This window comes from Solanum verrucosum, unplaced genomic scaffold, assembly GCF_900185275.1.
Source record: "Solanum verrucosum unplaced genomic scaffold, falcon-dt-bn FXZP01000287.1, whole genome shotgun sequence".
Classification (NCBI taxonomy): Eukaryota; Viridiplantae; Streptophyta; class Magnoliopsida; order Solanales; family Solanaceae; genus Solanum; species Solanum verrucosum.
In genome coordinates, this window is record NW_026020292.1 from 2,516,481 (window position 1) to 2,588,569 (window position 72,089).

General features: G+C 36.5%; 2 protein-coding genes across 2 annotated transcripts in view; one reads left to right on the forward strand and one right to left on the reverse strand.

Annotated features, from left to right (window-relative positions):
* LOC125834525 (disease resistance protein SUMM2-like) overlaps positions 1 to 17,130 on the forward strand; it is a 23,701-nt gene extending 6,571 nt beyond the window's left edge. The window contains exons 3-5 of the mRNA XM_049513656.1: positions 9,968 to 13,025; positions 16,547 to 16,677; positions 17,050 to 17,130. Of these exons, the coding sequence (XP_049369613.1) occupies positions 9,977 to 13,025; positions 16,547 to 16,677; positions 17,050 to 17,130 (3,261 nt within the window). The 5' untranslated portion in view covers positions 9,968 to 9,976. The remainder of the gene's footprint in view (positions 1 to 9,967; positions 13,026 to 16,546; positions 16,678 to 17,049) is intronic.
* Positions 17,131 to 22,036: 4,906 nt separating this feature from the next.
* On the reverse strand, positions 22,037 to 25,729 carry LOC125834577 (protein PIN-LIKES 3-like). Its single transcript, XM_049513717.1, has 10 exons — positions 25,535 to 25,729; positions 25,276 to 25,355; positions 25,063 to 25,187; positions 24,700 to 24,821; positions 23,883 to 24,053; positions 23,169 to 23,261; positions 22,992 to 23,092; positions 22,827 to 22,879; positions 22,554 to 22,739; positions 22,037 to 22,169 (listed from the first exon to the last, which is right to left on the reverse strand). The coding sequence occupies exons 1-10, from the start codon at positions 25,667 to 25,669 to the stop codon at positions 22,045 to 22,047; spliced, it is 1,191 nt and encodes a 396-aa protein (XP_049369674.1). The 5' UTR covers positions 25,670 to 25,729; the 3' UTR covers positions 22,037 to 22,044.
* Positions 25,730 to 72,089: the final 46,360 nt, after the last annotated feature.

Below are 72,089 nucleotides of genomic sequence, written 5' to 3' on the forward strand. Positions count from 1 at the left end.
AGCAACAAACTAAGCAACAAACTAAGCAACAAACCAAGAAAGAAATCAAGTAAGTAATAAACCAAGAAAGTAAGCAAGAAAACAAGAGTGAGTGCTAAGTAAAGAGTGTTGCTGAAGCAAACAACAAGTTAGTGATCGAGATTGTAAGACCGAAGCGGGTCCTTACTTTGATATAATAAAATTCAAGTTGTGAGAAATCGATTGTGCCCGTCGTCTCCAAAAAACAATATCCAACATTATGTAGTTTGGAGACTTTATCCTCCATTCCTACAACTTGAAAGCCTTCTGGTTCATCAACATAAATATCCTCATGCAACATTCCATTTAAGAATGTTGATTTCACATCCAAATGATACAACTTCCAACTTAATTGAGTTGTCAAAGCAAATAGAAATCTTACTGTATCATGTCATGCAACAGGTGCAAATGTGCCTCTATAATCCAAACCAACAACTTGCGCTTAACCTTTCACAATAAGCCCTGCTTTGTATTTATAAACTGAGATATCTTTCTATAAACCCATTCACCCCTATTACATTTTTGTCTTTGGGCTTATCAACCAGCTTCCAAGTATCATTCTTATTTATCCTACCAATCTCCTCCTTCACAGCTTTAATCCAAACTTATGTCTTAATGCTTCTTAATAACTATTTGATTCCGAGATTGCAACATTGCATCTTTCATATATCCCAGAATGGGACTTTGTCTTCAAAATTATCGAATCAAGTGAGGATTCCCCCTCTGATTCTTCATCTTCTTCCAGATTTTGAGATCCAAATGATTGTGTTGCAGGCAGGGGATTCATGTTCTGAAAATCTGCTTTTTCTTTCTTAATTTTCTCTTAATCCCAGTTCCAATAAGTAACTACTACATCTCTTTTGATGGAAATGGTTTTTGTTTGCAAGTTGGAAACTCTATAACTCTTTGACTTGCGATGAATAAGCAACAAAGATACCCAATTCATCTTTCGGTTCAAGTTTACTTCTTTTGACTGAAGAAACATGAGAATAACATATCAAACCAAAAAAAATGAAGTGCTCAGCTGATGGTCTAATTCCACTCCATGTCTCAATATGAGTTCTTCCATCCATAGCTTTAGTTGACAGCCTATTTAACAAATATACTAAAGTATAAACATCTTCTGCCCAAAAGCTTTGTGGGAGTTTCTTTTCATGCAAAAACATCTAGCCATTTCAACTACAGTCCCGTTCTTCCTCTCTCAGACTCCATTTTATTCTAAATAACTTATTGTCAGTTTGTGATCAATCCACATATTTTCACAATATTATAGAACTCATTTAAAGTGTATACACCACCATTGTCCGACCTCAAAGCCTTTAGCATAGGACTACTGTCTTTAGGAAAACAATTCAAATTTCTTGAAAACTGAAAATACTTGAGACTTGTTACTCAGAAAATACACCCATGTCATCCTTGTTAATTCATCAATAAAGAGCACACATATTTATTTTGGCCCAAAGATGATGTATTCATAGGTCCACACACATCAGTGTGAACTAGTTCAAGTTTTTCCATTACCCTCTAGTTAGCACTTTTAGAAAAAAATTTTCCTATGTACCTTACCTATTTGACATGACTCACAAACTTCTTTAGACAATGAGATCTCAGGTAAATCCTTAGTCAAGTCCATTTCATACATAATTTTTAAAGTAACATAGTTAAAATGCCCATATCTTTTCTGCCACAACCATGACTCATCCATACTTGCAAAATTTGCACCATCAAAATTTTTGTCTAAAGGAAAAGTTTTATTCACCACCTCTACTTTAACAATCAAACTATCTTCTGAGTCAAAAACCAAAAAATGATTTACCTTAAAATATAAGGAATAACCTTTAGACATCATTTGTCCCACACTTAACAAGTTACATGCTAAACATGGAACATACAACACATCATACACTAATTTTGTACCTTGTATAGTTTGAAAGGCAACTAAACTCTTCCCATGTGCATGTAATGATTCACCATTTTTCATCCAACTTAAGTTTTAATTGTCTTGTAAAGTGTGTGAAACAGTAACTCATTGTGTGACATACGACTCGTACATCCACTTTCTATGGACAATGAGGATTTATTGATTGTGTTTTCTTCGTGAGAAGCGATAAACAAGCTTTCTTATTCCTTTTCTGTCTCTTCATTAAAATTTCCTTGCTACACGTGATTTTGTTGTGGTTGATTCTGTTTGACCCTACAATTCTTCTTGTTGGTGTAATATACCACAAATATATTAAATTACAGTTGAGAATAAAATGACAAAAATGAATAAACAATTTTTTAGGCTGAGGCACGGATATCTCGCTCTCTTTAAGGAGATTCAAGCCCACTGCGGCATAATCTACACCGATTGAGCAGTATCACTCTTGACTTGTCCCCTCCAGGATACAACATCCCAACAATGTCGTACAACTCAAGCAATTCCGAATTAGTTAAAGAGTCCAAAGCTCCACAAAAGAACACCTTCCTTCAACATATAATACTCTATTTTGTATATAGTGAATTTAGTTGAAGACTTAGAATATTTTTCTATGTCTCAACTCTCTCTTTCACTACACTAATCTCAATATAAACTCAATATAATACTACTCATCTTTTTCACTCTATATTTTCTTGTACATCTCTTGTTGTCTTTACTTCTACCCAACATAAGGAAGACCACACTATTTATAAGTGATGGATTCTTCCTTGCAATGAATAGGAAGATAGTGGGTCGTCAGTTTGCCAAATGAATAGCCCAAATGATACATAAGTTACAAGACATAAAGATAGAATAATGAGTGAAATGAAGAGTTGGTGGTTACATAAGTTACTAACAACTAATGACCACTTTCTTCCACAATTGATGAGAGTAAAAAGGCACAAATGTAATGTCCACCAATAGACATAACATGATATATAATGTGACATATAATATATTTTTTATTAATATTAAAATGTCACACCAACAATCCCTCACTCATTTTAATATTAAGATAAGAGAGTTATTTCACAATTTAGTTGAAGGTAGACTATTATGCATAATGAAGGTGTGCTCTGCATTGAACCTTCACTTAGTAAAACAATAATCTTTACTCCAAAGTCAGTAGTGGTCTCAGACTTGAACTATGACTGCTTAGGAAAAATAAAGTATTACTGCTTACACACAATAATCAAGGTGTTGACATAAGCTTTAATAGCCAGCACATTACGGCCTTGTGCTATCTCGGTTTTTATGAGTGTTTTTGAGAACAAGCTCATTCTCATAGAAAGCGGCCTACTTTCACACTCACATAGGTGAAATCTGTCAAGGGTGCTCCTATAATTTGACACCCCACTCATACGATATACAGACTTTCATTAAGAGTTCAAGACTCAACCTCCACAAATCATTATAGGATAAATGCACTCACATCATAGGGATTTGAATAAAATTAAGAATAGTGCATTTCACAACAAGTCATCTAATGATTCGTTCTTCCCATTGAACCTGGTTATAGGATCTCTAGTCCCCAAGTTGGGTTTCCTCATATATAACTTAGAATTTTTTTTAGCTTCAATTTCATCCCACTCGATGTGCTTCAGACTCAACATCTTGTCTTAGTTTATAAATCTGCAAGATCATCACAAACTTTAACACAATTAATATTGATGGTATATAGTGATCAATATGATCTCACAATATTATGTTTTCTCCTCATGAGTCTGAATTTACTGTTATAATAACAATCTTGTATTCAACTATTATATTGGTGCTGTCACAATTAATCAAAATTAGAAAAAAATATTTTCTCAAAATAAAGTGTTTCAATTCACTTTTTCACTAGTTGAAGTTTAGTTTTTCACTTCAACCTCCATGATTGAGTTAACAAATAATAATTTGCTTTTCTCATCCCACCAAATAGCACCAAATTTTCTCACCTGCACCAACAAAACTTTTAAGTATAGCATAATATTTTTCCTCATAAAATAAGCCACCAAATTTCGTACCAAGTAAATTTACTTGATGTGCTTGTACATGCAATACTTTATACACAATATCATATAAAGTGCAATTAGTCACATATCTCATATTTTTTATTAGTCTAGCAAACTCCTTCTTTCTTTGTCACACCATTTTCACAATTGAATCAAAATGAGTTGCAAGACTCAGACGACCAATAAGATTGTATTTCACAATTTTTTCAACATTATGTGACTTGACAAGTGTAAAGATATGACACTTGGGCCTAACTCAACCCCAAAAGCTAGCTCACAAGGGGAGGTTTGTCTGAGTCCATATAAGGAGACCAAATTTTCCATCCCTCTACCGATGTGGGACATATTAGCATTCCCCCGCATGCCCAAATCTCAACTGTAGCGCGAACACTTCTAAATAGGGGTCCATCATCGGTGAACAATAAATTGGGATGGGCTTAACTCTAATACCATGTAAAGATATGAAACTTGGGCCTAACTCAACCCCAAAAGCTAGCTTACGAGGGGAGGTTTGATTTTGATGTTATTAATTGCAAGGAGAAAAGGATGGAGAATCCCAGTACAACCCCCGTGATCTCTACTATTAACATGGGCAAAACAATGGGTTCAGGTACCAGAGTTGGCCGAGTTGGTGCAGGTGCACTACGGGCTTCATCAAACCCAATGACTGGTTCTGGTATATATGGGCATGGGTATGGGTATGGGTGGTATGGGTATGGCTAGTGGTGGCCCTGCAGGGGGTCCTGGCATGAGAGCATATGGGGGAGCGAACCAGCCTTATGGTGGCATGGAGATAAACAGACCTATGAACAACGTGGGCATGGGAATGAACATGGGTCAAGGATTTCAGATGCAACAGCCTTTCGAATTCCCCCCGAACTTGGAGCTCCCATGTAGGGAGGTTACAATCCCCAAATGGGCATGGGTCCCTATGGCCAACAACAATATGGTGAAGGATACCAATGAAATTTATCCCAATTCTGAAAGTAAGAAACCTTTGTGTCATATTATCTGGAATGTTTTCTAGTCGGTAAGCCTATTGAACTCACCCTCTGTTATAGAGTTGATACTTTTCGGGTGCATGTAGTTTTCCATGATAAAAGTTATAGAGGAGAGTATATGTTGAATCCTTCTTCAACGTTGTTCTGCAATTGCATTTCCATTTATCTGCCATTTGGGGTCAAAGATTGCTCGCAAGACCCCTCATAATGTTTTGTTGTTGTGCCTTTGTACACACTCGATGATCACTTGTCTCTGATGTTTCTCTTTTTGCCACTTGATCCATATATACACGTGTAGAATTTTTTGGACTCGCAATTATTGAAATTGTACTTGCTGAAAAAATAATTTGGACCCCTATTTAGAAGTGTTCACGCTCCAGTTGAGGTCTGGACGTGCGGGGGAATGTTAAGATGTCTCACATCATTAGAGGGATAGACAATGTGGTCTCCTTATATGGACTCGGACAAACCTCTCCTCGTGAGCTAGCTTTTGGGGTTGAGTTAGGCCCAAGTGTTATATCTTTACATGGTATCAGAGCCAGACTCATCCCAATTTGTTGTTGACCAATGATGGGCCCCCATTTAGATGTGTTCATGCTCCAGTTGAGGTCTGGGCGTGCGGGGGAGTGTTAAGATGTCCCGCCTGGGCGTGCGAAGGAATGTTAAGATGTCCCGATTCGGTAGAGGGATGAGAATTTAGTCTCCTTATATGGACTTGGACAAACCTCCCCTCATAACGCTAACTTTTAAGGTTGAGTTAGGCCCAGGTGTCATATCTTCACAACAAGGAAAATTTCATCACATGTTTTATGGTATTTTTTTCATTCCAAGAATGAAACTTATCTCACCCAGAACATTTCATGTTAAATGACTACTCAACATGTTTTTCATAATTTATTTATAACTCTCATGTTAGAGCCAAAAATCATCTCATTATAGCCAAAAAACATGTGATTTATTCCATAATAAATATATGCACTTGTAATGCTCTTTTTTAAGAGTATTTCTCAAAGATGCAAAAAACATTTTTTTTTCACAATAACTTTTTCCTCATTTCATGAGCACCCACTATTTTAAGAACTTAAATATCATTTTTTCATGAAAAGTAGTATCACTTTATTCATGAAAACACTAGGTAAAAAAGTTTTTTTTTCCTTTACCTTTTCTCCACTTGAATTGAGCAAGTAGAAAAATATTTTACCATACACCTCTTCTCTTCCATCTCTTAAAGAGAGTGACGTTGAGCAGAATTATGTTGAGATCTCTATCTTGATATCCACACTTTTTCAAACTGTAACAAAGACATGACTCTCCTTAAAATTGTTGGTGTAATATACCACAAATATATTAAATTACAGTTGAAAATAAAATGACAAATGAATAATTAAATCTTTAGGTTGAGGCGCGGATATCTCGCTCTCTTTTTTGCCTTCATAAAGAAGGGCTCTGATACAACAATTGGAATTTGAAACTTCAGAGAAAAAAGTAAAGTTCGACAAAAGTTTTTTTCCATACATAACATACTACAAATGTCATAAACATATATCTACATAAGCTTTTCAAAAGTTAGTAGATGGCCATACCTATCCAACCACTATCGTACTTTCTTACAAGACATATTGTATAAAACAAGGACTACCATTCATTTGCAAACTAAGCAAAATATTCAAAAGAGAACTATTAAACTAAAGACTATCGAGAATAATCTCATTTTCTAACCATTATAACCACTTTAATTCACTATAGGTAAAAAGGTAAGTTTCTTTGTAGCCTATCCACTCTTTTTGGTTGTACCATTTTGCCACTAAACTAGTTTTGTATCTACTTCTCCATCAGGTTTGTACTTGATCTTAAATATCCAATCCCCCCAAGTCTTATTTTCTTTCAATGCCTTAATTGCTGACTACATGGCCTGAATTCACGTTTCATAATAAGTCTGGGCATGGATGGATCTAGGTAGAACACCTTTGTCGGAAAATCTTGAATTGTCAAATTTATGTTTTATGCATATATATTAAATGTTGAATCCCCTGACACAAGCCAAGAGCTTAGCTCGCCTAAATAGTGGCGGAGCTAGGATTTTTAATAAAGGGGTTCAAAATCTGAGAAGTAAACACATGAACTAGTGGAAGGGGGTTCGACATCTATTATACATATCTAAAAAAATAATTTTAACATTGTATAAATAGTAATATTTTCTGCCGAGGGGAACCCCCTAAGTATATGCTGCCTCCGCCACTGCGCGTAAAGGGGGCTCAGATTCCCTTGGATAACACACGTTCAATTCCCACTAATCACATAGGTCCTTTTAAAAAGAAATTGAATTCCTTTGGCAAAAATCGTGTCTCTGCCATTGAATCTGGGAATCTATCTCAGTTGAAAACTTACAAGTGAAGCTTTGATAGTTCCCAAAAAGACATCGATAATTAAGAATTTTGTGTCTGCAATTGATTACAAACAACTATGTGCAATCTTTGTACATGTACTTGGCCTTTGTTAGCCAAATAGGGGGTCTGCTTGTTCTAGCTGACTTTCTTCTCTCATCAAGTTGAGGTCTTATTTTCCCATCAACTTCAGTAACTATATTAGAAGATGGATCACCACTTATATCTCTGGTTGTATCTTCATGTGAATCATCAGTGTGAGTTGACTGCTCAGGCATCCTTCATAACTCATTTTTTCTAAGAAAGCCATCCAGTCAGCCTGATCTGTATTGCTTGAAGAGAAATACATTTTTAGTGACACTACATCCCTACTAACAATAAGCATTTTTTGTACTAAAGATAATAGAGCTTATAACCTTTCTGATTGTTGGCATATCTCATCATCATTGATATGATATCTTTAATCCCAAATTTATCACCTTTGATCAAGTTAGTTGCATGACATAGGCAACTAATAACTCTCATACCACAGTTCATTCCCTCTCCGCCTCACCATCCCTCTCCCCCAATCGAATTGTCACTAGGTCTGAAAATAACATTAGCAAGCCCAAACAGATTTTTGATCACCTAGTTAACTTCACCCCCACCATCACACCTAATAGTGTCAAACAAGTACAAACACATCCCGAGAGGCGAGAAGCGATGAAACAGGAACTTGATGCCTTAATGAAATACCAGACTTGGGAACTTGTTCTGCCTGACCCGACTAAAAATATTGTGTCCTGCAAGTGGATTTTAAGGATCAAAAGGAATGCAGATAGGTCCGTTGACAGATACAAAGCGCACTTGGTTGCAAAAGACTTCACTCAGAGGAAGGGCATTGATTTCCATGCAACATTCAGTCCGATCGTCAAGCTTACCACAGTTTGCATCGTCCTCTCTGTGGTACTTCACTACAACTGGTACCTCTGTCAACTTGATGTCAACAATGTTTTCCTCCGAGGTGATCTGGACGAGGAGGTGTACATGGCACAACCTCTGGGGTTTGCTAGTAATGACAAGTTGACACACATCTGTCGGTTGCACAAGGTTATCTATGGCATGAAACTAGCCCCTCGGGCGTGGTACAATATATGCGCTCACAGGTTATCTTTCTTCCATGGGTTTTGTTTAAGAAAATATCAGACACCTCGCTACTTGTCAGACATGGTCTAGTGATACATTGTTTGTCCTTGTCCATGTCAATGATATTATTTTCACTGGGAGCAACCCTTCCATTGTCAAAGAGGTTATCACTTCTTGCTTCTTGTTTCTCAATTAAAGATTAATTAGGAAATCTTCACTATTTTCTTGGTGTTGAGGTGATACGCAGCTATGAAAGTTTTAATTCTCACCCAAGTGAACTATGTGAATGAGATCTTGAATGATGAGCTAATGTCTGACTGCAAAGGTGACCAAGCGCCAATGAATGCCTCTGAGTTTCTCAACTCTGATGGTACTCACCTGACTGATACAACTCATAATCGTCGAGCCTTAGGCCGTCTCCAATACATATCTTTTACTAGACCTGACATCGAGTATGCAGTCAACAAGTTATCTCAGTTCATTCAAGCACCATATTGGACCTTCACTGGAAAGTTGTGAGGCATGTTCTCCGGTACCTGCGTGGTACTATCCAACTAGGCTTGCGTGTGACTCCCATTGATGACTTTAATCTGCACGTGTAATCCGATGCGGATTGGGCTTGGGACATCAGTAATAGAGTCTCTACATAGGTGTACATCTTTTTCTTTGGTCACAATCCAGTTAGCTGGTCTTGAAAGAAGCAAAATATTGTCTCTCTCTCCTCCATAGAGGCCGAATACAGAGCAGTGGCTAATTCCCTTGCTAAAACCCTGTGGGTCACCAATCTCTTGAATGAGCTGCAATTTCCAGTACATAAGTCACCTATCATTTACTGTTACAATCTTGGAGCAACATTCTTTAGCAAGAATTTTATCCTCCATAGTCTTGTGAAGCATGCTGCAATGGACTTTCACTTTGTCCGCCACCATTTTGAAAACAAAAGGATTTGTTTTGTTCATGTCCAAGGTGCCGACCAACTAACTGAAACTCCCACCAAAGCACTGGCTAAGCCTGCATTTGAGAGTAATCTATTCAAGTTAGGCTTAGTGACCCATTGCCTAACTTGAGGGGGAGTATTGGAACACTATGTTTGTATAGTGTTCAAATATGTTCAGGACTTGAGATTCTTAGTTTGGGTAGTTTGTTTATGATTATATTTCAATATTCATTGTTTAGTTAAGATAATTTATTAGTGTTCAGTTAGGAGTCTACTTAATTCTTGTAAATATTCAAACAACTGATGCTTTCATAAATAACATACAGAGTTTACATCACTTCTCTAAGTGATTATAGACATAACCTATTAAATTAGATTTGACAAATACTCATACTAATGATGTAAGTATATAAGTTAAATATTACTTTTATTGGACCTTTAAATAATCCCTTAAATTATCTTTGTTTTCACCTCTTTGTAGCATTGATGATCTTGTAAAATAGTCCATTTGATATCTATTTTATTGTTTGATTTGTTATGTCTAGTGAGTGACCATGGCTGACATGCTAGCAAATCTAGCTAAAGAAAGATTATGGGAACCTTATAGAGGACTCGAAAAGAAGATAGTGAATCTAAAGGGAAAGATGGAGTTGCTCGGTAGTCGAAAGGTTGATATAGTGGCTACAATAGAAGATGCTGAATTTCATTCATCCAAGAAAAGGAAAACAGAAGTTCAAACATGGTTAAGCAATGTCAATAACAAACTAGAAGAGTTCCAGAGCCTTGAGAAAGAAGTTCAAGAGTGTGGCCGATTTGATCGTATAAAATTGGCAAATTTTGCTGATACAATGATTGAGGAAGCCGAGGAACTCATAAAACAAGGCAAGTTTCCTGAAGGGGTTTTACATAATGTATATGAAGAAAAAGGGGAGCCTTTGGTGACAACAAATTTAAAAGGCCAAGTATTCAGACAAAATTTGGAAAATATATCTGAAATACTAAGGAACGATGAGGTATCAATCATTGGCATTTATGGCATGGGTGGGGTGGGTAAAACCACTATGGCTATGAATATCCACAACGAGTTATTACAAGAAAGTAGATTCTTGGGTCACATTTATTGGGTCACTGTATCTCAAGATTCGAGTATTCAAAAGTTACAAAATGGCATAGCCGAGAATGTTGGCTTAGATCTTTCTTGTGTTAATGATGAGATAAAAAGGGCCGCAAAGCTATTCCAAGCATTGAAGAGAATGAATACTTTTGTCCTAATACTCGATGATGTTTGGAATAACTTTGACGTGAAAAAAGTGGGGATTCCACTTGGAAATGGAGGCAAAATGATCATAACAAGCCGATCACTTGAAGTATGCCGTAGAGTTGGTTGCCAAAAGAATGTCAAAGTCAATCCTCTTTCTAAAGTAGAAGCTTGGGATTTATTTACTGAGAAACTTGGACATGGCAATAATAATGAAGTACAAGTAATCCCGATTGAAATAGAAAAAATAGCAATGAAAGTGGCAGAGAGATGTGCTGGGCTACCACTTGGAATCATAACAATGGCTGGCTGTATGAAGGGAGTAAATGACATTTTTTATTGGAAGGACGCGTTACAAGAGTTGGAAGAATCTTCCATGATGCAAGATGATATGAAGAATGAGGTGTTCCCTATTCTCCATTGTAGTTATACTCGCTTGAGGGATCCCCGGTTACAAAAGTGCTTCTTGTATTGTTGCCTATATCCAGAGGACTTTGAAATTCCAAGAGTTGAGTTAGTCAACAAGTTCATCATGGAGGGATATATAAATGCAAGGAATAGTAGGCAAGCGCAAATAGACCAAGGCCATGCAATACTAAATAAGCTAGAAAATGTATGTTTGTTAGAAAGCACTGAGGATGTAGATGAAAATAAATGTGTTAAGATGCATGACTTGATACGAGAAATGGCTATAAAAATCACCAGCCATCCTCATCATGATCGCTTCATGGTAAAAGCTGGAATGCAATTGAGAAAGATGCCAGAGCTTCGTGAATGGTCAGAAGATCTTGACAAGGTATCCTTGATGCATAATTGTATCGATCAGATTTCTCCTTGTGAACTATACAAATGTTTGGAACTGACAACCCTATTGTTGCAAGAGAATCGCTTGTTGCGAGAAATTCCATACTCATTTTTCATGTTCAAGCCTTGTCTACGTGTTTTGGATCTAAGCTATACCAATATTGAAAAATTGCCTGATTCTCTATCAACCTTGGAAAATTTGAATGCCTTATTGCTTAAAGGTTGTGGAGAACTTAGCTTTGTTCCATCACTGAGCAACCTTAAGGTACTTAGCGAACTCGAGCTTACTGGAACAGGGATTAAGCAAGTTCCCGTAGGCATACCTAACTTGGTTAAGTTGAAATGTCTAACCATGAGCGGGTTGAAGAAGCTAAGAAGTAGTGAACCACCCATAGATATGTTTGGAAGCCTATCCCATCTCCAGCGTCTCATGACTCCATTTTCTATACGAGCAATGGACCTAGAGAGGATGAAACAACTTGAAGAATTTGGGGGTAAGATGTTCAGTCTGTCTGATTTCAACAAATTCGTAGAAAATCGAGAATGTTATGGGCAGCCAATCTTCTTTCGGGTCACTCTAAATGGTTTGACCAGTGATAGTGTTGGAGATTTGTATGAATACCCTGTGATATTTTCCAGCAAAGAAGTCATTTTGAAGGATTACTGCCTGAAGGGTGGAAATGTAGTACAACCCTTGAGGGAACAGTCAGAAGCTGTAATCAATTTTCCAAGGGACATGCAAAGACTTGAAGTTTCATGGTGCGATTTCATAAGTTCGGATAATAGCTTCTTAAGTGCCCTGCCATCCTTGATCAATTTGACAGATTTGAAGTTAGTCAAAATTGTTTCTAGTGACGGTATAGAGTGCATACTCCGATTACCCTCCAATTGCCAAGAATTGATTGTGCCAGAAGGACTTGGGTCGTTACTCAAAAGCTTGGAGAATTTGGAACTGTACAATTTGAAGGATATTGTTAACCTTATTGACATCCAACCTAATACTGAAGCATCTTTTATGGCTCTTTCACATGGATCGTTTTCAAACTTGAAGAAGTTAAGGATTGAACATTGTTACCAAATCAAGGTGATGTTTCCTCAATGGTTGTGGAAAAATCTCCACAACCTTGAACATGTTGTGGTGTCATATTGTGAGGGGATAGAAGAAATTATTAGCGAGAATGAGGAAGAGGAAGTGGATCAAGAAGCGAGCAGTCAATACCTGAGTAGTCCTTCATCATTGTTTGCCTCTACCGGTGTCATCCTCCCTAAACTAAGAGTAGTTCATTTGACTGAGCTACCGGCACTCAAAAGCATATCTAAGGGAAGAATGACTTGTGTATCCCTTGAGGAAATAGGTCTATGTGGCTGTCCAAAGCTTGAAAGACTGCCATTTTTTCATCCTCTTCGTGATGGAGAACCACTGTTTATTCCACATGCTCTCAGATCTATATATGTAAGTCAAGAACTTTGGGAATCACTAGAGTGGGACTATCCTCAAGCTAAGAGTATGCTTCGACAGAATTTCATAAGAGTAAGCTCAGGTCAGTGCTTCTTCATTTGCATTTTAAACTATGAATAATACTAACACCCAAGATTCACATGCCGCATCCTTTACATCTCTTTATTTGGTTTACCTTATTATTACTTTAAGGGTGTGCTGAATCTAAAATAAATTTATAACTTTGTTTCTTTCAAATGACGATTCTTGTACTGCGTAGGGACCAAGTTCGATTGTTACACACTCTTTATCAAGACCATTCTGCCTCCTAGGTGACAGTAGTTTCCCATGCCAGCTACTCAACCTTTTCACCACTTCTGTAAGCATATCATAAAAGTAGCTAACCTTCTTCCTACCTGAGCATATAGGACACCCCAAGTAGGTGAAAAGGTGAAAGAAAAACAATAGTCTTTGTCATTCTCTTTATGTGTTCGACGAATATAGTTTAAAGAAGTTTTTTTATGGGAATTATACGGAATGTTTATTATTAATGTTAAAAAGATTCCATTTTTGAATATGATATGTGTACCTTGTAGCGTCATAAAATCATGATGTGAACTATAAAGTTTTCATATTCCTGATTTCTGATCAATTATAGGTTGGTTTTAGTAGTGAAGTTGACATGTTTTAATAATAATGTGTCTCTTTGTGACATTTAATTAATCTCTACTAGCTTTATTATTTAGTTTTCATCTAACTTTTCCAGCATAATTAATGATATTAACATGTTTGTTAAATCTTTTTTATTTCTGCCATTTTAGGTTGAAACGTCGAGCACCTGCAATACCTCTCTATTTCAAGCAATCAGATTCTAACTGATGTGTCTAGACTTTAGAGGGAAGCATCTGTCAATAATATCTGAGGTACTTAGTTCACTTTTTCTCATTGTCATCAATTATCTTCCATGAAATATATTTGATAGTTCTGAGATAAACACTTGAAGGAACACATTTCAAAAACTTCATCCATCAGAACAGATGGAAGAAATCACCTAGCATTTTGTCTCTATATTGGGATTTGAACCTCAGACCTCTGTTCGAATTCACTCTATTGACCACTAGGTCACACTCTTGGTTGCAGGAGATAAACTTATGTAATACCATTGAACTTGAATATTAACTCCTAATACAATGGAAGTTCAGTTCTGTCCACAATAACACCAAAGTTGTGTCTTTTCCAATATTAGATTAAGGTAATCTATATGCTCTTATTTATGGTAATTTGTATGTTCCTTCTCTTGCACCAGATTCTTGGGATCGGCAGTGTTACTATGGTGAAAATATGGGAATTGTGGTTACTGAATTTGTATTTTTCGATAGCTACTTACAATTGTTTTCAATTGTTAAATAGTATAATATGTATGTTACTCTAATAAATTAAATAGTGTATGTGCAGAACTTCAATTTTGAAGGGTTAAATGATGTTATTTGCTTGATAAATACTTGTATTGATTTCCCCGGGTTAAAGGTAAATGTCCTGCATTATCTTTCTGATAATAAGATGGATCGGAGGAGTGTTTTATTTTGATGAAGCTAGAGGTCATGTATTTGTAGACGGTCTTGCTAATGTAGCCGGACCAAATAGTTCTCGTCTTTTGAACATTTTCCTGGAAAAGTTAAGAGGCCATGTAACTATGGACATAATCGATCCAAATGTTGATTCGCTGAGGAGGAAAATCAACAAAAATCAGTTCAACATCTATTTAGAATGCGTCATTTTTGACGTACCTTAATATCCTCATCTTTTATAGAATCTAACACTCCCAGCTTGAATTTTTGTGAGTTGGCTGAAAATGATAAATAGAGGCTAGATTATTATAATACATTTTCACTGGTGGTTAAGATTGTTACTATTAGAACCATCACCAATATTGTAGCCTCTAAGAATTGGTCTATTTCACAAATGAATGTTAGCAATGCCTTCGTACAAGGAGATTTCTCAGAGGAGGTATATATGACTATGCCACGGGGTTTTCATAGATAGTGGGAGAAAAAAGTCTGCAAGCTAGTGAAGTCATTGTAATTTGTATGGCTTGAAACAAGACGGTGGAACATCAAGCTCACAATGTCTTAGTTGCATGCATCAGGGTATTCACAGAGTGCTTATGATCACTCTTTGTTTACAAAGAAGAAAGGGTCAGCTATTGTTCTCATCCTTGTTTATATGGATGACTTGTTGATTATAGGGTGTATAAAGGTGACACAGAACTGGTAGATGTTACTGCCTATCTAAAATCGAATGGAAAGTTGATGCAGAAATTACTTGGATTGTGAAAAGAGTTGGACTTTTCTATTCCTACCCCAATTTCACTATTTTGTGACAATAAAACAACTATACATATAACCTCTAATCCCATATTTCATGAGAAAACTAAACATATCGAAATTGACTCTCACTTTGTTCGAGAGATGCTCAAACTTGGCCTCATTCTTCCTCAGTTCATCTCTACTTCTTCCAAGTTGGCAGATGTGCTCGACGAAATCCTTAGGACTGCACGACATAGGCAGTTGGTTTCCAAGCTTGGATCCTTTGATCCGTTTCAGCCTCCAACTTAAGGGGGAGTATTATTAAACTACTTAAAAGTTAGTTAATGAGTTAGTTAAACTAAGGGAGAAGGGTAGTCTACTCTTTTACCTTATAATGAGTTGGTTGTTGCTCTATAGCAATAGTATTCACTCTATCTCCAAGTTAACATATCAAACTTACTAAGTAATAATATATACTTTGAATGTTAAACTGTGATATACTATGAATGGTAAAACCATTTTTATCTCTCTTAATTAAGCAGTTGTTTAATGGGTCTGAATTTGAATGATTAATACCTAAGCCCATTAAGGCCTCATCTGTTTGTAGGGGTGACAATTGGGTGGGTTGGGTTAAATTTAGTTATAATTTACATAAATCTCATAGTGTTAAAGAGCTAATTACATTATTTTCCTACTTTTTTCAAATTAAAAATCCCTTAAAATTTATGGATTTCGGATTCATCACTAGGCTTCTGGTTACATCCCATCCGGATGCATAGGAGAGGGATGTATCCGAGAGGGGATAGGGATGTATCAGCGAGAGGGGATTTTTGAATTTTTTTTTAAATGATAGGAAATTTTAGAAATAATGGTAAAATAAGATGTGTATTTAGGTATTTTTTCGTAAATTTAGGCAGATCAAAATGAGTCAAGACCCAACCTAACCCAAATTTGTTTGGGCCAATATGGGTTGGATCAAAATGGGGTAGTAACGAATCATAACTTAACCCGTTAATATCCCTGCAACGAGAAAGATTGAATTTTAGACACCGATTTTACGGTGTTAAAATTGAAAAAGAATCTCGCTGCCCTAGCAACGACTTGTCCGTTTTGGTATAAAATAAAATTCAGTAGCCCTTTATGCATTTTAAAAGAAAAAAAATGTCATTTTGATTCTGAACTCATCATTTTCTCCTCCACCACAACCATCATCAACTTCGTCGGCTCCTTTAATATGTCACTTTTTGCCAGAAAATTTAAGAACTTTCCAAATTACTATAGCAACTATGTTAAAGTTGTTGCAACAACTATGTTGAAGTCGCTATAACAATTTCAACAATTGCTGAAATTGCGGCAATAATTCAAACAATTGCTGAAGTTGCCGCAACAAATACCATAACTATTGCAGCAACTATCGTAGTTGTTGCAGCAAGTACCATAGTTATTGTAGTAATTACTATAGTTATTAGGTTCAAGAGTATAAATGAGGAAAAAGGTGGGTGAAGAGGTATATTTAGCAAAATAGGTTGATGTAGAGTATAGTTTAGAGGTACTTATTGGAATTGGTTAATAACTAACCTGATTAGATTGCTAATTAGATTGTAATAGCTGATTAGTTAGTTAACTAATTATTCTGTTAGAATGCGTCAGAGTTAGTTATGCAGTCACATCATAGAGGTTAGTTAGTTAGCTCATAGAAATGTGTATATAAATACAGCATTGTAATAGCAGTAGGTTAGTTTTCCCAGTTGATAATGAAGCCTTCAATTCTTCCTCTCTCTAAAGTTGAGCTTCTAAATTGAGTTTTCAATATGGTATCAGAGCATTGAATCGGGATTCGATTCAACTGGTTTTCTTTCTTCTTCCGCCATTGAAGCTCCTTTGTGGAAGCAAAGGACATGATGAACACAGGAGAAGCTGATGCAACTGCGAATACTGGAGCAACAATGCAAGTTGATACACTCGAAACTGTTGAAAAAAAGAGGAATCATCCGTTATATCTTCATCCTTCTGATACTCCTGGATGTGTACTGACCACAGTACAACTTACTGGTACAGAGAATTATTCTCTATGGAGTAGATCTATGTTAATCAACCTTCGTGCAAAGAGTAAATTGGGGTTTGTTCTGGGAACATGCAAAAGGAGTGACTACACTATGGAACTAGAGGAACAATGGGAGAAATGCAACTGTTTTGTACTTGCTTGGATCATGAACACTGTCTCGAAAGAGCTACTGAATGGGATTGTATATACAAATGATGCAGCTAAAGTTTGGAGAGATCTTAAGGATCGATTTGATAAGGTGGATGGATCCAGGATTTATCAACTGCATAGAGATATTTGCACACTGCATCAAGGTAATTTGACTGTTTCTGGATATTTTACAAAATTGAGATTGCTATGGGATGAATTCGATGCCTTCATGCCTCCACCATCATGTAGTTGTGACAAGTCGAAAACCTATGTAGATCACTTAGCCTATTTGAGGTTATTTTCTTTTCTAATGGGACTGAATGAAGTATATGGTCAGGCTAGAAGCCAAATTCTGATGATGAATCCCTTGCCTAGTGTTAGTAAGGCATATGCCATGATAATGGCAGATGAAGGCCAAAGGACTACAACAGGGATTCATACTAATAAGGAGATGTTAAAGCCTACTGCACTATATGCTGGGAGAGGACAACACTCTCAGATGTTAGAAACAAATGCACTGTATGCTGGGAGAGGACAGAGGAATATGAGATTTCCTCAAGCAAAGAAGAAAAATTGGGATCAGTTTTGTGACTATTGCAAGCTACAGGGTCATGTGAAACTCAACTGTTACAAGCTGAATGGATATCCACCTAATTGGAAATTCAAGAAGAAACCACCACTTGAGAGGGCTGAGCATGGATCTGATCATGATCATGGTGTGACAAGACAGATGCAGGGAATGCAAGCTGTGGGTAGACCATATCAAAATGTGGCAAATCAAGTCAGAGCTGATCAATCACCAAAACCAGATGCATTTGATCCAACTTATAAGTATGAAGGTGATCAGAGGTCACAACAGAGTCCTTTTGTAGCAGCTCAACCAACATTTACACCAGGACAGTACCAGAGGATACTGCACATGCTGGACAAGGATGAAGCAACAACCTCAGGAGTCAACATGGCAAACATGGCAGGTATAAGTGGCAAAACTAGTCCTAATACACTAGCACTATTTGCAGATGTTACAAAGGATTATTGGATAGTAGACTCGGGAGCCACTTGTCACATGACTTCTAAACTGAATAGATTAACCTCTATTACCAATGACTTGAGTTGTATGGACAAAAAAGTATACTTGCCAAATGGGAAAAGTGCCTCAGTTACACACACGGGGTGTTATAAGACACCTACTGGTGATACATTAGATGAAGTTTTGGTAGTTCCTAAATTCAAGTTTGATCTACTCTCAATAGCACAACTAACTAGGCAAATGAAATGCTCAGTTAACTTCTTTCCTGAGTTTGTTGTGTTTTGGGACCTCTCTAATGGGAAGGTGAAGGGGATTGGTAGAGAGCTGATTGGGCTATACTACTTTCCTAGTCAATTACCAATTGGAGAAGTCAAGAGAAATGAGGTGCTGCTAATGACTCAGAATGAAGTTTTGGTGAATAAAGTGCTATGGCATAACAGGTTGGGACATCCATCAGCTAAGGTGCTAAGGCAATTGTCTTTATCATCAGGTGATGCTGATGACATTTGTAAGAATTGTCCAGTTTGTCCACTTGCAAAACAGACTAGGTTGCCTTTTCCCTTGAGTGTGTCTAACACCAATGTTATTTTTGATTTGATTCACTTAGATGTATGGGGGCCTTATAAGTTTGTAACACACAATGGATATAGATTTTTTCTGACCATTGTTGATGACTATTCTAGAATGACATGGATATATTTGCTAAAATTGAAGAGTGATGTGTTTTCAGTTTTAAGATCATTCTTTGCTCTTGTCAAGACACAGTTTAATTCACACATTAAGAAGATAAGATCTGACAATGGAACAGAATTCTTCAATAAAGAGTGTAATGAGTTATTTGATTCTTATGGTGTAATTCATGAGAGTAGTTGTTCATACACTCCACAATAAAGTGGAGTGGCTGAGAGGAAGCATAGACATATACTTGAGGTGTCCAGAGCACTTAGATTCCATGGCCATATCCCCATAAGGTTTTGGGGTGAATGTATTCTTGCTGCAGTATATCTAATTAACAGATTACCTACATCAGTGTTGGGAGGAAAGACACCATATGAGATGTTTCACAAAGTCAAAGCAAAGCTTGATCACTTGAGAACATTAGGCTGTTTGGGGTATGCCACTAGAGTGCCAAAAGGAGATAAATTTTCCCCTAGAGCAGATGCATGTGTTTTTTTAGGATATTCAGTTACTCAGAAAGGGTATCTCATGTACAATATAAGCAGCAGAAAATTGATAGTCAATAGGGATGTTGTTTTCAATGAGAACATATTCCCATTTCAGAAAATGGTTACAAAACAACTCCCATTATTTCCTAACTGTGAGATCCAGGTTCCTGATTGTGAAGATTTTTTACTGCCTCCAGAAGATGAATTGCATGGTGAGGTTATGCATATTCCTCAGGAGCATATATTCCCTGATGTTGATCAGCATGATGCTGACTTGAATGAACCTTGTCCTGAAGCTCCTTTACCTGTTGTCCCAGTTGCTCCTGAAAGGTCAAGACACTCTCTTAGAACTTCAAATCCACCCATCTGGATGAAGGATTATGTGACTCAAGTCTCTAATACAGATCAGCCTTATTCTATGGGAAAATATATTTTATACAAGAATGTATCAACTAGATATGCTGCTTATCTATCAAAGTTTTCTACAGAAGTTGAACCTAGAAACTATGAAAAAGCCATCAAAGACAAGAGATGGATAGAGGCTATGTCATTAGAAATAAAGGCATTAGAAGAAAATGGCACCTGGAAGTTGGTTAACCTGCCAGCAGGGAAGATTGCCATAGGATGCAAGTGGGTCTATAAAATCAAATATCAAGCAAATGGAGAAATTGATAGATTCAAGGCCAGGTTGGTTGCAAAAGGGTATAATTAGACTGAAGGGATAGACTATCAAGAGACTTTTTCACCAGTAGTCAAAATGGTTACTGTGAGGTCTATTGTATCATTAGCTGCTGCTGAGAATTGGATCATATATCAAATGGATGTGTTCAATGCTTTCTTACAAGGGGACTTATTTGAGGAAGTTTACATGGAATTACCTAAGGGATTCAAGTTGCAGGGTGAACATATGGTCTGTAAATTGGTTAAGTCCCTTTATGGACTTAAACAGGCATCAAGACAGTGGAATGCAAAGTTGACCACTGCTTTGTGCACTTTAGGATACACTCAAAGTCATTTGGACTACTCACTATTTACCAAGAAGGAAGGGAAAAGTATAGTGATTATATTAGTGTATGTGGATGATTTACTCATTACAGGAAATGATGCTACTTTGATAAGGGACACAAAACATGTGTTGCATAGTCATTTCAAGATCAAAGACTTGGGGAACTAAAATACTTCCTAGGAATTGAGTTTCTTAGGTCTAGTAAAGGGATAGTGATGAATCAAAGAAAGTATGCCTTAGAGTTAATCTCTGAGGTTGGCATGGCTGCTGGAAAAACAGCCCTTACACTATTGGAATGCAATATGAAGTTGACTAGTGTGGAGTATGCTGAGGGGACTGCTAATGATGATGCATTGCTGCCAGATGTTACACAGTATCAGAGACTTGTTGGGAAGCTGTTGTATCTCACAAACACAAGGCCAGATATAGCCTTTGCAATACAGTCTTTAAGTCAATTCATGCAAAGACCAAAGATATCACATTGGAATGCAGCATTAAGGGTTATAAGGTACATTAAAACAAAACCTGGAAAGGGGTTGTTGATGAGTTCAGACAAGAAGCTTCAACTCACTGGTTTTTGTGATGCAGACTGGGCTGCCTACCCAAATACTAGGAGGTCTGTTACTGGCTTTCTATTGAAGTTTGGTGATTCATTAATATCATGGAAGTCAAAGAAACAGAATACAGTATCCAGAAGCTCTGTAGAAGCAGAATACAGGAGCCTAGCTACTTTGACAGCTGAAGTGGTTTGGGTTTCAAACTTGTTTAAGGAGTTAGAAGTGACACTAAATGGACCAACAAACATTTATTGTGATAGCAAGGCTGCAATACAGATTGCAGCTAATCCTATATTTCATGAACGCACTAAACACATTGAGTTGGATTGCCATTTCATCCGGGAGAAAATTCAACAAGGCCTAATCAACACTACCTACATTCATACTAAAGACCAGCAAGCAAATTTATTGACTAAGGCTCTTAGAAGAGTGCAACATGACAGTTTAATGGACAAGCTTGGATTCTTGAATGTCTTCAGTACATCCAGCTTGAGGGGGAGTATTGGAATTGGTTAATAACTGGCCTGATTAGATTGTTAATTAGATTGTAATAGCTGATTAGTTAGTTAACTAATTATTCTGTTAGAATGCGTCAGAGTTAGTTATGCAGTCACATCATAGAGGTTAGTTAGTTAGCTCATAGAAATGTGTATATAAATACAGCATTGTAATAGCAGTAGGTTAGTTTTCCCAGTTGATAATGAAGCCTTCAATTCTTCTTCTCTCTAAAGTTGAGCTTCTAAATTGAGTTTTCAATAGTACTTTTAGCCCTTCTCCACACACACACACACACACATATATATATATATATATATATAACGAAAAATATTGGACTATAATCATCTCTATTTTGTACAAATAACTTAAGATAAAATCCACATGTAGTAAGTCGTCCATAGAGTAAGTGCAACTGATGCCAGAGCATAATTCCATAGCATAATCACTGAACATTCACTTTCACCAACTTCAAACAACTGTGTAATTGTACCTGCCCATTTGCCAACCAAAAATATTAAAGGAAAAGAATGAGAGCAAAATTGCTTTTGAAATTAGAAAAGTAATTACATAGATTATCTTGCATCCTCCCTAGAATAAAACTTTGATTTCTACATATATATATATATATATATATATATATATAAACTTCGCAGCGTAAAAGAAACATTATTAGGTAAACTAAAAGATATATTTTTTGCTACACATTTTACATCTTAGTCAATTTCAAAAAAGAATGACAAATATTTAAATTTTAAAAAAAAATAACTTTATATTTTTAATTACTCTTAAAATGACAAAACTTGTATCGCAACATAAATATTTATGACATGTTTTAAATTAGAAATGAGATGACCATGTAATATGTAATATGTACCTATGGTCATGGCAGAGGGAAGTGCATATTGCAAGAGAAGTACAAACTGATATAATGAATCTGATCCAACCAACCCATAATGACGTGCAACTTTGACAACACAAATTCCTGATAGTGGCAATGCTACATAACGTATGACTTGAATGCCTATCACAATCCACACACCTACTTCTGACTTTTTCAGCCCTGCACTTATAATTTTTACATTATCGATCGGTAACTGATCTGATCAGCTAAGAAAAATAAGGTAAGTGACCTGCTACGAAACCAAACCTTTAAGAAGATTTGCTCCAACTATCAATGTCATTGCTGGTATTGCAGCTTCTCTGTAGCACAAAACACATGAGTGTAATACGTTGAGTTAATTAATTGTCATATACTATACTATAGTATTAGTACAAATTAAAATATCCAAAATTGAGCTTTAATTTGTTATACCCAAGCATAGATGCAGAGCTATCGATGACATGCAATGGAGCCTCATTTCCAATGATTAACTTTCTTAGCAAAGATGATACGCCAATTAAGATCCCAACAATCTGTAAAAATTACATAATTTGCAGATTATATTCTCAGTTGAAAAAATTAGTACATGATTAAACCATGTGGTCGTACCGTAGCTATTGTTGAGGGTGCAAATAACATTTTGAACTTGATTCTTTGTGTCCATATTTTGATATGTTGTTTCATCTTTTTCACAGCATGTCCCTGTACAATAATATTATTAAATAGAAATATTAGCTGGCAGTACCACTCACGATAATATATCATCGCGTGGCCCATGACCATTAATTTTGGTACTTTAATTAGGGCTTGAGCATGGCCTTCTTATTTGTTGATGCCTCACTATTGTAAGGTATAATAAATAGTTTGTTTCCTCCCATTGTAAGGGGATTCTAATTCTAGCAATATACTAGCTACTTCTTGAACTCCAAGTTTACATTATTCACTAATAATAATTACGTAGCATTCTTGGACTTGGGCGCTATCTTAACTAACAACTTCATATTCTTTACACTTAGCTTTTACTTAGTTCATTTGATTTTGCTCGCTAACCTGACAATAACTACTAATAATCGGACCTAGAAAAGAGCTGAACCAAGATAAATTTAACTACATATGATCGTTTTACTGATAAACAAAAGGTCATCTTGCTTAATTGTGTGTTTTAACTTTTAACATGTTAACTTAAGTTTTAACAATTATTACTTGGTACTTTACTATGTGTTTAGTTGATCACCTGATGCAGTAAAAAAGACTCAAAGATTGTTTTACACTATATCACATCACATAGTAATAAAAGTCGATTTCTATTTTAAAGAAAGTAACCTGATGATGATCATGTGTGGTTTGATATGCAATGAGAGGCAGTGCAAGTTGAGATTCATGTTCCATATCCATTGGAGGTAATTTTGGGACTTGTGTTGAGGTATTATTATGTTGACTTCCAGATGCTCGAATCATGTTATAGATATATGTCCAAATATACACTGCTCCTACCTACACATATATAATTAATTAAAATATGAAATATAATACAAACCACAAATTAATCTTACATACTATTAATTTTAATGTAATTATTTTGAAAATTGACCTAGTACTAGAGATGTCAAAGATGAGCCCAACTATAGGTAACTTGTCCAAAATTTTAAAAGTTGGACTCAAGATAATTTGTATTGAGTTCAGTCTCAACTCATTCAAACTTTAACTCATTTTAAGAGAATCCTCCATTGAACTCAATTTAATCTTCAATTTCTACCCATTTTAAGACTCTTTATTTTTATTGATATAATGTATATTCCTATATTGAATGTATAACTTCCTATCTATTTTATATCTTTAAGGATTTATCTATCCATCTATATTTTCTTTTTTTAAATTTTCTTGAATTAAAATTCAAATTGTGGTTATAAAACTTAAATAACAGTATATTAAAATGATTGAGATTAAACTGGTCAAATTGAGCAGGTCAAGAGATCTAACCCGTGTTTAAGCCTATTTGAGCCCAAAATAAACTTGGGTGGATCAATACCCAACCCAATTTCTATTTTAACTCATTTTAATATCTTCAGTTTCAACCAACCGACCCATTTGATACCTCTGCCTTGTACTATTAAAAAGAGAGTTGTGTACGTAGTGATACCGCCATAGATAGTGATGCATAGGCCTTCCCATTAGTGGAGCATGTAATTGAATCCCCAAAAGGACTATTCTTCTCCTCACATACTGCTGGAATTATTATGAGAAGCAAGTTCCCCAAATTCCCTATATATTCAGAAGAAAAAAAAATATGAGATTCAGATTTCATTTTCCTATAGAAAATTATAAATACTATTCCCTCCGTCTTAATTTATTTGTCTGATTTTATATTTGGCATGAAATTCAAGAAAGTAAAGAAGAATATTTGAATCTCACGGTCTAACTAAATATATGTAAAATTACCAAAATGTTTTTAATTTTATGATCTCAGACGTGCAAAATTAGAACTAAACTCGAGTTTGTTTACCTGCAGAACAACAACTAATAACTAGGCCATGGAGATGTATGGGAGTTTTTGTGATTTTCACAAGTATCCATCCAAGTACTGAACCGATAATAAAGGTGAGAAGGATGTTTACTGGCATGAACCATCTATACATAAAAAAAAATACATAATTATTATTGAGTAATTAATTAAATAAATAATATTAATGTAGCACATAAAAGAAAATGTACCCACAATGAAATAATGTTGCTCGATGTTACTGTTTCAGCCAAGCTGCTTGCCACCAACGCTGGAGTAAATATATAAAACACAAGCTGCTCCAACCATTCAACAACAAAAAAAAATTACTTGTTTAATTTCTTTGTTCAATTATATTAACCGACTTCTTACCAATCCGCGAAAGATTGTGAATCTGAATTAGATACGAAAAAAATGAATCTATGTCTGTGCACGAAATTAAGGTAATAGATTTAAAAGAAGAGAGAAAAGTTACATTGTTCAAATGGTGTCTTGCAGTGGAGCCAAGAAGATTGATACGTTCAAGAGCAAGGAATAAACCAACAGCAGTAATTATGAGTGTTTTAAGAACAGGCACTAATGCCACCACAAACAACTCCACAAATGCCATCCTCAATTAATTAAGTTGAGCAACTTTGACCAGACTTTTATAATAGTTCAATACGTAGATATATAGAGAGTTATATATATAGGAAGTATGTATAGTAAGGTACCAAGTTATGATGTGATAAATTATGATAAGATTAGTTATGATGAAATAAACTATGCTAAGATTATTTTTTATTTAGTGTTTGGTTTGTTGTATTCAAAATAATAAATCTTAAGAACAACATATAAGTTTATAAAAATACCCTTCATGAATGTGAAAAGTAATGTATAAAAAGTGTTTAAAGGGACATTTTTGTCATTTGGTCATTTTATCTCGGGATAAGTTATCCCGGGATTACTATACCACCCAAGAGAAGAGATAACGTATTCCGGTACTTATTATTAATTCCATGATAAGTTATTCTGGACTTGCCAACCAAACAACAAATTACGTGACACTATAATCTCAGGACTATTTTGAAGTTATCCTTCACACCAAAGGACCCTTAAAAGTTGATAGTAGTTACAGTTTGAATTTATTAACATTATTATAGTACTAAGATTTATTATGGTTTAGAATGGTTGGTAAATCAAATGGCTAGGTCTCAGTTATACAAGTTGGATGGACCATAATCATTAGTCAGAAACTAGAAATAATAAGGAAAAACTATATAAATGAGTCATAAAATTTAAAATAATTGCATGTTTATATCTAATTTTAAAAGGCGAAATGACTTGGAAGGCCTTTGTACTTGGCTCAGTTTGTATGCTGGACTCTTATACTCATAAGTTTGTCAACTGAACCCTTAAACTCCACTAAAATACAATAATTTATAAACCCATTTTTCCCATCTGATGTGAATGGGTGTGTACACTCATTTTACACGTGAAATTTAACGTCGTTTTTAGTGACACATAACATATTAAATATTAAAAAGAAAAAAAATATTTTTGGAGAATAATACTGAAAATGTTGAACTTTATGTTCTTCATATTTGCTCTAAAATTGAGAGTCAAATTCATGCAATAAATGAAAGTCTTGTCTATATAATTTGAATTTTATAAGTTCACAAACACAAACCTAAAAAATTCTCATCACAATTTCAAAATAATTTCATAAATTCACAAAACCAATCTATAGTTCTTCAAGCTTCCTCAAGCTTATGATGGAGCTTTTCAAAATTTTAGTATCTAATATCACACTTCACATTAAATATACGAAATTCAAAAGATACTCACGGAATTAAAATTTAAGAGTGAAAATGTGCCGAACGAAAATAACCAAAAAGTGTATTGATTTGAAATTAAAAAAAATAATTCTGAGAGAGCATTTAGGGGTAGAATAAAAGGTTTGGATGGGGTGTTAAGCAGAAGTAGAAGGAGGGGTGGATCTGAAAGTTGGGACTGGGGTGGGGTGGGGCTGTGGGTGTGAGGGGAGGAGGGGTTGAAGGTGGTTTTTTTATCCAGCTTTTTCAGTTTTTTTTTTTTTTTTAAAATAATATTTTTTAATATAAAATATTTTAAATTCACTCTCTTTAGAATGCATGTGATGACATATTTTTCCAACTCAACAATATTAATGTCACATAAGTTTGGTCAATAGTCAGAGGGGTTTAAAATATTGTGTTTCAGTGAGTTGAAGGGTTCAGCTGACAAAGTCATAAATATAAGGGTCTAACTTACAAACGGATCCAAGTATAAGGGGGTTCTCAGGTCATTCACAGCTCATACCCCCTTCGTTGAGGGTGATAATTTTCGCTTAATTGATATTAGATCAGTATCATATACTGTATTGGTATCATTAAGGTTGATAATTTTACTTAACTGATACTCAGCATAAATAATATATATATATATATATATATACTGTATTGGTATTATTAAGGTTTCTTGTTTAGAGATTACTCATTAGTCAATGATACTATAAGAGTACATGTATATTGTTGTGGTATCATTAAAGTTTCTTGTTAAAAAATTACTAATTAGTCAATGATATTATAAGAGCATATGTATATTTAATTGTCGTTATTTTCTTTTTTAAATATCAAAGATTTAATTATTGCATATCAATATAGCTTTCTTGTTCAGAAATTACTCATGACAATTCTCAGTTTAATTGATGTAATATGTGGTATTTTAAATAAGCCTAACACAATAAATTTAACCGAGGAAATATCAACAAAAAGATTCAATCCTTGATATCTCTTATAAAATACCACATATTACACCAATTCAACCACGTTTACGGCCTATGTGGACAAAGTTTTATCATTTCATTTTAAGAAAAAGACATAAATTCACTCTTAAACTTGTCGCGAAAAGTCAGTTATACGCTTAAATTATTGGGACGACCTATTACACACCTATACTACTCAAAAGTGAATTTAATACCACCCTCAAAGCTGGCGTGGAAATAAAACTAAATAAGGCGTGTTTGAGTTAAAATAAAGTAAAAAAAAAAAAATATCACCCCCACCCTTCTCCTTCACGCTACCCTACCTTTCTTCTCCTTCATTTTTTCTTATCATGAACATTCTTTTTGCTATGGTTAATGAGAAAAATAATATTTTTTTTCATGGTGAGTTTTCAAGAGAAAAACACAAGAGAAGATTGAGGGATAGAATTCCACGGCAAAGATTGACGAAGTTGTTCAATAAATTAGGTTCTCAGTTCGAAAAATTTTCCAACGAGAAATTTACTAGTCCCATATCAAATTTGTCAAGTCGAACACTGATTATTCAATTTATATATATATATATATATATATATATATATATATTTATTTATTTGTTGATTGTGAGCATATGAAATAATAAAATTTTCAAATCTTTCTTTTTCTATGTGAAAGCTTCCGGATTTTGCACAAAATCTAATTTTTTAATATATCTTCATAGATCTTTTTTGGTGGCCAGCTTGATGGTGGTTAGAAAAAAATAAAAATTAGTGATTGTATGACTTTTATTTTCATTAATGGCAATGAAACTTGTGATTTTAATGTGAATGCTAAAATTTATGATTATGATTGTGATGAATTTCAGTGGTGGTAATGGTGGTGATGTGATTCCGATGGTGAATTTAACCAAATTTATTATGGTTGTTATCAATTTTTTTATGATGGCAGTGCTTGTGAAAAGATTCTAATGGTGAGTTTAGTTGTGGGAGGTGAAATCTATGGTGGAGGCGAAGTGAATTTGGTGATAATGACAATAATGATGATGATTTAATGGTGAGTTTGATAGTGTATTGGGAATAAGAAGCAATTGGGTGACATGGATAAATTTTTTTTTAGAAATCGGACACAATTATTAATGTGGCAATGATATAATCATGATGTGGCGCGAGTGTGAAACACTTTTTATCTGTCTTTTCTCTTACATTTTATTTTATTTTATTTTTTACTTTGGTTATATTTCATTTAACATAAATTAGTTTTCAGCATGGGGGATTTCACATGGAGACAAAAAAGCACTAAAACGTGTCAAAATTGTAGTTGTTTAGAATTATATTGCTAGCTTCACTTCACTTCATCACAGGTTTTATTCATTCTTGTTGGTTTTTTCTCGGTGAGAACTAAAGCGTCGTGATTCACGAAGAATACGTTATTTTCATATATGTTCTTTAAAAAAAATTGTAATCTCACAATATATCATAGTAATATATTAAATTTTTTTCTATTGATTTTTTATTTAATAATTATCTACAGGAAATTGATTTTCATAGTACAAAACTGAAAGATTATTTCTTCATTCATGAGTTTCTGATTCTGCCAAAAAATTTACACCGAAATTTGTTTCAGCGTGAAGGGGTGGGAAAAAATGAAATAAATCGGAGAAATAATTGATTTTTTTTTTTAAATCAATAAGAACATATATATTATCTAAACTATGATATTAGGGCTTTGCTTTAATCAATTTAATCCTTTAATCTTATCAATTGATTTTAACTTATGTCATGTATTCTTAATTAAGTAAGAATTTAGAAAAAAAAAATTAAAAGTAAAGGTTTAGTTTGTAGCACAAAATCAACTATATGTCCGACCTGCTGTCATGCATCTACTTTTGTTCCACGTGACATTTTTTCCAGTTATTTCTAATCTAATGTCAATTGTGGTTAGTTGGAAATAACAATTATTGACGTCCATATGCTTGAAATTCAATAATTGTTGTTTCCAACTAATTACAATCGACGTTAGAAATTATTAGAAGTTGAAATTAATTGATACTCCTTTGTTCATAATTAATTGTCCACTTTTTCTTTTATAATTGTTCCTAATTACTTATCTATTTTGACAAATTAAGAAAAGACAAAATAATTTTACCTATTATACTCTCAATTAATTACTTTGAAAAATGTAGAATTTCTTGAAAATCTTAAATTTTTAATCCATCCACTTTATAATTAATAGGGGTAAAATGGTAAACTCACTATGTCAATAATTGATTTCTTAATAGGTGTGTCAATTCAAAAGTGGACAAGTAATTAGGGGAGAGTAAGGTTTAATTGATTTAAGCAAAGCCCTAATATAACAATTTAGATACTCCCTATGTCTAATTACTTGTCCATTTTTTCTTTTTTAGTTGTCCCTAATTACTTGTCCATTTTGACAAATCAAGAAAGGACAAAAAAAATTATCTATTATACCCTCAATTAATTACTTTGAAAAGGGTAAACTTTTTGAAAACCTTAGCTTTTTAATTCATACACTTCATAATTAATAAGGCTAAAATGATAAATTTACTATGTCAATTATTCTTTTCTTAATAGGTATATCAATTCAAAAGTAAACAAGTAATTAAGAACAAAGACTAATAAATAGAGTATGTTCTTACCGATTTAATTCATGACTTGAATTAATAATTGCACATGATATCGTAGAGTCATTCGTAGCCATCCGTATATCTTACATTTTATGACCAAGCAATATTGCTTTTCAAGTTTAGTCAAATCATTGTGGATCCATTTGTCTATTAGAGCTTGTTTGTCATTACTGCCGTTATAAACGGCTTATTTTCATACATTTTTTAAAAATAGTTTTTTAGAAAAGTGTTTTTAAAAATAATAATTTTTGTTTGGTTAAATTATTTGAAAAATGTTTTTATAAGTAAATTGTGTTTGACTAATTTTTTTTTTAAAAATGTTTTTGAGAGTTAAATTACGATAAAGGACAAGTATTAACGAACTTTTAATATTAAAATTATATTATAGAAAGAAACTAGATATATATATATATATATATATATATATATATATATATATATATAAGGATATTTTAGTCTGAAAAAAAAAATTTTATTTCTGCTTCTGCTTTTTTATAAGAAGCAGAAATTTTAAGCTTCTTTCCGACTCTGACACCAGAAAAAATGCTTATGCTTTCATTTAAAAGCAGTTTTTATAGGTTTGCCAAACACCTAATTTTTCAAATAAAAGTGTTTTTCCCTCAAAATAAGTGTTTCTCGGCTCCCAACAACAATGTCAAACAGGATCTTAGTTGATACACCCAAAAATCAAAATCAGATTTATATAATCGAAGTAAAAACAAGTTATATCTGAATCTAAAGCTAGTTTACACTTTACTGGTTACGTTTTATTGACTTTAATATTCAAAGGCCTTCAGGGAATAAAATAGAAAAAGTTATCTATTACACAACTTATTTTATCATATTTTAAAAATAAAAATATCATTTAAAAAAATTATAAAAATCCCTACTCTCTCCTATTCTTGGATACATCACTTTTTTCGATGTATCGATCGGATATCACTTTACGAGATGCATCAGTCGAATACATCAGTTTATGCGATGTATCAGAACATATGTGATGTATCGGGGCATTGAGTGATGTATCCAAAATTGAGATGCGATGTATCAGGACATTGAGCGGTGTATTCGAAGTCTCGATGTATTGGGACATTGAGCGGTGTATCCAAAATTGAACGCGATATATCGGGAATGCTTTGGGATGTATCTGTATTCCACCAAATTTAAGGATTTTTTGTATTTTGATAAAGAGTACGGATAAAATGTAATTACTCTTAACATTATGAGATTTGTATAAAATATGGATTATCAAACACATGGGCTTATAGCTTGCCAAAATTTAGAGCATGTTAAAATGTGTAACCAGGACTTAACTATCTAATAGACTAAGGAGAACACAGATCGTTCTCTTACATTAACGGAAAAGATTTTGCCGGTAATTGCTAGTCAAAGGGAAGCTCAGACATGAAACTCGACATCGACCTCCTTAGGCAAAAGACCGCCAGACCCCCAGACCCCCAGACCCAGACCCGAATGGTTTCCCCCCTCTAGCCAGAAACTCCCAAAGGAGTACCAATAACCAGGGACAAAACACCAACTCCGATGAGCAATCGAGCTACAAGACCGCTTTGGGTTTTCGATCCCAAAACTTCATCAAAGGCAGAATCAAACTGCAACCAAGGAAACATGAAATAATTAATGGAAAATCTGTTGTCAGCTTTACCAAGGAAGAACACGACCTCCAAGCCGATACTTGCAAATGGACTCTGGTGTGGAAATTCGAGCGAAATCGCTTACAAATTGATAAAATTAGTGAAGATTTTGCAAAAATTATATAAACCAAACGTCATGTGAAAATTGGGGCAAAAGATGGGAAACACATTTTCATTGATGCTGAAAGTGAAGAAGACTACAACACTATAGCTTCCTGCAACTTCATTCAGTTAAGTGGAGATCATTCAATGAAGATCCAATGATGGACGACAAATTTCAAACCAAACAAACAGACAACTTTAGCTTCAGTATGAATCAATTTACCATACCTCCTGTGGCACTACTATGAATGGGCAGCTCTTTGTAGAATTGTGGAACCAATTGGAACCCCTATTGTCATGGACAAAGCAACTCAATCAAAGACGAGACCTACAACAGCCAATATGAGGGTGGAAATAGACCTCATAAAGCCTTTGATTACTGAAATTCAAGTGACAATAAAGAGCTCGGAAGGACAAATGGAAGCATTCAATCAGAAGATTGAGTACAAAAATATCCCTGAATTTTGCATCCATTGCAAAATTCAAGGGCATACAAAAGAGAAATGCGAGATTGTCCATCAAATTTATCAGCAACAAAATAAAATTTCAACAGAGCAAATATTAAAGAAGTTGAATCCCAAAAAGAAAACAACAATGACAAGCATAAAATCGATGGGGCCACACAAAATCCAGGTACGACTGCTGAAACTTTTTCTGATAATCAGTGTTTGCTTCAGCATAAAGAGATGCATATGGATATGAATTGCCAAGAAGATCTAGAGGCCTTAACTATTGAAATAGAAGAGGGCTAAAAACATGTGGAAAAGAAGAAAGGAAAAGGGAAAAACAATGAGAAAGGAGACTAACCGGGTGAACCTACAACTAAACAAGATGGAGGAAACAAAATCTTTAGACGTTAACAGTAGCAAACATGAGAACAACGTGTTCAATCACCTTTATGTATAGGAGATGATGGACTTAACCATTGATAATAATGATCTGAACGAGAACAAGGATCACGAGCAAGAAAACAAACAAAACACTTTGTTTGTTAACAAAAGTGCAAGATGGGACAAAGACCGACAAAGCAAGACGAATAAAAGGCAAAAGGATAAAAGTGAAAGGCACCATCATAATTTAAGAGTCAGGAAAGCTAGAAAAGAAGTACAACCTTATCTACAGAACATAGAAAAGCAAATTCAAAGCAACAAAGAAGATGTTAACATCAATGAACCAAATCTCATCAAAGACCTTCCGGCTAAAAAACAAAGGTTCAAAGGCAAAGTTCACATCCCTAAAAGAGTTAATTTGGAAGGAGTTGTACAAGGCTCAAGAAGTGAAGCAGAGCAAACATGGCCCCAACTAACCCTTGCTAAGATGGATCACCCTCTAAACCTCAATGATCAAAAGGTTGATTTGGGAGAAGGAGATGTGAGAAATTTAGCTCGAACTCTGGACCCAGACCCACATGATTCTAGCAATAAGATAACAACATTCCAGGTGAATAAATCTCAGGAAATGGACTATATCACTGGAGAAGGACACAACCAGGATATGTGTTAACACCCAATTTTGGACCTCCACAATATATATTAACCATCGAGCTTCTTAAATTTCAAATGATTTGAAATAATTAAATTTTATAAAGTTCAAAATATTTTCAAGTTATTTTTAATTAATTTTATCATTTTTATAATTTTTACATAATATATATGGTTTTACATAATTATGTATATAATTAGTATATATTATGAATATTTGAAAATCATCTCAAAAGATTTTATTTCTTACTTAAATATTTTTATTAAATTAGTTTAGTTTAAATTATGGTTTTAATTTTGAGTAATTTAGTTTAGTTAAATTTATTATTTTATTTCATTGAAATTAGGAAGTTCGTTAGTTGATTATATTAATTCATCTCATTTAAATTTTAGCCAAATTCTTTACATAACATTCTTAATACACTTGGCTATTTTTATTTATAAATATACCCATGTGACGACCCTAAAAACAAACTAGAGTAACTAGAGCCAAACGTGTGTTCGTTGGTGTTCATCTTGAGTTTTGATGATGTTTGATGTTGTTCCGAGCTATGGGTGAGGTGTTTAGGGGTTAGACGTCAAGGTACGACTCCCCAATGACCACCCTAAGGGTCCTTGAGGTGGACCCTAAGTCTAAGCCCCAAAGCCCCAAAGCCCCAAAGCCCCAAAGCCCCAAGGAAAAATCATGGTTGGCCAAAAGTGTCCAAACTACGGCCATGACCTACGACTCGTGGGTCAAACCACAACCAGTAGTCTTGGTCCGTAGTTGCAGGCCCTGCAGGCTGACTCTTAGTCCCAAACCACGGACCCCATTGACGGGGCATGGATCAGGCCACAGTCCGTGGTCTGGTGGGCGTGGAATGGACCTGCAAAGCTGTAAGGGACACTGCCAACTTAGGGGTGAGTTGGTAAATTCACCCTAGTCCTAATTAATATACGAGTTATTATTTTAAGTGTTTTTTAAGTATTTTAAGAGTATTAAAACATTATTATGGTATTTTAGAATTCATTCTTCACTTTTCCCTAAATCAAAACCCTTCTCTCCTAAAAACTTCTCTCTAGAACCCCATTGAAGGGCTAGGTCAAGTTCAAGCTAGGGTTGAAGGTTTCAAGTGTTTTCATCTAAAAAATTCATGGGATTCATGAAGTTTAAGGTATGGGGTTCATTTATCCTAGATTATTCTTCCTTTGAAGGAGCTCAATCCAAATGATTTCAAAGTTCTTCCAAAAACACAAAAACCCTAATTTCGATTCTAAGCATGGGTTCTTGAATTAAATGATTTTTAATGATGATTTATTCTATTATTTATGTTTATTGATGGTTTTAAGAAAGAAAATTCCATGAACCCATGTCTTTCCAAGTTTCCTAAATTTGGCATATGAAATGAGTTGAATGTTTATGATTGAATGATGATGAAATTATGATTAGATTGAGTTTAATAGTTGTTTTCTATTATTATCTATGTTTATCTATTGTGAATTGTTGAATAATTGAGGAATGGTGATTGTGGCTTTGGAAAAAGGGTAAGTTGACCTAACTTCATTGTTAATGTAGAATTGATATGGAATTGTGATAGATTGATGTGTGATCCACTTATGGTGGAGGTGCTTATATGTTGAATGTATTGTGCTTATGGCCTTGAAGGTATTGTATGAGAAAGTTGAAGTGTTGACATGATATCATATATATGAATGTGACGTGAAGGATTTGAATGAGAATCTAATGATGTATAGGTAACCATGTTGTGAATGTAAAGGTGTTCATGTGATCTCAAAGTGATCTTGTATAAGTTGTTATTGTATTGTGATTGGAAGTATGTCCTCTCTTAATGTTCATATGTGACGATGATGGAATGTCTAGAATCGGTAGACCTAAGTATGGTGCCCTTTCTATGAATGATTAATGAGGCTTCTAGTCTATGTCTTGAACCGGTAGACCTAAGCACGGTGCCCCTTCATGATGACCCTAGGACCCTAAGTGAATGTAAAACCTTGAAGCGGTAGAACTTATGATGGTGCCTCCTTCTTCTGTAAAATGATAGACTTAGAGTTGGTGGACCAGAACGGTAGAAAGCCCACTCTAAGAAAGTCAATGAGCAATCCTTAATGAACCTTGATCGGTAGATCCTTGTGGTGCTCTTCTTGGTAGATGTGCTATGGGTCGGTAGACCTAATGATGGTTCCCTCTCTAGTACATACATGTGAATGAAATTACTCAATGGGAACTAAGGCTAAGCACCGAGTTGATATGGTTAAAATGGTAGCTCTTCCCGAGTATGAGACAAGAGTACAATGAACATATCTGGATATCCCCTAAACCAAGTGCCTACATGGGATGTGTCCTAGTTCTACCCTTGGCAAGTAGAACACCTTCCACGGTGTGGGGTCTTATGACACCGGATTCCATGCCTAGCTAGTATGATCTATGTCGGTTAATGTCTATTCCCATTATGTGGGATGTGCACACTAGTTGTTGGATAGGTTCTACAACGTGTAGGTAGTAGTATAGGATGCTATTTACACATGGCACGAGTAGGCTTTGAAGATGCTAAAGTGAGTTCCCTAAGACTTAATGGCTAATGTATGAAAGTCCTCTAAATAAATGAATGTGTCCTAAATTTCTCTCATGAAGAATGTTGGCTCCTAAATGCTTAGAACATGAAGATGCATGCTATATTTGACTTGTATTATGAATGTTGACTTATTGATATTATGTTCAAAATAGAAAGGTCATTATCTATGGTAGCCTTGAGGAACACTTAGGTGTGTATGAAGATGTTGTATGGGCGGCCACTTCATGTCTCACTTAGGTGTGTGTTAAGGTAACTTTAGATAGAGGTTCTAAGATGATGAAATGGCTTATTTGAGTAATATGTTTATGTGTTGTATATTAGTAATAGTTATGCATGATGGCTTGTGATATGAAGCATGATAAGTGGTAAGTTCACGTTAGGTGGCCTTATGATGATGCTTTAGTGTGGACGGTGGTATGGGACACTATTCATACTTTGCACAAGGTGTTGTCCAAAGGTTACTTGAGGTGGATGGTTTAAGGTGAAAGAATGGGTTATGTGTGTGAGTATGTGCTAAAGTGGTTAATGACTTGTATGTTGGTTATGATTGAGTATTGTGACTCTTATACTTGGATTTTCATGAAGTTTTACCAAATGGCATAAAGCATGATTCTCCAATAGACGTCCCTTTTAGCATGTTTTTGCATGGTTTCCATACTTAGTACTTAATTGTGCTAACCCCTTTCTTTCCCTTTTGACTAAAGTGTATGGATTTGGAGATGTCGATATTCCATGGTTGATGGATAGGTTTCTAAGGTGTTTGAAGATGAAGACTTGGTGAGTCCTCATAGATTCGAGGATAATACCCAACATGTTGCTTTATTTCTTGTAGTTTTGTTATAGTATTGAGTGGGCTTAGTCCCAATGTTGTATTCAAAGTATTAGATGGTTTTGGGACATCATGTATAAAGTCTAGAAGTCTTCCGCTTGCTATTTTATTAAAAGATGTTCTTTCAATTGTAAAGAAAGTTTTAAATTCCTTATGGTTTTTCGTGTATATGCGATGATTGAATTCTAAGAGGCTTGTATTAGACCTCCGAGAGGTCGAGTACGCCGGTTATGACTAGGGGGTGCTCTCGGGTCGTGACAAACTTGGTATTAGAGCATAAGGTTTTGTAATGGTCTTAGGTTGTCTCAAACCACATCTAGTAGTGTCTTGTTCATAATGTGAAGCGCACCACATTATGAATATGAGGCTATTGAGTGCTGCATTCTTCAAGTCGTGCTATAGAGTTTCGCTCTATAATGCTTTTCCCTTGTTCCTTATGTGATGGTCCTTAGAGTGTGACGTCTGTTGGGAGGTTTATATTGCAAGGGTTGAGGGAGAGAAAAGGTTGGTTGTGATGCCAACTATGGATTAGTGACTTGATAGATGTGAGGTGGAAGATTGTGATGTTAACTTGAGATTGAATGAGATGCCTTATGATTTTGAATTATTGGTAGAATCCGACTTAGTTATGATGAGTTTGGGGGAGTATTGAAAGAGTTAGTGAAATGTGGTGTTTTAGAAATGCTTAGGTGTGATGGGTATGAAGGTTTAGTGTGTCTTGCTCCGACCTTAGGATGGGAAAGAGTGAAGTTTGAAAGAGTTAGTATGAGTTTTCTCCTAAGTGGGGGATATTGTGGCTAGATAGTAAGGCTTTTGAGAGTCTTTGATGTTCATGAGTTAGGCTTGATAGATGTTTTCATCTCAAGAGGTGTAGTGAGTTGAGGAGTTTAGACTCGGTGTGGTAGACTCATGTGAGACCTTGGAGTGAGGTGGTAAGGTTGATGTGAGCAAGAGTTGCTTAATGAGGACCTTCCTAGTTTAAAGGCTCCGGTATGTTGATGGTTTCTTAATTGAGGTTCCTATGTCATGTTGACCTTAGTTGGGTTTACCCTTAAGGAGGGGATGGTATGTTGAGTAGTAAGGTTGATGAGAAGTGTTGATATCCTTACCTCTTTCTTTATGTGCCTATTCAAGCCTAAAACAAAGAGTTCCTAGTAGGTTGTTTTATGTTTTGGAGTCTTGTGTGAAAAATGAGTTTCCATATGTTCTCCTTATGTTATGCATGTTCTAGTTGAATTCTTGTTAAATGAGAGAATGAGTTTTCATGAATTGTGTTCCTCTTGTTGATGTGCATCTAGTATGAGTTGTCTATTTGCTTCATGAAGTGAAATGGTGAACATGCTTAAATGTTACATCAGTTGACTTATTGAGCATGCTTAATTGTGTTCTTGAAAATGTTGCATAATGTGCTTTTATGAGGAAATTGCATATTGTGTTTATTGATGTTATGATGAGAATGATGTGAATTGGAGAAGGAAGTTCCTCCAATGAAATGAAGAATGTGAAGGTTTGATGCATAAGAAGTAGGTAGATGTATTCCTACTTTCTTGAATTGCATGAAGTTGTTTGAGCCTTGTTGATGTGGAGTTGATGTTCCTCCTAGATATGTGTGATGTTTATAATGTTATATGTAAGATTGTGGACTGCTAGTCTTGAGTCATTACCCCTTAACGTGTTCAAGTGTCATTCGAGGACGAATGTTCCCAAGTGAGGGATAATGTGAGGACCCTAAAAACAAACTAGAGTAACTAGAGCCTAACGTGTATTCGTTTGTGTTCATCTTGAGTTTTGATGCTGTTTGATGTTGTTTCGAGCCATGCTTGAGGTGTTTAGGGGTTAGACGTCAAGGTACGACTCCCCAAGGACCACCCTAAGGGTCCTTGAGGACCCTAAGTCTAAGCCCCAAAGCCCTAAGGAAAAACCATAGTTGGCCAAAAGTGGCCAAACTACGGCCATAACCTACGGCTCGTGGGTCAAACCACGACCAACAGTCTTGGTCCGTAGTAGCAAGCCCTGCAGGCTGACTCTCAGTCCCAAACCACGAATCCCATTGATAGGGCATGGACCAGGCCACGGTCCGTGGTCTGGTAGGCGTGGAATGAACCTGGAAAAGTTGTAAAGGACACGACCATTTTAGGGGTGAGTTGGTAAATCCACCCCTAGTCCTAATTAATATATGAGTTATTATTTTAAGTGTTTTTAAGTATTTTAAGAGTACTAAAACTTTAATATGGTATTTTAGAACTCATTCTTCACTTTTCCCTAAATCAAAACCCTTCTCTCCTAAAAACTTCTCTCTAGAACTCCATTGAACGGCTCGGTCAAGCTCAAGCTAGGGTTGAAGCTTTCAAGTGTTTTCTTCTCAAAAATTCGTGGGATTCATGAAGATTAAGGTATGTGGATCCTTTATCCTTGATTATTCTTCCTTTCCAGGAGCTCAATCCAAATGATTTCAAAGTTCTTCCAAAATCACAAAAACCCTAATTTCGATTCTAAGCACGGGTTCTTGCATTAAATGATTTTTAATGATGATTTATGCTATTATTGATGCTTATTGATGGTTTTAAGAAAGAAAATTCCATGAACCCATGTCTTTCCAAGTTTCCTAAATTTGGCTTATGATATGGGTTGAATGTTTATGATTGAATGATGATGAAATTATGCTTAGATTGTAGTTGAATAGTTGTTTTCTATTATTATCTATATTTATCTCTTGTGAATTGTTTAATAATTGAGGAATGGTGATTGTGGCTTTGGAAAAAGGGTAAGTTGACCTAACTTCATTGTTAATGTAGAATTGATATAGAATTGTGATAGATTGATGTGTGTTCCACTTATGGAGGTTCTTATATGTTGAATGTATTGTGATTATGGCCTTGAAGGCATTGTATGAGGAAGTTGAAGTGTTGACATGATATCATATATGTGAATGTGATGTGAAAGATTTGAATGAGAATCTAATGAGTATAGGTATTCATGTTGTGAATGTAAAGGTGTTCATGTGATCTCAAAGTGATCTTGTATAAGTTGTTATTATGATTGGAAGTATGTCCTCTCTTAATGTTCATATGTGATGATGATGGAATGTCTAGAATCGGTAGACCTAAGTATGGTGCCCTTTCTATGAATGATTAATGAGGCTTCTAGGCTATGTCTTGAACCGGTAGACCTAAGCATGGTGCCCCTTCATGATGACCCTAAGTGAATGTAAAACCTTGAAGCGGTAGACCCTATGATGGTGCCTCCTTCTTGTGTGAAATGAACAACTTAGAGTTGGTGGACCGAAACGGTAGAAAGCCCACTCTAAGAAAGTCAATGAGTTATCCTTAATGAACCTTGATCGGTAGATCCTTGTGGTGCCCTTCTTGGTAGATGTGGTATGGGTCGGTAGACCTAATGATGGTGCCTTCTCTAATACATATATGTGAATGAAATTACTCTATGGGAACTAAGGCTAAGCACCGAGTGGATATGGTTAAGATGGTAGCTCTTCCCGAGTATGAGGTGAGAGTACAATAAACATCTTTGGATATCTCTTAAACCATGTGCGTACATGGGATGTGTCCTAGTTCTACCCTTGGCAAGTAGAACACCTTCCACGGTGTGGTGTCTTATGACACCAGATTCCATGCCTAGCTAGTATGGTCTATGTCGGTTAATGCATATTCCCATCATGTGGGATGTGCACTCTAGTTATTGGATAGGTTCTACAACGTGTAAGTAGTAGTATGGGATGCTATCTACACATGACACAGGTAGGCTTTGAAGATGCTAAAGTGAGTTCCCTAAGCCTTAATGGCTAATGTATGAAAGTCCTCTAAATACATGAATGTGTCCTAAATGTCTCTCATGAAGAATGTTGGCTCCTAAATGCTTAGAACATGAAGATGCATGCTATATTTGACTTGTATTATGAATGTTGACTTATTGATATTATGTTCAAAATAGAAAGGTCATTATCTATGGTAGCCTTGAGGAACACTTAGGTGTGTATGAAGATGTTGTATGGGCGGCCACTTCATGTCTTACTTAGGTGTGTGTTAAGGTAACTTTAGATAGAGGTTCTAAGATGATGAAATGGCTTATTTGAGTAATATGTTTATGTGTTGTATATTAGTACTAGTTATGCATGATGGCTTGTGATATGAAGCATTATAAGTGGTAAGTTCACGTTAGGTGGCCTTAGGATGATGCTTTAGTGTGGATGGTGGTTAGGACGCTATTCATACATTGCACAAGGTGTTGTCCAAGCGTTACTTGAGGTGGATGGTTGAAGGTGAAAGAACGGGTTATGGGTGTGAGTATGTGCTAAAGTGGTTAATGGCTTGTATGTTGGTTATGATTGAGTATTGTGACTCTTATACTTGGATTTTCGCGAAGTTTTGTCAAATGACATAAAGCATGATTCTCCAATAAACGTCCCTTTTAGCATGTTTTTGCATGGTTTCCATACTTAGTACTTAATTGTGCTAACCCCTTTCTTTCCCTTTTGACTAAAGTGTATGGATTTGGAGATGTCGGTATTCCATGGTTGATGGATAGGTTTCTAAGGTGTTTGAAGATGAAGACTTGGTGAGTCCTCATAGATTCGAGGACAATACCCAACATGTTCCTTTATGTCTTGTAGTTTCGTTATAGTATTGAGTGGGCTTAGTCCCAATGTTGTATTCAAAGTATTAGATGGTTTCGGGACATCATGTATAAAGTCTAGAAGTCTTCCGCTTGCTATTTTATTAAAAGGTGTTCTTTCGATTGTAAAGAAAGATTTAAATTCCTTATTGCTTTTATTGTCTATGCGATGAATGAATGCTAAGAGACTTGTATTAGACCTCCTAGAGGTCGAGTACGCCGGCTACGACTAGGGGGTGCTCTCAGGTCATGACAACCCATTTCTATAATCCCAATTTCAATCCTTAAAAGATCAAATTTTGGGCCTGCTTAATTTTTCAGCAATCCAAGTTCAATTTCCAGCAACCCAACAACTTCCCAGCCCACTTTATACCTTATTTCAGCCCAATTCTCCTAACACCCCGACACGATAGAGTTCCCAATTCTAAAAGGACCCAAAAGCTGCCCAATGTTAATAATTCCAACAGCCCACAAAATACAACAAAAATACGTACAACGTACAATCCCAAACGACCCCTGCATCTTTTTCTTCTCTTTTCTCGACGCAAAGCAACCCAGTATTGTTTCAGCAGTACGATTCCAGCCACCAGACACGCGTTTTCATCCTTGCAGTTGTGGGATCATGCCACGTAGCGCGCCAATGACGTTGGAATCGATCCCCGTCGTCCATCCCCATTTCCCCTTTCGGAATGGAGAGAAATTTCAGAGAAAGGGTGTCGTCCCTAAATGGTGAAAGGATTTTGGATTTGAATTTGGTATGGGCCCAATTCTTTTGTAACTGAGGGGGGGGGGGAGAAAACATTTTGGCAATTTTTTTAGAAAAACTGATATAGAGAGATATAGTTTATAGAGAAATGATTTACGTAAAGTTGCAAATAGAGTCGATATCTGAACAGATATATTCTCAAATAGCTTCAAAGGATTTTGAGTTTTTTTTTCTTCTAGTTCCGTTTTCCCCGTTCTCACCTCGTCGAAGTTCGCCTGAGTTCTTCGAATCTCGTTGTGGTCGTGGAAAGCTCTGTTCAGCTCGCTCGGTCCCTGTTTGCTGCTCGAAAAGAGGTAAACTCCTCTTAGCTTTCTGTATAGTTCCTAATTTCCTCGTCAATGTTGTGTATTGTTAAGATGTTGATATTGGGGATGTGGGATCTCAAAATGGTGATTCTAACATATCTTTTGCACAAGAATGTTGGGTTGTTTTCTGATATTAAATTAGTTGCTGGTTGATGTTTTTACTGGTTAGGAAATGCTCTCGATAATGCTAAAACTGAATATTGTCCTTAGTCACCTGCCTAAATTTCTTCAGGATTCATAACCCTGTGTTTTATTATGAGATAATTATATTCATGTTTAAGTTGAAATTCCAGTGATAGTATGCTAAATCAAGATTCAGTTTAGTTAAAGTTTCCCTATTGATGTAAAGGTTTAAGTTTAAGAATTTGCTAATCCATTTCAAGCTATTAGCATATATCTCTGTCAATGTCATTCTTAATATATTGAGACTGTTTGATTACTCACCGAAGTCAAGACTATAACATGTTAAGAATAAAGGTAAAAATGAGTTCATCCTACTATGAATGATGTATCTGGACTTGCTTTATGTTTATTTTTTTTAATTTTTTAAGTTTTTTTTATATTTGAGAATAGCATGAATTAGTTATTAAAATGAGAGTCATGTAATGAGTATTCGGTGGTTGTTGGCTTATTTTTGCAATATGACTATCGTTATTTTCTTTTATCTCTTCTATTGTTTACGTCATGAGTTCCTATATTTTTCTAGTATTTTGAGTTCTCTGCATCTTTTGTGAATGACTATTTTCCTAAAATTGTTCAAGTTTTCAAAAGGTCAAATACAACTTGTTCATAGCTTATCCATAACCGTCTTTTTCGTCTTATGAGATGCATCATTTTTTTTTATTTCTTTTTTGTTATTTTTTTTTCTCTCCCTAAATGATGACAAGTTTGTTATTTGCCATTTATTATTTGTAGCCGAATGTTGTCATTTGTTAATGCCAACAAATGTTTGTCAATAATCTGGAACACTACATTTTTTTTAAGTCATATTAATACTTTGCTTGGTCTTTTGATGTAAGACACGAGCTAGTACTTTCCTTTGCATTATATAATTGTCTTGATTTTATATTTATTTTCTTTTTAGTAGTATGGTTTGACAGTGATGGTTATAATTATAATTACTTTTTTTTTTTGTATGAATTACTCGGATTGAGTCCAAATGGGACTCCCTTTTACATCGCCTTGCATTCTAGTTGGGCCAAACCCAACACCGATTTACCGAGTCAACTAGGTTTATTGAAGGTTGATTGCTAGAGGAAGCTGTCATTTGTTTTAGAAGCAAAATTACAAGTTCCCAAAACCAAAAATATGTAGCAGATTAAAAGTTGAAGAGATTTGGGCCAAAAGGTCCACCCTTATTTTTAAGAAGTCGTATTTTGTTATTTTGGGCCTAAGCCCTTGTCATTTTATTTATTATTATTTCTGTTAGAAGTTTAGGACAAGTGAAAGAATTGGGGCCTTGGCCCAAAGATAAAAAAAAATATCTTTCTTTCATGTTAGTTTAGGACAGGTGCAGGTGACTTAACTGGGCCAAATGCCCAAAACAAAATTGGGCCCAAATACTAGCCTAGGTGGATAGGAAAACCAGATTTGGGCACAAGCCTCTCTCTATTTTATTTTACTGTGTTTGTTTACTCGTTATTGTCTGCTATTAATCTTAAGGTTTTTAAAAAAAATTCAAATCTCCAAAAGACACCAATTTTGAATTAATTACGTAACTAAATTATTCACTTTTTTACATGACTTAAATAAATAAATAAGTAAGTTTACAAAATACTTCAGTTAGATAATATTCAAATATTTTTCTATTTCTCCCTTAAAATGGTCCTAACTACAAAATAGTTCAATTTTGCAATTCAAGCTAAATTAAACTTATGTTAGCCAAATAATTAATTGCCGGATAACCGCATATTAGCAGGCGTTTCAAGTGTTTTAAATCCCTTCCCGAAATGCTTATAAGAACCCCGAACCCCTTTTATGATTTCATTAGATTTTCTGTTTTTGTCTTTTGAAAATAATAGTTTTCTTAATTTTACTTTAAAAATTAAGTGGCGACTCCTAAAACCAATCTAAATTATTATTTTTAAATAAAACAGAATGACGACCCTACTGGGGAATTGAATGGTTCTAACCTTAAGATTAATTTATTTGGCTATGTATTTTAACTGTCTACTTGTGTTATTTATCGTATATATTGAAATGTTGCATTCATGGCATGACATACATTGTCAAACGACAATTATTTTTGTTTTTCACTTAAAGAATGATTATGCGGGCCGCAGTCGTTCGTTAACCAAATTTTTTTCGGGGTATCCTGACGAATGTAGTTTGCTACTGGATAGTCAACTGTCGTTAACTCTCCCAGCCCAAATAGTCCGCTTGGGTCACCAATCCACTATAAAGAAAGCCACCCTTAGTCAAACTAGGGTAGAGCGAAACGAAATCCTTGAAATTTAGCGCATTGGTCTAAGATGACCTAATACCCAAGGCGTGTTGGGTCCATTAGAAAGACCACCTTGAGTCCAAAGGGCCGACGGCCCAAACAGATGCTCATACTTACGTGTTTGAAGAATGTATGCGCTATTTGACAAAATGTTGTATCTTGGGTTTGGGGCGTTATCTAATTCTTTGTAAGTTTTTGTAGATGGCCAAACAACACTTGAGTTTCAAAATGGTCACTGAGACGTCGAACCTCCTCCATGTATGGTTGAAAAATCTCAATGCATACCAGAAAAGAGAATTTTTCATTCACTTGGGTTACCTCCCGTCGATAATGAATCTCAAAGTTTGGCCTAAATTCATTGAGGTGGTCACTCGATTTTGGGATGATGAGAGAATGTTGTTTTGTTTCGGAGATGTCGAAATGACGCCAACTATTGAAGAAATCAGAGATTGTCTAGACAACGTCGGAATGTGCCAGAAAAGGAAAAATCATCCAGATCATCACATCTTTCTACCGGATAAGCCGACAAGCAAAAAACTGAAAAACATATTGTTATTGGTAAATGCGGACTGGCTAGTCACCCCGAGTATTCCATTTGTGAAGTTCTACGAACGATGGGGACACTAGAACTATTATAAGAATTTCCCAAATGAGTGTCTCGATCATGGTAGTTGGACTTAGACTCAAACTCTAGCATTTGTTGTATGCCTATTAGGGATGATGGTATTTCCTCAGGACGGAGGGAACAAAATTGATACTCGGATTATCATGGTAACTCACGCCATATTTGAGGGTGTTGGTAAAAAGGGACAAGTCTAGAAATACTTCAACCTGTCCCCGATCATCGTGGCTGACATCTATCGATCTTTGGGTCAATGCAAAAATGGGTTTCCATTTTTCAAGGGTGTAATATCTTGCTGCAATGGTGGATGTCTAAACATCTAGTGAAGACGTATGAGACTCAGAAACAGAAATTGGCCGAACCACAAAAAGAAAGCCACCTCGACCACTACGAGTTCCATTTGAGCATCAACAGGTTCAAGATCCACAACACGAGGGAATCATGTGCTAAAGTCTTCCACGACATAAAAGACGGAAATGTACAATGAATGTTTCAAGATTTCATGTCAGAAAAATAGTTGTTCAGGGAACTAAGTGTTCTTTCCTAATCCTTCTTGGCATTAGAGGGGTTCGACCCTACAACCCTAGTAGGGTAATGCGGCAGATCGGTAGAACATAAATCGTACCTTTCAAAGGAGACACTAGCCGCTACGTCTTTCACTACAATGGGTGTGATAAGATACCTCATGCCAAAGATATTCTTGATGAATGGGCCGGGCGAGTCAACCTAAAAGAAAGCATGGGCGAAGACAGATATGAAGCTCGGTATGTTGACGAATACAAAAATGGTTGATGGATGATCTACGTGGTACATTTGATCGGACGCCACGCACGAGCCGACAGATTGAAGATGTCCAGGTAAGGCTCCAAATCCAAGCCTACCACTCTCAGCAGGAATGGGACCGAAGAGAGCAAAAGTTTCAACGTAGGGAGCAAGAATACCTGCGTAGGGAACAAGAGTTCTAGCATCGAGAATATGAAAACCAAAGGGCCTTAGCTTTTGCCACACAATAGTTAGCTAGCGCAAGAGCCTGCCTGATACGTTTGGATTCGAACTTGGATGATCAGCTTAATACTCCCCAGGGCGTATCGATGTCTTCCAAAGTTGTGTTCGCTGAGTCGCATGTGATAACTAGCAAGTTCCTTATCGTGAAGAAGTGGAAAAAGAAAGAGGAGGAGCAGGTCCTTCTACCTTTTAGTTATCTAATTCCCCTGCGTGGGATTGATGTCATTGTATTTGCAGTTTATCCTTTCCCTAAAAGATGTATCCCTTTTGTTAACTTTGTAATGAATTGTCTAATTATTTATGAATCTTGTTTTGGGGGGTGCAACAATTTGTTTTAAAATGGCACAATACATCCTTCAAATCACTAGGCCTACCCTTGGTACAAAAGGGTCACATATCTGTTTAGGACGTGATATATGCTTGTGTGCTTTAACTGTTTATGTGATATGTTGCTTTGAATGAAGACATTTTTAGCCACTCCTTTTCAAAAATTTTCCAAAATCTCCACAATTCTAAATACAAAGTCACTACCAAAATGTTCAACCAAAATTTCTTGAGTCTTGAGTTTCTCAGCCAAAAAATAAATTCCTACTACCAAATCCTAAGACATTTCTCTATCATCTCAGTAAAGGTAAAATCACAGCTAAGATGAAAAAAGGCAAGAGTATCGACATAGAGTTAATTGAAGAGGATTTGAGGATGGAATTGCAGCAGCTCAGACAGGATATCCAAGAAACCAGAGAAAGGAGAATAGAAGTGGAGATCGCCACCGGGGTCGCACGAGCCGCAAATGTGGCACTAGACAAGAAGTTAGAGGCTAAGATGGAAATACACGCTATCGTGAATGAAGAGACAACCACTATGCGGAAGGGAGACGATGTCTTCAAAGACAGTATAGCATGAGTCTTCAGAGGCTACGCGAAGAATATCCTCTCTTGGATAACGCAGTCCCTGTCCTCGAGGACACTGAATCGGAAGCTATTGAAGAAGAACTTGAGGAGGAAATTGTCTATAGGCCTCCTTTCCAGGGATGGTGGAAAGAAGGGAATGAGAAAATCACCCCTCATGATTAATGCGACAATCGAAAGAAGAATGACTTGGATGGAGGCACATTTTATCTTTTAGGAGCTTTATTGTCTGTTTTTCACTTTCCTTGTAATCACTAGAAATGACTGAATGAAAATGAAAATTTCTTTTGTATTCGAATTACGTAGGGTCTGAATTTTCCTTGCGAGATACGTAGGCAGTCTTTCAAGGCTCGGCCCCTATCTTTTTAAAATTTTCTTTTCCCCCTTTCATTCTACAAGGATACATTGAATTCAGATTAACAGATGCCAGAAGATGCAGCAAGAAAACATTAGCTCAATGGGATTCAACCTTTCTAAGTCACTAGCCTCAAAATAATACGAGCAAATTCCTGCTTGTTCAAAAATCAGTCCCCATTATTCGTGGGTTAACATGTTCTCAAACAAAGCAACTCTCATGTGTTTATATGCCCTCTATGTGATATTTTGCATTATTTGTCCTGAATAAAAAACTAACAGATTTGCTTTTGAGTTGTTTTCCTCTACAGGTAGTTAGAACTGATATGTGTTGATAAGCTGGCGAAACACTCATATTTTACAAGATCAAAAGGCCTTACAGATTCCTTCCCTAGTCAAAGTTCTTGGAAGGGCAAGTCAACAATGGGTGATAACATCGAGGATACCAGCTGAACAGATGTTGCTATGGCTTAGTCCGTCATCGCCAATCAGAACGAGTTAATCGTGTAGTTGATGCAACAGATCGCTGAGATGTGGGTCGAAATGTAGAGAAGGCAAGATTTGCCTAATCCAGATTTTGCTTTCAATGCTCCAACAAATGGAAGGCCTCCACTTTACTTTCCTCCTTCAAGTGCGGAACATGCTCAAAATCCATCCTCCAGCCCTGCTCATAACCCCTCAATCATTGATCTAACCTCCCAAAATCCCATTATGCCTCTGCCTCTTATCTGACACCACCCTCTCAAAATGCCAACCTCCAGGTGCCACTTCCTCCCCAAAATGCCAACCTCCAAACTGGTCCACCACGTAAAAACCAAAACGTTAACAACCCGCAAGCTTCCCCCCATCACCAAAATCAACATACCAACCCCCAGACTTTCCCTCAAAACTATCAAGCCACTCAAAATGCCCAAAGTCCCTCCATTGCTCCATCCCTACCTCAAAAAGCCACTTTCCAAATCTCGGTCCCCAATGAGCATGACGTCAATGGTACTGAGCTCGACCATTACGAAGAGTGAGAGAGAGAGTGGAGGTAGAAGAAAGAGGCCGCCAAGCTGGATATGAAGGAAGAGATCCGAAAGGCCATGAAAGAGTTGCAGTGTATTCTTGAAGTCGCCGGTGTGAGTTATGAGAATTTAGGCATTCATCCGAATTTGGACCTCCCGGAAGGGTTTAAGGTGCTAAAATTCGACGTTTTCGGAGGAATAGGGAACCCCTTAGCACACCTGAGGACCTACTGTGACCAGCTCGTGGGAGTTGGAAGAGACGAAGCTTTATTGATGTGACTTTTTAGCCGTTGTCTGAGTGGAGAGGTTCTGGAATGGTTTATATCTCATAAAACCAGACAGTGGCCTAGCTGGAATGCTCTAGCCAAGGACTTTATCGAATGATTCACATACAATGTGGAGATCGTTCTTGATCGCTATTCCTTGGAAAAAATGAAGTAGAAATCGAATGAAAGTTATAGAGAATTTTCATACAGATGGAGAAATGAGACAGCTATAGTTCGACCTCATATGTCTGAGAATGAAATTGTCGAAGTATTTGTGCGGGTTCAAGAGCCTGAATATTATGATATAATTATGTTGCTCGTTGGAGAAAAGTTTGCTGAGATAGTCAAAATAGGTGAGACTATCGAAGATGGATTAAGAACCGGGAAGATTGCTCGTGTTGCTGCCTCATGTGGATCCTCGGGTTTGTTGAAGAAGAAAATAGAAGATGTGTCTTTTATCTTTTATGAAGTAAAGAAGACCCTAAGGAAATAATCATCATACCAAGGTCGTTCTCGACCTTCACAGAGTTCGTACTCGTCTTGTTATGCACAAGTTGATTACCAAAATACCCCTTCCACCAGTTATCAAAATCCCCCTCCTCCCAGTTATCAAAATACTCCCCCTCCTATCTACCAAACTCCTCCTCTAGTTTACCAAACTCCACCTCATCACTACCGGAACGTCTCCCTTAACTGTGCTAATGTTCAAGCAAATTACCAAACTCCTCCCTCAGTGTACCATACCCCTGCTCCACTTTACCAAAATACCCCCTCGAACTACCAAGCTCCACAACCAAATTACCAAACCAACTCATATCCCAGATATCAAGCTGCTCGTCCAAACGCTCCAAATTAACGTCAAATGCCTCCTCCTCAACAAGGCACTTACAATTCCCCCCGTCCTAGATTTGAGAAGAAGCCTGCTAGAATTTTCACTCCTCTTATCGAAAGCCGAACAAAGCTGTTCAAGCGATTAACTGCGGCATGATATATTCATCTAGTGGGGCCCAAGCCGGTTGATACTAGCTCAAAATTTTACAGACCTGATCAGAGATACGCATATCACTCCAACGGTGTTGGACATGATACAGAGGACTGTATCAACCTAAAGCATAAGATCCAAGATCCGATTGACCAGAAAATGGTCTCTCTCTAGAAAGTTGTGCCCAATGTCAACAGTAACCCTTTGCCAAATCATGGAGGCGTCACTATCAATATGATAGAGACAGATGGTGATTGGTGCGTGAAAAATGCAATAGTTTCGATCGCTCCTGATGAACTGGAAAGAGTTATAGCTTCGTTGACCATCAGAGAGAAGAAATAGTTTGTGATTCTGACACCCAAGAAGGCTGTTGCCTTGGTGCCATGAGAAAATCTTACCTGACCAAAGTTTGTGATTGAAACGGCTGTTACCCAGGGTATGACCAGATCCGACAGGTGCTACACACCGGAAGAGTTGGCTCAAATAGGGGAGAAGAAGGACCAAACAAAAAGGCTGATCAGTGAAGCCGACACCGAGAAGTTCTGGAGAAAATGCAACCGACAGATTATTCAATAGTGAAGCATTTGGAGAAGACAGCGGCTCAGATTTTTGTACGGGCTTTATTGATGAGTTCGTAGTTGTATAGGCAAGCTCTGATGAAGGCTCTGGATGACACTTATGTGCTCGTGGGCATCAATAGTGACAATTTAGTAGCAATGATAAACTAGGCCATTTGAGGACAAAAATTTATTTTTGTGACGAAGAGCTGCCCTTTGAAGGTATGATGCACAACAAAGCTCTGCACGTAACCACTATATATCGAGACAAGATAATAACTCATGTCTTGATCGATGACAGATCCGATCTTAATATTTACCCACTTTCGACTCTAGGGTAGTTGAAATTCGACCTAGGAAAGCTTCACTAGAATCAAGTCAATGTGAGGGCTTTTGATGGAGTGAAAAGAGACACATTGGGTGCAGTAAACTTGGATATTCAGGTGGGTCCTGCAAAATTCAACGTGGAGTTCCAGGTGTTGGATATCAACACCAATTACAATTTGCTTCTAGGAAGACCGTTTATCCACATGGCTGGGGCTGTGCCTTCTACCCTTCACCAACTAATGAAATTTGTTTGGAAGGACCAGGAATTGGTCATTTAGGGTGAAGGGAGCCATTCCAATGGATATGTACTGATCGTTGATGATGTCTCTAGAGGTTTTGATTTCTACACGGTTGAGCTGGTAAATGCCACTGGTGATGACTTGGCTCTACAACCTCTTATGCCTGTTGTGTACAAGATGATTGCTACTGTTATGCTCCGGAGCAATTCGAACCAAGTTTCAGATTAGGGAAGCATTTTCAAGGAATTATCGAGCCTATTCAGATCCCCGCCAAAGGAGCAAAGTTCGGTTTGGGATATGTCCCAACAGATGATGCAACAAAGATGAAAAATAAGAGCGTTAATCAATCATTGGCCATGCCAATTCCTCATCTGTACCAGTCATTCTCAGCGTGAGAATATGTCAATGATGATGGTCTCGAGGAAAGGATCTGGGGCTTTTTGAGTAGATTGATGCGGTTATCGAGGAAGAGGCTGGGTCATCGGGCATCCGTGACGCAGAACCTGATGAGTAATTGCAAAATTAGACCTCCACACCTCTCCTGATTTGTCGTGCAGTTTGATAGAAAAGACATGTGTCTTTGTTTGTTTTTAAAATCGGTGGTAGTTCGGAAGAGGTCCGAGACCCACCCTTTATGCAGTTTTATTTGTTTGAAGTTTTTAAATTCCCTTGTGATGTTTAAAAAGTCAAAACGGCCCTTGGCCGTGGCCAAAGTTTGTTCTGGCTTTTCAATTTAAATGAAAGCCTCTTCTATAAAAATTTTGCTCAGTTATCTGTTTATATTTTACTTTCCTAACTTTGTTTGTTTATAATTTCAGTAATATCAATTTAAAACTTACCAATGTCATGTCATGTCATGAATCGATTGAACAAAATGAGGCAGATGATAACGAGTACGAGGAATATGAAGAAGAAAACGAGGTACCCATACATGTTGATGAAGAGTTTCGACAATTTGAAAATCAACACAAGCCGAATTTGGAAGAGACTGAGACTTGTGAATCTGGGGGACGAGGATTGTGTTTAGGAAGTAAGAATTAGTGTCCATCTGACCGAAGCTCAAAGAAGGGACCTGGTCCACTTGCTTAGAGAATACATTGATATATTTGCCTGGTCTTACAAAGATATGCGGGGGCTGAGTACGAATATGGTGTCCCATAAGTTGCCGATTAATCCAGATTTCAATCTCGTAAAACTAAAGACTCGAAAGTTCAAGCCTGAGTTGAGTTTAAAGATCAAAGAGGAGATTACCAAAAAAATCAAGTCTCAAGTAGTGGAAGTGATGCAATATCCGACTTGGTTAGCCAACGTTGTTCCGGTTGCCAAGAAAGATGGAAAAATCAGAATTTGTGTTGACTACAGAGATCTCAACAAAGATAGCTCGAAAGCTAATTTTTCGTTGCCAAACATTCACATTCTTATTGATAATTGTGCCAAGCATGACATGCAGTCATTTGTGGATTGTTATACGGGTTATCATCAGATCCTGATGGATGAAGAAGATGCAGAAAAAATAACTTTCATCACGTCCTGGGGTGTATATCATTATCGGGTGATACCTTTTGGTCTCAAGAATGTCGGTGATACTTATATGAGGGCCATGACAATCATCTTTCATGAAATGATTCACAAGGAGATTGAGGTATATGTGGATGATGTCATAATCAAATCCCACAAGAGTTCGAATCACTTGAGAAAGTTCTTTGATCATCTGCATCGATACAATTTGAAGTTAAATCCTGCCAACTGTGCTTTTGGAGTGCTGGCTGGCAAGTTGTTGGGATTTATAGTCAGTAGAAGGGGTATTGAGCTTGACCCTTCCAAAATCAAAGCGATTCAAGAGTTACCTCCTCCGAAGACCAAGAAAGAGGTAATGAGTTTTCTGGGAAGGTTGAACTACATCAGCCGGTTCATAGCTCAATCCATCGTGGTATGTGAACCCATCTTCAAGTTGTTGAAAAAAGATGTTTTGACCAAATGGACCGGAGAATGTCAAACTGCTTTCGATGCCATCAAGAACTATTTGTCCAATCCACCGATATTGGTTCCTCTTTGGGAAGAAAGTCCACTATTGTTGTATCTGTCTGTCTCGGATAACGCATTTGGATGTGTGCTCGGTCAACATGACGAAACTGGGAAGAAGGAGCGAGCTATTTATTATTTGAGCAAGAAATTCACTCTATATGAGGCTCGTTACACTCTTTTGGAAAGGACATGTTGTGCTTTGACTTGAAATGCACAGAATTTGAGACATTATTTGTCTTTTTATATCACATACCTTATTTCCAGGATGGACCCGTTGAAGTATATTTTCCATCAGGCAATGCCGATTGGGAAGTTGGCTAAATGGCAAATGATTTTGAGCGAGTTTGACATTGTGTATGTGACCCAGAAGGCGATAAAAACACAAGCCTTGGCTAATCATCTTGCAGAGAATCCAATTAATGAAGAGTATGAACCGCTCAAGACTTATTTTCCCGATAAAGAAATAGCATTTGTGGGTGAGGATATTTCTGAAGTATACCTTGGTTGGAGAGTGTTCTTTGATGGAGCGGTGAATCACCAAGGGAAAGGAATCAGAGCGGTCTTAGTGTCAGACACCGGTCAGCACTATCTTATGGCAGCTAAACTCCGATTTGATTGCACAAACAAATGGCAAAATACAAAACTTGTATCCTTGGGTTGAAGATTGCCATCAACATGAATGTTCATGAGCTTTTGGTTATTGGAGATTCAGATTTGCTAATTCAACAGGTTTAAGGAGAATGGGCTATGAAGAACCCAAAGATCACGCCGTACGTTCAGTATATACAGAAGTTGTGTGAGAGATTTCGCAAAATTGAATTCAGACACTCTCCCAGGACACAAAACGAGTTGGCCGGATTTTGCCACCATTGCCTGAATGATCAAATATCCAGATACAAGTTATATTGATCCCTTGGATATAGAGGTAAAAGAGCAACCTGTCCATTGTTCACATGTTGAAGCAGAACCAGATGGTTTGCCTTGGTATTTTGACATCAAGAAGTATTTAGAGACTAGGATCTATCATGAGAATGCAACGTTCAACCAAAAGAAGTCGATACGCCGTATGACTCTCAATTTCTTTGCAAGTGGGGAAATCCTTTATAGGAGGACTCCAGATTTAGGTCATCGCAGATATGTTGATGCTAGTGAAGCTGCGAAGCTTCTTGAACATATACATGCTGGAGTTTGTGGTACTCACATGAATGGGCTCACTTTGGCTAGGAAGATCCTCCCGGCTGGTTATTTTTTGATGACTATGGAGCATGACTGTTCCAAGTTTGTGCAGAAATGTCATAAATATCATAAATGTCAAGTGCATGGTGATTTGATTTTAGTGCCACCTCACGAACTCAATGCTATGAGTTCACCTTGGCCATTTGTAGCTTGGGGCATGGATGTCATTTGTCCAATAAAGTCAGTCGCCTCTAATGGACACAGATTCATTTTGGTTGCCATTGACTACTTCACCAAGTGGGCGGAAGCAGCTTCATACAAGTCGGTGACCAAGAAAGTTGTAGATGATCTTGTTCGCAACAATTTGATATATAGGTTTGGAGTACCGGAATCCTTCATTACTGATAATGGAGCGAATCTCGACAGTCATTTGATGAGAGAGATATGTGAACAATTTAAGATTACTCACCAAAATTCAACTGCCCATCGTCCCCAAATGAATGGAGTTGTAGAAGCCGCCAACAAAAACATAAAGAAGATTATGAGGAAAATGATTGACAATCATAGAGGTTGGCATGAGATGTTGCCATATGCTTTGTTGGGTTACAGAACGACTGTCAGAACGTCAATTAGAGCTACTCCATATTTGTTAATGTATGGAACCTAAGCAGTTATATCTACAGAAGTTGAAATACCTTCGTTGAGAATTGTTCAAAAAGCTGAATTAAGTGATGATGATTGGGTCCGCAAGCGGATTGACTAGTTAACCTTGATTGATGAGAAGAAAATGGTTGTTGTTTGTCATGGTCAACTATATCTACAGAGAATGATTCATGCTTTCCAGAAGAAAGTAAGAGCCAGGATATTTGAAATTGGTCAGTTGGTTCTCAAACGCATTTTCCCTGATCAAGCTGAGTACAAAGGGAAATTTGCACCAAATTGGCAAGGACCCTACATGGTTCGCAAAGTGTTATCTGGAGATGCCTTGGTCCTGTCAGAGATGGATGGCACCGAATGGCCAAAACCGATCAACTCAGATGTTGTCAAGAGTTATTATGTGTGAAGTTTCAATTTGTATTTCTGTCATTTCCTTGTAATCATTTTATTTTCTTGTAATCGCTTTGTTAAGAATTTTATCCCTCTGTAATGAACTACGTCTGACCTGAATTCTTAAGAATGAGATACGTAGGCAGCCTATGTCGACCTCGATCACCCCTTTATCCCCTTTTAATATTTTTCCTTGTACTTGAACTACGTGCGACCTGAATTCTTTAATATTTTTCCTTGTACTTGAACTACGTGCGACCTAAATTCTTTAATACGTAGGCAGCCTATGTTGGCCTCGGTCGGTTTCTTTGTAAATTTCCTATTTCTGTTAATCCTCGAGAAGGGGGAACTACATTTGACCTGATTCCTGCCTCAACGGGATAAGTAGGCGCCACAACGGTTCGGTCATATCTCCCATAAGATTTCTATCTCTCTTTACGATAGAAACTGGTACAGAATTTTTGAGAGGGACTCAAAAATTCTCGAGAAGAAGATCTCTCCAACAAAGTCAAGACTGAAATTACGTTGAAAATTACAGCTGTGACAAAATTTTTGAGAGGATCTAAAAAATTCCATGGTTTGTTCATCAACAGTTTAGCATGCGCCGAGACATATAACTAGGGTAGAAATTCTTGAGGATGGCATCGAAAATTTCAATAAGTTTCATCAGAAGTTTGGAACAACTTTGAATACTTCCCAACAAGTAATCAGATAGATCTCGAGGCATCAACTTCAAAGATGTTCGCTAGGCTTGATGTGACATGACACTTGCAGTGACCTTTTCCAAATATTATTTGCTCAAAATCTATTTTCCTTAAAACTTTTCTTTCGTGTTTCAATTATTTTTGCATAAAAATATTTTGTCTTATCTATCAAGAGGCGGGAGATCGGATAAATCAACCGGAGATAGCGACACAAGGAGCAGACAACCGAAGAGATCGACACAGATCAATTCATTTTTAAACTAACAAATTTTCTGTGAATGTAGGTCTATAGGTTTGCCTCAAGATTAGCATATTCCTCCATTTAATAAATATGGAGAAGTCAAAAGGGCGAGGATCTCCCCAAATTGACAATTTTTCTGTGAATGCACGAAAAAATTTATGATGCTTATATCAAAGATTTTGAAATATGAATTACTTTATTTCATTAAGTTTCCAACAAGGCAAAGTCCATAATGAACATGCAATTATGTTCGAAGTTCGAACAAATGGAAACCTCGAAGAGAGAAATTTTATTGTTTTCCATCAACTAAAGATACCTAGAAGATTTCGTCTGCATCACATTATCAGACATGATGATATTGCTGCCCGGAGAGTTATTTATATCGAATTGTCAAATGAGATGATACCATTACTCTGAGGGTCATTTTTATTTGTATTGTCGATTGAGACGATACCGCCATCCAAAAGATACCCAGAAGATCACCTATGTTGCTCAGTGAAGCATTATCTTTGTTCGGTATCAGGGAGGCATCATCAAAAGATTCATGCATTGCGGGAAAAATGTCATGCATTGTGGGAAAATGTCACGCATTGCAAAAGTAGGTTCATGCATTGCGAGAGAAGATTCATGTATTGCAAGACAAGATTCATACCTTGCAAGACAAGATTCATGCATCGCGGAAAGAGATTCACGCATTGCGGGAAAAATGTCATGCATTGAGGGAAAATGTCATACATTGCGGGAAAGAGATTCATGCATCGCGGGAAAGAGATTCATGTATAGCAAAAGAAGATTCACGCATTGCAAGAGAAGATTCATGCATTGCGAGACGAGATTCATGCATCGCGGGAAGAGATTCATGCATTATGGAAAAAATTTCATGCATAGCAAGAGGAAGAAATCATGTAAAACCAGAGAAGGCAACCATGCATCGCAAGAGGAAGAATCATACATCGTAGATAAAGAGTCATGCATCGCAAGAGAAAGATTCATGCATCGCGAGGAAGGAAACCATGCCTCGCGAGAAAATCAACACCGATTGCATCATTTTCATTTGCAAGAACAATATCAAGAGAACTATCAACATATCACATCAGCCTATTTTATTACTTCGACATCAACGAAAAATTACATTGAAGATTATATTGCAAATATAATCTACAAGCTTTATTTGCTTTACGTCAAACTGGAGGAAGCTGACGTCAAGCGTCCATGGAGAAAAATTAAGTGTCAACATGGTAAAAGGCAATTATCTCTCCATTCGAATTACATTTTTATGCTAATGAGTTTTATCTCAGTGTTATCCGAGAGCATCCCAAGAAGATGAATTCTCAAACAAACCACAGGTGTGGACGACATAAAAAAGGATGCAACACAACGTGAAACTTTTTCTTAGCAGCGAACTGGGACATAGTCTAAAGAGGAATGCCAAACTCTTAGGACGCGAGCTGAGGAGCGACTTCCACCACAATCAAACCACACCCCTATCAAAAGGCATGTGAGTTTTTCTTTAGGTTTATCAGTTCCAGTTTCTCATCCGGAAAATTTTGGGTTCACCGAAAGCAACTTTCCAATCCAAGTCTCCAAGAGCTTTGAAAATTATGTCCGTGTAAGTTCTTACTTATGGGTGTGAAGTGCACCACATTCATGGCTAAGAGGTTGAAAGTCTTCTTTTCATACTCGAATTACTTGTCACTCCTCCAGAACCAAATGTTATATTGCATAATAGATTTCCTTTTCAACCGACTGAGTAGAACTGCAAGCAGCCTGATTCCCTAGGTTGAGGGATATATAGGCGAGCTCAATGTTGAAAGCTCGGCTGTATTCCAACATTCGCTCTTAAATCTTATTTCCGAGCATTCTGTTTTCTTCATAATTCGATACCGGATAACTTTTGAATTCTTTCAAAATCATGCGTCAAATCAAGTGTATTGAACTACAACTGACCTGAATTCTCATATAGCCTGAGATATATAGAAAACCCATTTCAAAGGTTCGGCCATAATTCTTAAAGTCCATACCAAAATCTCTTTCTTTTGGATGAAGGTGTGGTCGGTCAAAATTGGATTTGTCAATTTCATTTTCCTCGAATTTCTTACATCAATCCAAGTAAAACGAGGGACAGTTGTTGACACCCAATTTTGGACCTCCACAGTATGTATTAACCATCGAGCTTCTTAAATTTTAAACGATTTGAAATAATTAATTTTTATAAAGTTCAAAATATTTTCAAGTTATTTCTAATTAACTTTTATCATTTTTATAATTTTTAGATAATATATATGGTTTTACATAATTTTGTATATAATTAGTATATATTATGAATATTTGAAAATCATCTCAAAAGATTTTATTTCATACTTAAATATTTTTATTAAATTAGTTTAGTTTAAATTATGGTTTTAATTTTGAGTAATTTAGTTTAGTTAAATTTATTATTTTATTTCATTGAAATTAGAAAGTTCGTTAGTTGATTATATTAATTCATCTCATTTAAATTTTAGCCAAATTCTTTACATAACATTCTTAATACACTTGGCTATTTTTATTTATAAATATACCCATTTCTATAAAGCCAATTTCAATCCTTAAAAGACCAAATTTTGGGCCTGCTTACTTTTTCAGCAGTCCAACTTCAATTTCCAGCAACCCAACAACCTCCCAGCCCACTTTATACCTTATTTCAGCCCAATTCTCCTAACACCCCTACCTGACCCAGTTCCCAATTCTAAAAGGACCCAGAAGCTACCCAATGTTAATAATTCCAGCAGCCCACAAAATACAGCAACAATACGTACATCGTACAATCCCAAACGACCCCTACATTTTTTTCTTCTCTTTTCTCGACCAAAGCAACCCAATACTGTTCCAGCAGTACGATTCCAGCCACCAGGCACGCATTTTCATCGTTGCAGTTATGAGATCATGCCACGTAGCGCGTCAAGGACGTTAGAATCGATCCCCGTCGTCCATCCCCCTTTCTCCTTTTGGAACGTAGAGAAATTTTAGAGAAAGGGTGTCGTCCTTAAATGGTGAAAATGTTTTGGATTTGAATTTGGAATGGGCCCAATTCCTATGGGATTTTCACCTGTTTCCCCCTAGAAGGAACCCTAGTTTCCGTATATAAAAGTCACGTTCTTCTGTAACTGAGGGAGGGGGGAGAAAAAAAATTGGGAAATTTTTTGGAAAAACTGATATAGAGAGATATAGTTTATAGAGAAAGGATTTAAAGTTGCAAATAGAGTCGATATTTGAACAAAAAATTCTCAAATAGCTTCAAAGGATTTGAGTTTTGTTTTCTTCTAGTTCTGTTTCCCCCGTTCTCACCTCGTCGAAGTTTGCCTGAGTTCATGAAATGTCTTTGTGGTCATGGAAAGCTCTGTTCAGCTCGCTCCGTCCCTGTTTGCTGCCCGAAAAGAGGTAAACTCCTCTTAGCTTTTTGTATAGTTCCTAATTTCCTCGTCGATTTTGTGTGCGTTGTTAAGATGTTGATGTTGGGGATGTGGGATCTCAGAATGGTGATTCTAACATATCTTTTGCGCAAGAATGTTGAGTTGTTTTTTGATATGAAATTAGGTGCTGGTTGATGTTTATACTGGTTGGAAAATGCTCTCGTTAATGCTAAGACCGAATATTGTCCTTAGTCACCTGCCTAAATTTCTTCGGGATTTATAACCCTGTGTTTTATTATGAGATGATTCTATTCATGTTTAAGCTGAAATTCCATTGATAGTATGCTAAATCATGATTCCGTTTAGTTAAAGTTTCCCTATTAATGTAAAGGTTTAAGTTTAAGAATTTGCTATTTCATTTCGAGCTATTAGCATAAATCTCTGTCAACGTCATTCTTAATCTCTTGAGACTGTTTGATTACTCACCGAAGTCAAGACTATAATATGTTAAGAATAAAAGTAAAAATGAGCTCATCCTACTATGAATGTTGTATCTGGATTTGCTTTATGTCTATTTTTTTATATATATATATATATATTTTTTTTTTTTTTTTAAAGAATAGCATGAATTAGCTATTAAAATGAGAGTCATGTAATGAGTATTCGGTGGTTGTTGGCTTATTTTTGCAATATGATTATCGTTATTTTCTTTTATATCTTCTATTGTTCATGTCATGAGTTCCTATATTTTTCTAGTATTTTGAGTTCTCTGCATCTTTTGTGAATGACTATTTTCCTAAAATTGTTCAAGTTTTCAAAAGCTCAAATACAACTTATGCATAGCTTATCCATAACCGTCTTTTTCTTCGTATGAGATGCATCACTTTTTTTTCTTTTTTCTTTTTTTGTTATTTTTTTTTCTCTCCCTAAATGATGACAAGTTTGTTATTTGCCATTTATTATTTGTAGCTGAATGTTGTCATTTGTTAATGCCAACAAATGTTTGTCAATAATCTAGACCACTACATTTTCTTTTAATTCATTAATACTTTGTTTGGTCTTTTGATGTAAGACACGAGCTATTACTTTCCTTTATATTATATAGTTGGCTTGATTTTATATTTGTTTTCTTTTAAGTAGTATGGTTTGACAGTGATGGTTATACTTATAATTACTATTTTTTTTCTTTTTTTTTTGTATGAATTACTCGGATTGAGTCCAAATGGGACTCCCTTTTCCATCACCTTGCATTCTAGTTGGGCCAAACCCAACACCCCTTTACCGAGTCGTCTAGGTTCATCGAAGGCTGATTGCCAGAGGAAGCTGTCATTTGTTTTAGAAGCAAAATTACAAGTTTTCAATACCGAAAATATGCAGCAGATCAAAAGTTGAAGAGATCTGGGCCAAAAGGCCCACCCTTATATTTAAGAAGTCGTACTTTATTATTTTGGGCCTAAGCCCTTGTCATTTTATTTATTATTATTTCTGTTAGAAGTTTAGGACAGGTGAAAGAATTAGGCCTAAGGCCTAAAGATAAAAAAAATATCTTTCTTTCATGTTAGTTTAGGACAGGTGCAGGTGACTCAACTGGGCCAAAGGCCCAAAACAAAAATGGGCCCAAATACTGGTCCAGGTGGACAGGAAAACTAAATTTGGGCCCAAGCCTCTCTTTTATTTCACCGTGTTTGTTTACTCGTTATTGCCTGCTATTAATCTTAAAGTTTTAAAAAAAAATTCAAATCTCCAAAAGACACCCATTTTGAATTAATTATGTAACTAAATTATTCATTTTTTTACTTGACTTAAATAAATAATTAAGTTTACAAAATACTTCACTCAGATAATATTCCAATATTTTTCTATTTCTCCCTTAAAATGGTCCTAACTACAAAATAGTTCAATTTGGTATTTCAAGCTAAGTTAAAATTATTTTAGCCAAATAATTAATCACCGGATAACCGCGTATTAGCGGACGTTTCGGGTGCTTTAAATCCCTTTCCGAAATGCTAATAAGAACCCCGAACCCCCTTTAAGTTTTCATTATATTTTCTATTTTTGTCTTTTGAAAACAATAGTTTTCTTAATTTTACTTTAAAAATTAAGTGGCGACTCTTAAAATCAGTCTAAATTATTATTTTTAAATAAAACAATATGTTTATGAAGTATCAAGATGATGATCTAACAAGATCATTATCGAATGATAAATCTAATAGGGGAAATCAATTATGCAAACTAGATTATATTATGAAGACGGGGAAACAAGAGCAACATAGTATGTCCATCTTCAACAATCTATCTCCGAGGAACCATCAAAACATTGGCGATAGTCAACTCTACAACAAAACTACAAAAGATTTCCCAGAGGAGCCTCAAAACTTACAAAAATCTACCCTGAAAGTTTTTGATGGTTAATTAGTACAATTTCTTGGAACATCAGAGGTATAGGATCAAAAAGATGTCTTGAGAGACTCCAAACTTTGAAACATCAATACCACTTGCCTCTCATCTTCCTACAGGAACCTATGGTGGACGGTGAAAAAATCGAAAAATTCAAAAGAAAGCTTGAAATGCACCATGCTTTTTACAATTCCTCCAACAAAATTTGGCTTCTTTGGACCAATGACATCAACATTATTATTCTTCAAGACAAATAACAACATGTCCACATCAAAGTAAGTCATAGTAGTTGTCTTTGTTTCATTCTCACCGTTGTATATGCTAAATGCTCGGAGGATTTGAGAAAGGAATTATGGACAGACTTAAGAACCATGGCTACAAATCTCCAAGACCGCTGGGGAGTTACTGGCGACTTTAATATAATCATCAATAGAGAAGAAAAAATTAGAGGGAGACCTCACATGATGGAAGAGAGCATTGATTTTATTGAATGCCTCAATGAATGCGGACTACAAGATGCTGGATTCACCAGTTCCAAAGTGACATGGTGTGACAATAGAGACCCTCCTAACACCATCTGGAAAAGACTTGATAAACTAGCCTTTAACACCAACTGGTTTGATGCCCTTAACAATACCTCAGTTACTCATTTATCTAGATCTTGCTCTGACCATGCCCATCTTTTATTAAATCTTCTCCATGAAAACATTCATGGCATCAAGTACTTCAAGTTCCTTAATTTCTGGACTGAACATCCAGACTTCTTAACTACTGTTCATAATAGTTGGGATGTTCATATCCATGGTAACCCTCTGTACATTCTCTAACAAAAGATCAAAAACACTACCAAAACTCGTAGTACCTGGTCCAGAAACACTTTTGGAGATATTTATGAAGAGCCTAAAAGATTGGAGACTTTGATCAGGGAACTAGAGGATACTTGCCTCACTAATAATACTCCTGAGAATAGGTGTGAACTCTCTAAATGCAAAGTTGAATTCATAAGATATCTCAAAATTCAAGATTCTATCTTGAGCCAGAAAGCTAGAGTTAAGTGGTTCAATGAGGGGGATGCTAACGCTGCATATTTCCATGCCACTATCAAAGACAGAAGAAGGAGCTTGACTATTAGAAGGATTTGAGACGAGAATAATAATTGGTTGGAAGGAAATGAAACTATTGCTAAAGGGGCCGCAAACTTCTATCAGAACTTGTTTTCCCATGAACCTAGCGCCAGTGACTACAATGCTCTTGGTTGTATAAAGAGTTGTATCTCGAATGATGATAACAATATGATCAATGATATTCCTTCATTACAAGAAGTTATTTACATAGTTTTTTCAATTGATGCCAATAGTTCACCCAGGCCTGATGGGCTAAGTGGGATGTTTTACGATAAATGTTGGAATATTATCTCCAGTGATGTTCATAATGCGGTTAAAGCCTTTTTTAGAGGACCTATTCTCACAAAATTTCACACACACACTTGCATTGTCATGGTCCCCAAAATAGATCACCCCCAAAGCTTTTCAGACCTCAGACCCATTAGCCTCTACAATGTTTCTTTTAAAATCATCTCCAAAATCCTTAACTCCAAACTTTCCAGTATTCTTCCTAAAATCATCTCTAAAAATCAAAGTGGTTTCATAAAGGGGAGGTCCATCTCTGAAGATATTCTTCTAGCTCAGGAGATCATTAGTGATATCCACAAACCCAACAGGGGAGGCAATGTAGTCATAAAACTTAATATGACTAAAGCGTATGATAGAGTTTCTTGGAGCTTTTTGGGGACGATTCTAAATAAACTAGGCTTTAATGACCAGTGGGTCAATCTCATCCACAACTATATTTCCCATAAATGGTACTCTGTACTAAGTAATGGAAGAAGACATGGGTTTTTTTCAATCTGAAAAAGGGTCTTAGACACGGGGATCCTCTTTCCCCGTCTCTCTTTATTCTTAGTGCTGAAATTTTATCTCTAATGATGAACCATCTTCATAATGTTATTGGTTATAATAGTTTCTATATGAAAGCTAATTGTCCTACAGTTAATCATCTTTCTCTTACAGATGATACCATTCTCTTTTGCAATGGGAACAAGAGATCCATGTGAATGGTCCTGAATACTTTGGCTACTTATGAAAACATCTCAGGACAACTCATCATCAATAAAAATAAGAGTTGTTTTTTGATGAATTCTAAGACCAAATTAGTCACAATCAACAAGATGAAAAGAATCATTGGAATGAGATATCAACAATTCCCATCAAGTATTTGGGGTGTCCTTTGACCACTGGTAGGAAGAAAATAGAGTATTATTCTGATATAGTGAATAAAGTGGTAGGAAGGATTAGAGGGTGGCACACCAAGTTCATCTCTATTGGTGGGAGGGCTATCCTTATTATACATGTTTTGCTTGCTCCTCCACTTTATTTGTTTGCTGCTATTAATCCTCCAAAGAGAACTTTGGAGCTCATTGAGAAATTGCTGGCTAGATTTTTTGGTCAGGCCAAGATAATGGTAATAAACATCACTGGGCAGCATGGAAGAGCCTTTATTACCCCTACAATGAAGGAGGTGCAGATTTCAGAAGCCTAACAGATACTTGCAAAGCTTTTAAAGCAAAACAGTGGTGGACCATGAGAACGACTAATTCTTTATGGAGCTCATTCATGAGCTAAATATTATGATAAAGTTCACCCTACTACTACAAGTTGGAACAAAGGGAACTCCCAGATTTGGAAAGATATTCGTGATATCAAAGAGGAAATAGAGCGGTATATAGTTTGGAATATTCGTAAAAGAGAAGTCTCATTTTGGTTGGATAATTAGTGCTCTCTTGGACCCATCTACAAAACATTCGAGACTGAAGAACAGTTGAATGATATTAAGTTGAATGAGGTCTTTATTTATAACTTTTGGAATTGGAACTATCTCAATACTCAGCTCCCCAAGAACATCAAAGTGGTGCTCAACTCCATAGAGATCAAGATTGATAGAAATATCAATGACAAAGCCATTTGGAGCCTATCTAACTCGGGGAAATTTAGCATTGGTTCTACTTGGAGGTCTATTAGGCAAAAAAGAGATCCAAATCCAATCAATTGCAACCTATGGAAAAAAAGATGTTCCTTTTAAGATGTCCTTCCTTTTATGGAGAGCTATTAGTAACAAGCTATCGACTGACAACAGGGTTGTAAGACTTGGGATTACTCTCAACCCACAATGTTATTGTTGCAGTCTTTCTACCACAAGAACTGAGCATGAAGATGTCAAACATTTATTCTGTTAAGGGGACCTAGCTAAGAAGATCTGGAGAAAGTTTGCAGGACCCCTGAGCATTGGATTTATAAGTGACAACCTCAGCATGATCCTACTAAGTTGGTGGAACCACAAATCCAATAGCCATATACCACCAATTTCATTTCCAAGAACCTACCTCCGATTATTTGTTGGGAGCTATGGAAGTTGAGATGTAGCAACAAATTTGAGGGGACTAAGCCCTTACTTTATAGAACTGGTACTAATATCACAAATTGTATTGTGCAGGTTATCAAGAAACAATTTAACAGAGTCAAAATTAATGACAACTTGAGCAGTATTTGTCAATCTTGCGATGCGGTTGTCCAATACAATACAAGTATTCCAGTGGCATGGAACAAACCTCCTTCTTTTAGAGTCAAACTCAATAGAGATGGTAGTTGCATAGAGGGGCAGTGTGGAGGAGGGGGAATCATCAGAGATCAAGAGGGGAATTTCATTTTTTGCCTACATTATATCCCTAGGAGCTGGAACTAGCAATATTGCAGAAGCTGAGGCTATGGTTTTTGGACTGAAATGGTGTGCTGGCAAAGGTTTTGATATGGCGATAAGTGAAACTGATTCTCTGCTACTAGCCAAGTGTTCCATAAAATAGTGGAAACCTCCTTGAAAAATCTACAACCAAATAAAAGAGATCCAGAAGATGATTGAAGATCACGACTTCAATATCAACCATTGCTTCAAAGAAGCAAGTAGACTAGCGGACAGTCTAGCAATGCTATGTCATAAATTTGTAGGAGTGAAGACCTTCAATCTCTTTTGTGAACTTCCCAGTAACATAAGAGGTCTGGTCCATATGGACAAACGGAGCTTACCAACATTTAGGAGTAAACCGGAAAAACTTGCCAACATCATATATGATCCTACTTGATCTCCCAACCAATTATCTCTTGTTTTGCGTAGGAATAGAGTGTTAGTCTCATCTCTATGATCATGTACAAAGTTTGGGATGCCAAGCTCAAATTCTAACTTTTTGCATATCAATGATCAAAGGACTTTTAATTTTTTTAAAAATAAAAATTAGAGAATGTTTGGTATTGCTAGTAAAAATTGATTATTTCTAGAAGCACTTTTCTAAACTGACTTTTTAGAAAAGTGCTTTTGAAAAAATATAAATTTGTGTTTGACTAATTCATTTGAAAAGTACTTTTGATAAACAAATTGTGGTTGGCTAATCTTTTTTAAAAAGTGTTGTCAGAGTCAAATTATGAAAAATGGTAAGTATTAATGTACATTTAGTATTAAAGTTATTTTATAGAGAAAAAATATTTTAAATATTTATACAAAATTTTTATTTAAATTGAATTAAAATGTACATATTTAAATTTTCAATCAGTATTACTAGTATACACATAAATAAATAAAATATTAATATAATATTAACATGATGGTTAAATATAATTAAAATATCAAGCAAAATAAATTTAAAAAATGGATAAACTACATTATTAGATGTAACACCCTGTATCCTAGATAAACCAAAATGCAGATTTTGAGAAGTTGCAGGTGCAACCCATGGTTGCCATCCACGGACCATAGGTTAGATCACGGCCCGTGGTTCACCACTGCAACCCCTCCCAAAACCCAGATCAGAAATCGGCTAAGTCTCGACCAACGGACAAACCCACGGTCCGTAGGTCAGACCACGGTCCGTGGTCTGTGTCCGTGGATCAAGGCCCCCTTTACCCAGACTCTGATGCAAATGACGGCCGACCAGCACGGACCGTAATTCTAACCACGGTCCATAGGTCCCGTCCATCGATCACTCCGATAGCAGTTCACTCAGGGGTCTTTTCCTATTTCGTTGGATCCCTAAGCAACGTTGTTTAGACCCTAAATTATGAGGTTTTAGTCAGTTTAAGCCTAGAAACATAACTAGAACTTACCTAAGTCAAATCATTAATCAAAACTTAAAAAATTAGAACGCTAAGAGGAGAAAGAAGTCAAGAACCCTAGTTCAAGAATGCAACAAGTTTTCTTCAGTTCCAGCCCAGAAATCAAAGAATTTCTCCGTGAAATTCGTCACCAGGTATGTGGGATTTCACTAGTGGGTTCCTTTCACCAATTAGGTCCCTAGTTTTCAGTCAGTTCCTTGATTCTCTTATTATGACTAGACCTAGGGTTTCTTGAATGTTAAAATTATTGGATTCTTAGCTGTTAGAATGATCCAAATCAGATTAGTATGTTAATATTCAGTTTATTGCATGAATTCCAGAACCCTAGTTATGTATTTCTTTAGTTATTGAATTACACATGCTAGGTCAGATATTTCAGTTGTTTAGTTATACATGCCTCAGTTATTAATGCATCAATATCAGTTTAATTGTTGCATTCTCAAGTTGTATGTTCAGTTCGAGCTATCCAGTAACTTACAAAAATTCAGTCATAATGTTTTAATTACTTAATCCATTGGGAGTAGCATAATACCGTGTTGGACTAGGGTTCAAAGTCCCCAAATAGTCCGAGAACTACTAGCGATGTAGATTGTAAGTCCCTCTATGGGCATCATTTCAATGATCACGCCAGCATGCCTCTATATCTCTGGCAGGGTATATTGGGTCCTCTCGATGGGGCGTATACATCAGACTCCACATTTAGTTCATGTGGTTTTATTATCTATTATGAGTAGCTCCCACAGTTCAGTCAGATCCTATTGCATTGACCATTTATCAGTATATCCAGTATTCAGTTTTAGCATGTTATAAATTGGTCACTGCATTCATTTATCTCAGCATTCAGTATCTATATCATGTTCAGATTATGTCATTGCATATTTGCTTTGTTCAGTTATATGTTATTTTAGCTGTATTTTATCCTACATGCTCAATACCTTTCAAGTACTGATGCATACGTGCGCTACATCTTTTTGTGATGTAGGTTCAGGTTCTTAGCATCCAGATCACGGTTAGATCGGTTCCTGATCTCCATTTCAGCAGAATCAGTGGTGAGTCCTCATTCTCCAGGGACAATAGTTATGAATCTCTTTTCCGTATTATTTTAGTTCTTTTGTTTCAATTTTGCTAGATTTAGCTAGGGTCTGTCCCAACATTTCTAGTCAGTTAGAGGCTATTTTCAGACATAGTTAGATTCAGCTTAGTATTGAGTTAATATCATCTTTGTATTAAACTCATCAGTTATCAATTATCTCATTTATCGCATATGGGTATTCCCCATCTTTTCATCTTTATTTATGATTTAGCTTCTGCATCAGTTTATTATCTTTAGTATGCTCATGATCAGGCCAGCAGGGTTAGCTTGGGATTATTTTTGGTCTTAGGTCCCGTGTCCGCGTCTCGGGGGTAGTCTCGAGGCGTGACATACTTGGTATCAGAGCACTAGGTTTAAGTGTCCTAGGATGTCTGAAAAACCGCACTAAGTAGAGTCATTTTCATGGGTGTGAAATGCACCACATCTAATGAGGGGGAGGCTACGAAGTGTTTTAGGAAATTTTCATTTTCTTGTTACTCTTATCGTTCGTAAGGTATGATCTAAACTCCAATTTAACTCGACATTCTACGTTTCAGTGACCATGCCTCTTCGTAGAGCTAATGTCGGGAATGTGAATGCCAGGAACGCAAACGCAGCTCCTCTAGTCCCTGATGAAGAAGTGTCGAATGCAGAATTTAGGAACTCTATTAAGATGTTGCCTCAGAGTGTAGCCAACCAGAACAATCAGCGAGTTCAAGTTCCGGTAAATGCCAATATTGGGTCAGCTGCAGCCAGGGTGCTATACTTTTTTAGGATTAATCCGCCAGAGTTCTTAGGATCGCAAGTTGGAGAAGATCCCCAAAACTTCATTGATGAGGTAAAGAAGATCTTTGAAGTGATGCAGGTAACTGGGAATGATCGGGTTGAGTTACCATCTTACCAACTTAACGATGTGGCTCATATCTGGTATAGTCAGTGGAAGGAGAACAGGGGTACAAATGCAGCTCCGATTACTTGGGATTGTTTCAGCAAAACCTTTATGGACAGGTTTTTTCCCATAGAGTTGAGAGAAGCAAGGGCCCAGGAATTTATGAACTTAAGGCAGGGTAACATAACTGTCGAAGAGTATGGGCTCAAGTTTAACCAACTCTCCAGGTATGCTCCTTACATGGTTGCTGATTCCAGGGCTCAGATGAATAAGTTTCTGTATGGGGTGTCAGACTTATTAAAAATGGAGTGCAGAAATGCTATATTGTTGGGAGACATGAACATCTCTAGGCTCATGACTCATGCTCATCAGGCTGAGGGTGATAATCTTAGGGAACATGCTAAGGAGACTACGAAAGCAAGAATAGGTAACTACGAGTATTCCCAACAGAAATTGGGTGGTGGAAATCGCTCGTAGTTTCAGCAGAAGTCTTCGACTCCAGCCCCTTCATCAGCTAGTGTTCCATCCCCCAGGTTCCGTAACGATTAGAAAGGTAGGGCGTCAGACTCTAAGTCTCAAGGTAGTGTTTCAAGCACCAAAACTTAACCAACTTGCCCGAAATGTAGTAAGAACCATCCGGGCGAGTGCCTTGCAGGTAAGGAAGGAGGTTTTAGGTGTGGTCAGTCTGGTCATAGATTGAAGGATTGTCCTTCTAGACAGGATCAAGGAGGAAATAATGGTAGAGCTCAGTCTACAACTTCAGCAGCACCAACAGGTCACCCGACTCAGCAGGGTAACTCATCTGGTACAAGTAGCGGATAGCGCCAAAACAGGCTCTATGCTCTTCAGGCTCGTCAAGATTAGAAAGATTCTCCTGATGTAGTCACTGGTACGTTATGAGTCTTTGATCTTGATGTTTATGCATTGTTAGATCCAGGGGCTACTTTGTCTTTTGTAACTCCTTACATAGCAGTCCAATTCAGTGTTATCCCAGAAAACTCTTTCAGAACCCTTCTTAGTCTCTACTCCAGTCGGTAACCCAGTTATAGCTAAACGGGTATACATAAATTGCCCTGTCACAGTCTCTCAAAAAGTCACCTCAGCAAATCTTGTAGAGTTAGAAATGGTAGACTTCGATGTCATTCTAGGCATGGATTGGTTACATTCCTGTTATGCCTCAGTCGATTGTAGAACTAGGATTGTTCGTTTTCAGTTTCCAGACGAATCAATCCTAGAATGGAAGGGTAGTAGCTTAGCTCCTATGGGTCGTTTCATTTCTTACCTTAAGGCCAGAAAGATGATCTCTAAGGGCTATCTCTATCATCTAGTTCGGGTTAAGGATTCAAGCTCCGAAACCCCAATTTTTGAGTCAGTTCCAGTGGTTAATAAGTTTCCAGAAGATCTTCCCGGAGTCCCTCCCGATAGGGAAATCGACTTTGGAATTAATCTCCTTCCAGATACCCAGCCTATCTCTATTCCTCCTTACAGAATGGTTCCAGCTGAGCTTAAAGAATTGAAAGAGCAACTGAAAGACCTTCTAGATAAGGGCTTCATTAGATGTAGTATTTCGCCATGGGATGCACCAGTGTTGTTCGTAAAGAAAAAAGATGGTTCTCTCAGAATGTGCATTGACTATAGGCAGTTGAACAAAGTCACAATCAAGAATAAGTATCCCATCCCCAGGATTGATGACTTGTTTGACCAACTTCAGGGTACTAGTCATTTCTTAAAGATAGACCTTAGATCAGGTTATCATCAGCTTAAAGTCAAAGATAGTGACATTTCGAAGACAACCTTTAGAACTCGGTATGGTCATTATGAATTTGTAGTCAGGTCATTTGGACTAACCAATGCTCATGCAGCTTTCATGGACTTGATGAATAGAGTGTTCAAGCAGTACTTGGACTTGTTCGTTATCATCTTTATTGATAATATACTCATTTACTCTAAGAATGAGGAAGAACATACGAGTCATTTGAGAGTTGTTCTCCAAACTCTCAAAGATCGCCTGTTATTTGCAAAATTTAACAAATGCGAGTTTTGGTTACAATTAGTTTCCTTCCTTGGGCATATTGTGTCTAGTGAAGGAATTCGAGTAGATTCCCAGAAGATAGAAGCAGTGAAACAATGGCCCAGACCTACCTCTGCTACAGATATCAGAAGTTTCTTAGGTCTAGTAGGCTATTACAGACGGTTAGTGGAAGGATTTTCATCCATAGCCTCACCATTGACTAGGTTGACTCAAAAGATGGTCAAGTTCCAGTGGTCAGATGATTGTGAGAAAAGCTTTGCAGAACTGAAAACTAAGTTGACTACAGCTCCTGTCTTGACTCTATCAGAGGGTTCAAATGGTTATGTGATCTATTGTGATGCATACAGGGTTAGCCTAGGTTGTGTATTGATGCAACGGGGTAAGGTT

Bases quoted from the DNA above. Each gene is read 5' to 3' on its own strand.
- LOC125834577 (XM_049513717.1), bottom strand. From the start codon at position 25,669: ATGGCATTTGTGGAGTTGTTTGTGGTGGCATTAGTGCCTGTTCTTAAA. The intron at 23,262-23,882 runs GTTACTTTCTTT...ATTATTGTACAG, and splicing joins CCACACATGATCATCATCAG to GGACATGCTGTGAAAAAGAT. The intron at 22,740-22,826 runs GTTTGGTTTCGT...TTATAAGTGCAG, and splicing joins TGGAGCAAATCTTCTTAAAG to GGCTGAAAAAGTCAGAAGTA.